The sequence below is a fragment of the Ochotona curzoniae genome, unplaced genomic scaffold (assembly GCF_017591425.1).
Source record: "Ochotona curzoniae isolate NIBS_2020 unplaced genomic scaffold, NIBS_Ocur_1.0 contig_2321, whole genome shotgun sequence".
NCBI lineage: Eukaryota > Metazoa > Chordata > Mammalia > Lagomorpha > Ochotonidae > Ochotona > Ochotona curzoniae.
The window spans coordinates 6,165,887-6,226,834 of NW_024465421.1; the positions used below are offsets into that span (position 1 = coordinate 6,165,887).

The 60,948-nt window shown below is 57.6% G+C and overlaps 4 protein-coding genes across 6 annotated transcripts; 2 read left to right on the forward strand and 2 right to left on the reverse strand.

Moving 5' to 3' along the window:
• Nucleotides 1-5,064: 5,064 nt before the first annotated feature.
• LOC121151447 (NADPH--cytochrome P450 reductase-like) lies at nucleotides 5,065-17,389 on the forward strand. Of its 2 annotated transcripts, XM_040972827.1 has the most exons (15): nucleotides 5,065-5,434; nucleotides 12,037-12,085; nucleotides 13,152-13,280; nucleotides 13,376-13,525; nucleotides 13,690-13,814; nucleotides 14,065-14,154; nucleotides 14,289-14,387; nucleotides 14,987-15,103; nucleotides 15,190-15,308; nucleotides 15,723-15,904; nucleotides 15,987-16,136; nucleotides 16,231-16,501; nucleotides 16,581-16,726; nucleotides 16,809-16,894; nucleotides 16,982-17,389. In XM_040972827.1, the coding sequence occupies exons 1-15, from the start codon at nucleotides 5,142-5,144 to the stop codon at nucleotides 17,124-17,126; spliced, it is 2,151 nt and encodes a 716-aa protein (XP_040828761.1). In that variant the 5' UTR covers nucleotides 5,065-5,141; the 3' UTR covers nucleotides 17,127-17,389. The 2 variants fall into 2 exon arrangements, with proteins under 2 accessions (XP_040828761.1, XP_040828762.1); XM_040972828.1 differs by lacking the exon at nucleotides 15,987-16,136.
• A 9-nt stretch (nucleotides 17,390-17,398) lies between these two features.
• LOC121151448 (ion channel TACAN) lies at nucleotides 17,399-21,279 on the reverse strand. The gene is made up of 12 exons (XM_040972829.1): nucleotides 21,128-21,279; nucleotides 19,911-20,029; nucleotides 19,684-19,800; nucleotides 18,866-18,925; nucleotides 18,653-18,748; nucleotides 18,480-18,569; nucleotides 18,331-18,396; nucleotides 18,175-18,236; nucleotides 17,992-18,084; nucleotides 17,847-17,911; nucleotides 17,688-17,756; nucleotides 17,399-17,607 (listed from the first exon to the last, which is right to left on the reverse strand). Exons 1-12 carry the CDS (start codon nucleotides 21,206-21,208, stop codon nucleotides 17,494-17,496), a joined length of 1,032 nt encoding a protein of 343 aa, XP_040828763.1. The 5' UTR covers nucleotides 21,209-21,279; the 3' UTR covers nucleotides 17,399-17,493.
• Nucleotides 21,280-22,226: 947 nt separating this feature from the next.
• On the reverse strand, nucleotides 22,227-50,139 carry LOC121151943 (serine/threonine/tyrosine-interacting-like protein 1). Its single transcript, XM_040973805.1, has 9 exons — nucleotides 50,046-50,139; nucleotides 43,436-43,693; nucleotides 41,320-41,381; nucleotides 38,167-38,344; nucleotides 34,449-34,594; nucleotides 30,722-30,867; nucleotides 29,553-29,650; nucleotides 28,414-28,526; nucleotides 22,227-22,431 (listed from the first exon to the last, which is right to left on the reverse strand). Exons 2-9 carry the CDS (start codon nucleotides 43,536-43,538, stop codon nucleotides 22,300-22,302), a joined length of 978 nt encoding a protein of 325 aa, XP_040829739.1. The 5' UTR covers nucleotides 43,539-43,693; nucleotides 50,046-50,139; the 3' UTR covers nucleotides 22,227-22,299.
• Nucleotides 50,140-50,297: 158 nt separating this feature from the next.
• LOC121151449 (malate dehydrogenase, mitochondrial) lies at nucleotides 50,298-59,261 on the forward strand. Of its 2 annotated transcripts, XM_040972830.1 has the most exons (9): nucleotides 50,301-50,457; nucleotides 53,652-53,820; nucleotides 54,655-54,738; nucleotides 55,091-55,200; nucleotides 56,989-57,114; nucleotides 57,336-57,413; nucleotides 58,041-58,140; nucleotides 58,368-58,519; nucleotides 58,968-59,261. In XM_040972830.1, the coding sequence occupies exons 1-9, from the start codon at nucleotides 50,392-50,394 to the stop codon at nucleotides 59,097-59,099; spliced, it is 1,017 nt and encodes a 338-aa protein (XP_040828764.1). In that variant the 5' UTR covers nucleotides 50,301-50,391; the 3' UTR covers nucleotides 59,100-59,261. The 2 variants fall into 2 exon arrangements, with proteins under 2 accessions (XP_040828765.1, XP_040828764.1); XM_040972831.1 differs by lacking the exon at nucleotides 56,989-57,114 and having other exon boundaries at nucleotides 50,298-50,457.
• Nucleotides 59,262-60,948: the final 1,687 nt, after the last annotated feature.

The window sequence follows — 60,948 nt, forward strand, 5'->3', positions numbered from 1 at the left end:
ACCACGTCCGTCCTCTGCCGTGTCTTTTCCACCGTGCGTGTGTGCACGCGTGTAGGCGTGTCCACAGTTCGTGGGAGAAGAACCAGGAATCTGTCGTTGAACATTAGCCCAGGGCAGAGAGCATCCTGGCTCTCAGCCAGTGCCCTGGCTTGCTCATGACTTTGGCCTGTGTGTGTCCAAGTGCTTGGGGAGGTGCCGGGGAGGGGGTGGGACTTGTCTTGTCATTAGGATCCAGTTACCCAACCTTTGTGGCCACACCTCTCCCACAGGAACCATACCTTCCCCCAGCAGGTTCTAATTCCAGACACCCATGGCAGGCAGCTCGTGCAGTAAAACTGTCCTCCAGGGTCCGGGTTCTGCCCAGAGAAGGCATCCCTGGCTTCCGGGAGCCACCCTGAGATTCCTTCCATTTCTGCTCTCACGTCCCACCCCACTTCCTGGAGACCTTGTCTGGTTGTATCCTGTTGGCGTTTGACACTCAGGCATGGGTAGCCCTACTGGCAGTGTCAGCATCCCCGGGGCACAGTCAGCAGAGCAAGGCTGAGCTCCCTGCTGCCTGCCACGTCATGCTGCCGTGGGTTTCACCCCATAGCTGCCTTCCCCTTTCGGGAAATTGCGTCAGACACATGGCAGTCACGGGGAGTCCTGGGACAAAGCCCTGGTATGTGGGGGAAAGGGCGTCTGCTGAGGGTGCTGGGTGGCTGCCTGCCGTGCTCAGTGTTCTCCCAGACGCCCTGGCCGGGACTGCATGGGGCTATAGGTGCAGGTGCTACCCAACAGTGTGCAGCTGCCCATCGTGCCACTCTTTGCCCAAGATAGCCCAGTCTGACACCCGCGCCCTCTGGCACATGGCCTCGCACCCCCTGCGAAGTTCATCTCTCACTTGCCACCTGCGCACACTCCCGCATCTCCAAACACATCCCCGCTCTTCCCACTGAGGCACCCGAGAGCCTGCAGATCCTGCTTGTTACTGCTGCTGCCAGCAGGACCCTCTCTCAGTCCCCCGAGCCCGCCCCTGGGGGCCCCGTGTGCCCTCTTCTTCCTCCCAGCTCTGGTCTCATGTGATGCAGCAGTAGGCAGAACATCAGGAGGCTACAGCAGAGCATCTTGCTGGATTCCCCAAAATCTGTGAGGAGCGGATCCTCGGGCGGGGCGGGGGCTATTCAAGAATCTCTTGACTCTTCCTTAAGATTTTTTTTTTTATCATTTATTTGACAATAGAGTTCCCTCTCACTGGTCCATTCCCCATATACCCACGATGGTAGGACTAGGCCCGAGCCGGAGCCGAGAGCTGGGAACACGCTCCAGGTCTCCCATGTGGGCGGCAGGCACCCGGGCGCCTGAGCTGTTGCCACTGTCCGCCAGGGTCTGCACTGGCAGGAAGCGGTGGGAGTCAGGAGCCGCAGCTGGGAACCAGGCCGGCCCTCTGCTGCAGCCGTCTCATCTGCTAGGTTGATTGTTTACTCCCTGAGCAGTTGCCAAGTTTGACCAGAGATGCCAGTTGACAGGCAGCTGCACTAGCTGCAGATAAACCCACAACAGGTGTGTGCCCACGGTAGCTGTCAGCTTCCCCTCTGCCTCCGGGCCACCCACTGGAGCTGGCCCGGCAGTCGCTGGTCTGCAGCAGCTTCCTGGGAGCACAGGGCTTCCTTCTTGCTCCCTGCCCTCCTTGCCACTTCCTGCCAGGTGCCTCCTGCCTCCTGACACCCAGGCATGGGCAGTGCCCATACACTGCCCACAGTGAACACAGTCACAGCCCTGTGACCTCCACTGGGGTCAGCAGCTGGATGGGGAACGAGCCTTCCCTTGCTGTCACCAGTGTCACACACACAGCCACACACACCTGTACCCTGAGGCTTGGCCTGCACACGCGCGCGCGCGCACACACACACACACACACATATATATACCCTGAACCCTGAGCTATGAACGAGGGAACTTGGAAAGCGTTCCTGGTAAATGCACACTGTGGAGAATTCATGCATGGATTGCAGGGAGTTTTTTGGGGGAGAAGAGCACCAAAAGAAGTTTTATATTTCAATTCCATCTACCACAAGCATTGAAAAGACCCTCGGGTGAGCCTGTATTTTTCTGCTGTGTGCTGGGCTGGAGCTGTGGCCAGCTGCCGGAACTGAGGAAAAACAGCAGTCAGAATACATGTGTACCACCCGTCCTGCGTTAACATGGGTTCTGTGGCCGTGGATGCAGTCAGCTGGAGATCAAAAAGAAGGGAGTGCAGTGGTCACTCCAGCATCCCATATCGGGGTGCTGTGTCAAGTCCCGGCTGCTGCACTTCCGACCCAGCTCCCTACTAAGGTGCCGGGAGAGGTAGTGGAGGATGGCTCCCATGCAGGAGCAGACCCAGATGGAGTTCCTGGCTCCTGGTTTCTGCCTGGTCCAAGCCTTGGCTGTTGTGTTACTACTATTTAAAAGAGCAACAATGCAGCACTAGTAATGCACAAGGACTTCAGGGTAGCAGCTGTGCCCACAGCACCTGGTCCGTGGAGGCGCTGCACCAGAAGAGGATGCTTGGACACATGTCGACAGATAAAGAGTTTGCTACAAAATAATGTTGAAGTCCATACAGTTTTCTTTTCATAATGCGTGTTTTTCACGTCCTCTCCAAATACTCCCTCTAAGCAAACACTGTCTGGAACCCTGAGGGGTGGGCTTTGTGATCGCCCCCCCCCTTTTTTTTTTTAAATCTGTGGTATTTTATTAGAAAAAAACGTATAGTGGCTGCATTCCTTCTGTTGGCCTCCTGGGTCAGACCACCAGGCGCTCCTGTCGGCCTGGGGAGAACAGAGAGAGCTTGGGGACCCCCATCCTAGAGGATGGCCAGGCAGACGCTCACAGACCATCCTTTTTTTCCCCCCAAGAGATTTATTTATTTTATTTGGAAGACAGGGTTACAGAGAGCGAGATCTTCCATCTGCTTGTTCACTCCCCAAGTGGCCGCAATGGCCAGAGCTGGGCCAGTCTGAAGCCTGGAGCCAGGGACTCTCATGTGGAGATCATGTGGCTGCGGGGTCCCAAGGATTTGGGCAATTCTCCATTGCTTTCCCCAAGCAGGGAAATGGAAGGGAAGCGGAGCAGCTGGAGCTTGAACCAGGCACCCATATGGGATGTCAACACCACAGGCAGAGGTGTGGGGTTTGAGGGGTGGTGTGTCTCTTTTGAAGTGTCATGCTGTGAGTTAGTGATGCTTGCCCACTTATGTTCCATGCTTCTAGGGTATTTGTTCATTCCTTGGGGAGTTACTGAGCAGTGGCTCATGGCCCTGCTGAGCTGGGGTCTGCAGGAGGAGAGGCAAGTGAGGGGCGGCAGAGGGGGTCAGGCCAAGGTGTCGTGTGGCTCCTGGGAAGTGATCGTGGGTCCTCAGAGGAGGCGGATGCAGATCCCACAAAGCTTCCCAGGTGGGTTTCCTGCCCGTGTCCCTCCTGCAGAGAGGGAGATGATCCCCAGTTCCTCCCTGCCATTCTCCAGCTTTTGGTGACTTTACTGGATGCTCAGGGTCGGAGCGGAGCTGTTGGAATGTTGTATGCTGTGTTGAGACCACATGGGTGCTCCTTGGGGACCTCAGGGTGCAAGGGATACCGTCACAGTGGGTGGGGCTAGCGCGCTCACAGTGGGCGGGGCCTGTCAACATCCTCCGAGTTTCCCTGACAGTGCAAGAGTTTGTGACCCTGACCCCGCACTCGGGGTGCTGTATGAGATGGAAAGGACAGGTGAGGGCAGGTGCTAGAGACGGAACAGACAAGCAGAAGGTGGCCGTGGTCAGCCTGCCAGGCTGCAGTGTGCCCGGGAGGGATGGACTGTGCCTTCAGGATGATCAGAAGAAGCTCCAGGACCTCCTTGCCCTGTGCTAACCCCCTGCAGCACAGAGGGCTGCCTGCCGCTTGCTTGTGTGCAAGTTCACAGTCGGCCAGTTCACAGCCGTTGGGTCAGGTAGTGTCACTGAGCTGGCCATGTCCCAGCAGAGGCCTGAGGGCAGGGAAGCAGGCCCTGCAGGCAGCAGGGGAGAGTCCTGGTGAGGTGGCTCAACAGCAGGAGCAAACAGGGCAGAGACAGGCAGCCCGTGAGATGGGGAGAGTGCTAAGGGGCGGGAGAGGGGGGCAAGGCCCGCTCAGGGTGGACCTGGTAATCGGAGGAAGGGCTTCGGAGTTTGCATCAAGTGTGCCTTGAAGCCATTGTGGCTTTCCATCAGGGAGGTTTGAGTTAGATTTTCTTTTTTTTTTTTTTTAATTTATTGGAAAGACAAATCAAATTTTATGGACAGGAGAGACAGAAAGCTCTTCCATTCGCTATTTTACTCCCCCCAGATGGCTACAACAACTGCAGCTGAGCTATTCTGAAGCCAGGAGCCAGGTCCCAAGGCTTTGGGCCATTCTCCACTCCCAGTAGGGAGCTGGATGGGAAGTGGTACAGCCAAGATACGAGCCGACTCCCATATGGGATCCCGGTGCATACAAGGCAAGGATTTAGGCAGTGAGCATAACGTCAGGTCATTTTTTCTTTTTCTAATGATTTATTTGTGTATTTGGAAATACAGAGCGTGAGAGAGAAAGGAACAGAGATCTTCCATCAGCCACAGTGGCTAGAGCTGGACTGGTGTGGAGCCAGGAGCCAGGAGCCAAAAGCTTCCGGCTATCTCACATAGGTGCAGTCGTCAAAGCACTTGAGCCATCTTCCGCTGCTTTCCCAGGTGCATTAGCTGCGAGCTGGATGGGAAATAGAGCAGCTGGGACACGAACCTGTGCCCGTACGGGATACCAGCACCACAGGCTGTAGCTTTACCGGCTGTGCCACCAAGAGTGTGAGCTAAAACACTGGGCTTCTAGGAGCAGAGCAGTATTGCCAAGCAGGGAAGCCTCCTGGGCCCTAGCATCCAGCATGTTGAGAGTCAGTTACCCAGCTTGGTCACCCCCTTGCCCCTGAGCTCATACCCTGGGTCTCCTGTGCCGGTGACATCACACAAAACAACCTGATTGGTCAACCCTGGACCTCTGGCACAGGGGCATCCTTACTGTGCGGGGCGCTCGGGGGACGGCTCAGAGGTGCTCAGTCCCTTAGGCCGTGGTTTCTGCACTGTGTCGCCCACTGTATTCCCTGGGCTGCCGTTGGATCCAGGGGGTGGGGGCATGGGCCGCAAGCAAGCACCTGCTGGCCACTGGTCGGTGCTTTGGGTGCCCCCTGTGCTCCCCACTGATGCCTGTCCCCCCTCTTCTGCCTCTCTTGACAGCTTCCTGATCAACATGGGGGACTCCCACGGGGACACCAGTGCCACCATGCCCGAGGCGGCGGCCGAGGAAGCAGCGGCCTTCAGCATGACGGACGCCGTCCTGTTCTCCCTCATCGTGGGGCTGCTCACCTACTGGTTCCTCTTCCGTAAGAAAAAGGAGGAGGTCCCCGAGTTCACCAAGATCCAGTCGACGTAAGTAGCGCTTGGGTGCGTTTGGGGTCTGACAACCCCAGCTTCCCCCACCACAAGTCACCTGAGGCCTGGGTCTCCTGTGGGGGTGGGAGCCTCCAGATGCTCCTTCTAGGAGGCACAGCCACACCGGGTCAGTTTCCCTTCAGTCCCTTGGGTGGCCCAGGGTTCCGTGTGAAGCTGAGAGTGAGTGACCCAGGGCTCCGTGCGTAGCTGAAGGGTTTCCATGCACAGTTGAGGGTGCGTGACCCAGGGGCTCTATGTGTGGCTGAAGGCTTCATGCATGACCGAGAGATTCTATGCAAAGCCAAAGGTGTGTGGCTGAGGGGCTCTGTGTGTGGCCGAGGGTGCGTGGCAGGAGTCTCCATCCAGGTCTCCCCGGTGGGTGGCCAGGGCCCAAGCACCGGAACCATCCCCCACTGCCTTGCAGCCTGCATGGCATTAGCAGCATGCTGGCTTAGGTTGGGCTGTGGACTTGAAGCAGCATCTGTTAGGGGATGCGGGTATCTCATGCCACGGCTTGACCACTGCGCCAAATGCTGGCCTCTGTTTCATTGGTTTTATGCCTCCTCTTAGGAATAAGTAAAAAGGTGAATTAACCTAAAGGAAAATGACCAGAAAATGACAGTACAGGTGACTTAGGCATCTGACAAAATGAAAGTGACAACTTGGACACGTGACTGCACCTGCCTCCCCAGACAGGTCCCCAACAAGTCCTGTGTGAGAACCGTGCACCAGGTTTGGGTGGAGGAGCCTGCTTGTGCCATAGGCTGTATGTTGGCCCAGGCGCAGACCCCAGGGGGGAGCGGGCTCTGCCAGGCTGTGCTGGGCTGTGCTGAGCACGTGCCCCCAGGGTCAGCATCAGGTCAGTGGGGGGGGGCAGAGTCCTCAGGCGAGAGCCTAGGGCCAGGCAGGTGAAGTCCCAGTGGAAGCTGGGGTGGCGGCCTTCTTCTCCCCCAAACCTGCTGAAGCAGTGCACTCCCCAGGCCGTGTACGTGACCTTTGCTCTGGGTTTGGATACTTGGCTTCTGCCTCCATCCCAGGACCCCAAGCACACTGCGGGACTCAGGCCTCTTGGGGCACTTAGGAGTCCACCTTGGAGCACCAGCCCCCGCCGCCTGCACCTGCTCTCTAAATTTCCCTTTTAGACGGGCCCTCTGCTGCCTTTGACCTTGTCTGTTTGAAATTGGCACCTGTGAGCCTTGTGGAGGTGGGGGGGGCGCTGCTGCTTGGGACCGTGGCTGCCCCGAGGGCATGGGAGACTTTGCCCTACAACTCTCCCCTCCCCAGCAGATTCCTCCCAGGCCCCACAGGAGTACGTGGGTGGAGGTGGGGTTGGCAAGACTGAGCTTGAAAGTCCCAGGGGCCTGTCAGGTCAGATGCTTGTATGGCTCCTGTGCCACAGACCAGCTCACAGAACAGACCCCCTCTTTGCAGTCTCATGGGGGCTCTGGTTGGGTGGGTGCCTGGGGATGGGAGGAGGCAGTGGGGATTCGTGGGGGTGCAGTGGTGGCCGGGCCTGGCTACGTGTAGGCAATAGACACAGCTGAGCTGGGAGTGGGGGTTCCCTGAGCTGGAGCTGGAAGATTCTCCTGAGATGGCCAGGAGAGAGAAGGCAGACGGGGCAAGGGAGCTGAGTGATTTTGACTCAGGTGGATTGAATGGGGAGTGGGAGCCCCCTGAATAAGGGGGGGACTGTTTGAGGGGTTCCAAGACAAACACTGCTTGCTGTAGCTCGAAGAGGGAGGGCCTGGCTCTGGTCCTCAGAGTCACCCCAAGAAAGGGGGGACCAGGGGCTCAGCAGTGTGTGCAGGACTCAGAGGGACCAACACCCAGGCCTGGACCTGGCTCTTCCTCACACCTCCGAGCCCCTGCTGTCCCCCCTCACTCTCCCCACCCACTGGCCACTGCTGCCCTCTCACAGAGGAATCCTGTATGGGTCACCATGTCTCCTCTGGGTCCCTGCGCTGTCAGGAGATGGGTCCATGTGTGCCTGTGGCTCCCTCCCCAAATGGCCACAATGGCCAGAGCTGAGCCCATCGGGGAGCCAGGAGCTTTTTCCAGGTCTCCCACATGGGTGCAGGGTCCCAAGGCTTTAGGCCATCTTCCACTGCCTTCTCAGGCCACAAGCAGGGAGCTGGTTAGGAAATGGAGCAATCAGGACATGAGCTGGTACTCGTATGGGATGCTGGCATCACAGGTGAAGGATTAGCCTACTGTGCCACAGCATTAGGGGAGGGAGCCTTCTTTAGTATTGTTTTGTTGTTGTTGTTGCTTTGTTTTTGTTTTAAAAGGTTTGTTTATTTTTATTGGAAAGACAGATTTACACAGACGAGAGACAGAACGATCTTTTTCAATCTACTGGTTTACTCCCCAGGTAGTCACAACAGCCAGAACTGAGCCAATCCAAAGCCAGGAGCCTCTTCCAGGACTCCCGCACAGGTGCAGGGTCCCAAGACTTTGGGCCATCCTCTACTGCTTTGGCCACAAGCAGGGAGCTGGGTGGGAAGTGAAGCAGCCAGGACATGAACCAGTGCCCATATGGGATCCATATGTGCAAGATGAGAATTTAGCCTCATCTTGCTGGTTCCTAATATTGTTTTCAAAGAAACTTTAATTAGAAGATTAGAAAGTCAGGCAATTAACCGTAAAAACCGCTGTGGGATCTGGCCATACCTGGCCCACTGCCTGAGGGAGCTGAGCAGCAGGCAGCCCTCCCCTCTGCCTGTGTGGGCTCAGGCTACTGCGCCCGTCGCCCTAGCCACCACCAACACCCACCCCCCCAGCTCCACAGGGTGCCCGCTGTCCCTGCTTCCCTCCTGACGTCAGAGGACACTTGAACAAGAAGCAGAAGTATTAGGGAGTGTTCCGTTGCAGACAACGGGGGTGGGAGTGGGGGAACAGGCACAGGGGCTGAGCACCTGCCAGCTGCGCTCCCCACTCAGCAGCAGCCAATAGAGGATCTAAGCAGGTTCTGCCTTGGGACGGGAGAGGGTCTGGTACCAGGAGATCTGAACACAGACCCCCGAAACTTAGGCATCAGAAGCTGGGTGGATGAGCCACATGGGGCAGGGGAGCCCTAAGGGAGCCGTGGCGGGTTGCGGTCCTGTTCTGTGGACTGCCCTTGGCCCCTGGAGCCCGATCCCATCTCAGTGCAAGGCCGGGAGGCCTGATTGGAATGCCGCGGGCTGCAGGCTCCCAGCTGGCGGTGCCCCAGCCGCCATGGGAAGGGGCAGCCTCTTCACTGTGGAGCAGGGGGCTTGAGGCTGTGTTTGGGCCCAGCAGTGTCTGAGGCCCCAGGGGAACGGATCTAATTGAATCTGAGCCCTGACCCCCTGGAGAAGCCGTCTGGCACAGCTGGGCTCAGCCTGCACCACTTCCTTCCTTCCTTCCTTTTTTTTCCCCCAGTGGCAGAAGGGGAGGGGCTGGGGAGGAGGGCTCCCATACAAACAGTTACCAAGGAGACCAAGTGGGGTGGGCGAGGTTTTCTTCTTCCCCAGTTCCACACTAAGAGGGGGAGGAGGAGTGTGTCTGGCCGCAGGGGCTCATGGGAGGCTCAGTCCCTCTTCTCGGTTGCTGCCCGCTGCAACTGCCAGATGTTGCCGAGTTCCCAGGCTCTCAGGCACGGGAAGAGCCCAAGAGGGTGTCTGTGGGGCCTGGCAGCCTGCCCCGCCACGCCAGCATGGACAGCACCGAACTGCCCACCTGGGTGACCCGCCTGCTTCTTTAAGCCCTGAGTTGGGAGCGAGAAGCCATGGGGTGCGCGTACACATCTCCGCAGGACGAGCCGGCCCGGAGGTCAGTCCAGAGCGGCTCTCCAGGAGGCAGGGGACTGCTGACACCCTTGGCAATGTTGGGTGGCAGGTCAGGGGCCGGGTGCCCACGGTGGCCTACGGGAACAGATTCCTGAGGAGGACCGCCACCCTGGGGCTGGAAGATGCGGCTGGGGGCTGTATCCCCGTGGTCTGGATTTGCAAACCCCTCCTTTCCCAAGGAATGGGTTTGGGACTCTAGGAAGGGCCAGGTTCCAGGGCCGACCTGGGTGGGAGAGAGTGCCAGCTCAGAGCAGCCAGAGGAGTGGTCCCCACAGCCCAGAGTCCCTGGTTGGGATGTGGGATTCAGGAGAACGTCCTAACAGATCCCCTAGGCAGGATAGCTGAGACAACCGGGACATGGTGGATCCAGGGAGGCTAGAGGCACAGGGACCACAGCCCCTGCCGACCTCAGCACGTCAGGGTCGGCTCCTCCTATTTTCCAGGAGCTGAAGGGTGAAGGGAGCCTGACTCTAGGCCAGGTGGGGCAGGGCCTCTCACCTGCCTGGGCCCCTCAGACCCTCGCAGTGCTGCCCAAGGATCCAGGAGCCCACGTACCTGCTCCTATTGGCATCCACGGTGTGTGTTGTGCCCAGGGTCCTGGCGTGTGCCCCTGCCAGGACACTGTGACCAACCTAGCAGCTACTTTGCCCCATGCAGCCCCACCTGCAGGGTGGGGCCTGTCAGGCTCAGGATCCACCATTGCAGCCACGCCAGTCCCTGCGCTGGGTCTCCTCCCCAGCACTGAGGTGCCCCTGGGAGCCGGGTTCTGCCCTGTGTGAACAGAGCCACCTCTGCCAGCCTCATGGCCACGGCACCAGCCACGCGGCCAGGCTATCCCACACTGCTTGGGGCTACTCGTTGTCCCTGCTGCCAGCGAGCCCCTGGTAAGACCCAGGGCACCTGTCTTCCCCCGAGAGGAGGTGGGGACATCAGGTGCTTGGGATGAGCGCAGGCAGGGAGCTAGGCCCCAGTCCCATCTCAGCTGTCCGTGCCAGCCTGGGGCTGCGGGCATGGCTCACGACTGCTTCCTGTGGAGCCCGGGGTCCGTGGGAAGGAACCAGGGTGCGGTGAGTGGGCAGAGAGGAGGGGCAGGTGTGGATAAGTGTGTCAGGTGCAGAGGCGGGAGCCGGGGAGGCCAGGGCAGGTGTGGCATGGCTTTGGCCCAGCCCAGCCTGGCCTGTGGTCACTGACCCAAGACTTCCACAGCCTGTGGAGCCAGTCCCTTCCACCCACCACACCCCCACGGCCCAAAACTCATCCCTTCTTACCACAAAACCACCACATGCTCCTCTTAGAGAAAAAGCACCGAGCGACTGGAAACACAAGTTAGCTTCCCGCGCCTCCAACCCAGAGAAGACCGCCAGGGACAGGGCTTGGGCTGCCAGCAGTCAGGTCCTAGCTGCAGCTTCATGCTGACGCACCCCCTGGAGGCAGCAACATGGCTCCTACTGCCCACCTGGGGGACCTGGATGGAGCCCCTGGCTCCCAGCATGGCCCTGGCTGTGGTCGGCATTTGGGGAGCAAACCAGTGCATGGGAGACGTGTGCATGCTTGTCTATCCCTCAGGGACTCTCAGGACTTACAGAGCGGCTGCTGCCGCCCACTGCTTTGTTCATATAGTGGACAGGGGGCTCACCTCCCCGGGGGCCGGTGCACCTGCCTGGCCTCCCCCCACCTTAATACTGAGAAATAGGAACATAACGTAGAAGCAGTCCATCCGACAGCAAAGGGAGCTGAAGTCAGCGCCAGTGTCTTGGTGTCCTCTGTGGGTGCCTGCTGCTCCAGCTCGACTGGGGTCACCCGGAGTGGGCAGGGATTTTCAGGGATCCTTGGCTCATCCTGCCCGTGGCACCCAAAGGCCTCACAAGCTTTGAGTATGAGGGAAGATGTGTTTGCTACTCACACGGAGCGCAGGAAGCCCAGCTTTGTGCTGGCCCAGGGTGGGCCTTGTCCCCGGGGGCACCCAGTAGTTTGGTGTGTTGGTACCACCTGGGGCATGTTCCGGTTCATGGTGAGCACAGGCAGTGGCGCGGTGAAACTCCTGGGCAGAGACGTCCAGAGCAAGGTGGGTGTCAGGGAAGGGCCTGAAACTTCGCTGTGTGGGGTCATCCCGGCCCCTCTGGAATGCCAGGGGCTTGGGGAACACTCAGCATCTGCCCACGGCCACCCAGGAACCCTTAGACTCACGTTGTGGCTATAGCCTGGCACGTGGAGCTGCTGCGTCAGCTCATGCCCTTTCCTGGAATCAGCCAGAGCCCGCCTTGGGCCGGGCCCTCGCAGGTGGCAGGTGTGTGGGAGTAAGCACATGCTTGCGGGGAGGCAATGACATCCTGGAGTTGGCTGCCTGTCAGCGGGGGCGGGGACTGTGCCCGTAAGTGCCCCTCCAGAGCTACTTTCCTGGGAGGGTGGCTCAGGAGGGCCCGCCCCTGAACCCTCCACGTGGGAGCCCCTGTGAGCCCCTCCTGTGCACCAGGGCCACTATCACCAGGCCCCAGTTCGGTTTGGGGTGGTCCCGTTCCCTTCCAGCCGAGGAGCAGCAGCAAGGATTGGGCAGGGGCCTGATGGGGGCAGGGCCGGAGGTGTCCACAACATGATGGCATGAGACTAGAGGAGGAGGGGCCCTGACGGGCATGAGCACGGCAGAGTGTGGGGTTCACAGGTCTTCAGCATCACTGGGGAGGTACTGGGCACCCTGGACCCAAGTCCTGTGGCTGGTGCAGTCACTGGGCACAGCCAAGGCCTCAGTTGTGAACGCCACCCGAACCCGGGCTCATGGGCCTCATTTTCCAGGACGGCCTCTGTGAAGGAAAGCAGCTTCGTGGAGAAGATGAAGAAAACGGTGAGTTAGCCCCGGGCCTCTGTCCAGCCAGAGAGGGAGAAAGCCAGTGCTTAGTGGCATGCAGGGCCCAGCCATCGTGCCGTGCTGCAGTTCCTGGCTTCTTGCACTTCTGTCTTTTGCAAGTAACAGCTTTATTGAGATCACTTACTGTGCAATTTGCCCATTTTAAAATAAACATACCGATTTAGTATTCTCAGTTGTTGCAATAGTACAACCAGTTTTTCAGATTTGAAAGGCTAAATTAAGGGCCTGGCCCAGTAGCCCAACAGCTAAAGTCCTCACCTTGAACATGCCGGGATTCTAGATACCGGTTCTAATCCCAGCAGTCCCACTTCCCATCTGGCTCCCTGCTTGAGGCCTGGGAAAGCATTCAATGACTTCCCCAAGGCCTTGGGACCCTGCACCTGCATGGGAGACCCAGAAGAGGCTCCGGGATTCTGGCTGCCGATCAGCACAGTTCCAGTCACTGTAGCACCCTTGGGAGTGCAATCAGTGGACAGCAGATCTTCCCAACTTTCCAGTGAAAATAAATCTTAAAAAGGTCAAATTAGAAGCGTCACCCACTGGTTCACTTCCCAAATGACAGGAGCTGCTTCTGGGTCTCCCCCATGAGTGCAGGGGCCCCAAGGCCTGGGGTTTATCTTGGAAAAAGAAATCCTCTAAGACGACATTGTCCCCTCCCAGCCCCACGTGACCACTCACCCTGCCCAGGTAGATTTGCAGTTCTAGGAATGTCACACCAACCGAAGCACATGGCGTGCGGCCTCTGGGCCTGGCCACCTCCCCGGGCACCAGGCTCCTGCCTGCCAGTTACCCGCCCGAGGCAGGCTCATTTCCCCCACTGATTCTGGGACCAGCCTGCTGGGGGAGCGCCTGCCCCATGTCCCAGCTCCTCATCTCCCACTCGAGTACCTCGCGTGGCTCCCAGCAGGTTTTCTTCTGTGTGCTGCATGCTCTGAGCTGGACTCGTGTCTGACCTGGCTGAGTCTTTTATCGTGAGGGTTACACGGGACACCTGGGGCAGCACCGCGTGGGCACCCCTGACCCCGTGTCTGGCCTCCTGCAGGGTAGGAACATCATTGTCTTCTACGGCTCCCAGACGGGCACCGCAGAGGAGTTTGCCAACCGCCTATCCAAGGATGCACACCGCTATGGGATGCGGGGCATGGCTGCTGACCCGGAGGAGTACGACCTGGTGAGTGCCCACCATGCAGGGCCAGGGAGGTTGGCAGGAAGGGCTAGGGGAGCTACGGGAAACAGCTCACCTGGGGGCTGCCTCCATCCCTGCAGGCCGACCTGAGCAGCCTGTCTGAGATAGACAACGCCCTGGTGGTCTTCTGCATGGCCACCTACGGTGAGGGGGACCCCACCGACAATGCACAGGACTTCTATGACTGGCTGCAGGAGGCAGATGTGGACCTGTCGGGCGTCAAGTATGCGGTGAGTCACTTGAGAGACCTGGGGGGCTGCTAGGCCCTGAAGCCAGAGGTGGCCTGGGGTGCATGGCTGGTGCAGGGGCTGCCCAGGGCCTGGGCCAGCTCTACAGAAACACCCCTACGTCGGGTCCCACTGGGTAGGACTCTGAGCCGCCCCTGCCCACACAGGTATTTGGCCTTGGCAACAAGACCTATGAGCACTTCAACGCCATGGGCAAGTACGTGGACCAACGGCTGGAGCAGCTCGGCGCCCAGCGCATCTTTGAACTGGGCATGGGTGATGACGATGGCAAGTAAGTGCCACCCCAGCCCGGGCTCAGCCACTCCCTGCCCCTATGGTGCTGGGCAGCGTAACACTATCAGCTGGCCTCAGGGACCCATGGCGTCCACTGGGACAGGACCTGCCCTTCCCTGGGCTCCTTCCCGACACTGCCTTCGCAGCTCTGGGCACCTATGGGGACAGGAGTGCTGGAGCTCCAGGGGTGACCATGGGACAACACGCGGGCCGGGGCCTCAGGGCGGCTCATGAGCACTTCTCCCCAGCCTGGAGGAGGACTTCATCACGTGGCGGGAACAGTTCTGGCCGGCCGTGTGCGAACACTTCGGCGTGGAGGCCACAGGAGAGGAGTCCAGGTAAGCGTGAGAACCACCATCTGGACAGATGCCCTGCTGTGGATCATTCATTCTGTGCCCCCTCACTTCTGACTGTCCCCCTTCTTGGGATTAACCTCCACGTCCCTGGCCTCACACTCCATGTGCCCTGCCAGCATCCGGCAGTACGAGCTCGTGGTGCACACAGACATGGACCCGGCCAAGGTGTACCAGGGTGAGATGGGACGGCTGAAGAGCTACGAGAACCAGAAACCGTGAGTGCAGGAAGCGGGACTGAGGGTGGGCGGCCAGCGGCTCCATCCCCATCTACCCTGGGGCCTCATCCTCAAGCTGGGACCATGGAGGTCCCGGTCTTCCTTAGCCAGGGCACAGGACGGGCACCGCCCCCACCTGGCCCAGGCCACATCCTGGCTGCTGCACTCCAACAATTTGCTGCAGAGGTGCCCTAGGGCACAATTTCCACAAGGGTAGCTTGGTGGGTGAACTTGGTCAGAATGCCCATTTCCTACCAGCTGGCCTCAGTATGTGTTCATGTCCGGAGACACACACCTCTTGTGGGCCCCTAACCTAGACAGGTGCTGGTCCTCCAGGACCCCCCAGCAGCCCAGGTCCTAGCCCTACCTGCTGTGGCTCAGTGTCCTCGGCATGGCCCAGCCCACCACGGGGTGCAGCATGTGCCAGACCTAAGATTGGGGTGGGGTCTCAGCTTCCACACCTCCGAGTAAGCACTGGCAGCCCCACCCCACCCCTGGACTCCACAGAACTACCCTGTCCCACACCCACCAACCCCTGACCCAGATAAAGATGGAACCCCCCCAGTCACAGGGCTTCTCTCATCTCCCCCACCTCCTAGTCCTTTTGATGCCAAGAACCCGTTCCTGGCTACCGTCACCACCAACCGGAAGCTGAACCAGGGCACTGAGCGGCACCTCATGCACCTGGAGTTGGACATCTCGGATTCCAAGATCAGGTAGGCGCTGCCGCCGCCGCCGCCATCCTACCTCCCACCCCCACCCGCCAGCACTGAGCCACTGCCCTCTTCCCGGCCCCCCGCAGGTACGAGTCTGGGGACCATGTGGCTGTTTACCCAGCCAACGATTCTGCCCTCGTCAACCAGATCGGAGCTCTCCTGGGAGCCGACCTGGACGTCGTCATGTCCCTCAACAACCTTGATGGTGAGCATTGCTGCCCTGGCCGTGCGCACTCGGGAGCAGAGTGGCTGAAGCAGCTCCCCTTCCGCGGGGCCTCCCTCACCTCTGTCCTGGTCCCTGGAGGAAGGTGGGGTGCCTTGGGCCTGGTGCCCACAGAGTGCCCAGCTCACACCTGAGTTGCTCCAAGCCATCCCTACAAGAGGCCATAGATACCGTCAGTCCCCAGGGGCAGCCCAGTCGTTACTGGGTAGCACTTCCTGCCTGGGCCCAGCCCAAAGCCCGAGGCCTCGTCTGGTGGCCAAGGAGACACCTGAGGGCAGGCCTCACAGCCAGTGCCACTGGGCACCTACTTTGCATTGGGCAGGCCCCAGGCCTCCCCACGCCATACAGGGCAGTGCTCCCGGCCAGGCGTGCCCACCCACCAGCTTGTCCCCACAGAGGAATCCAACAAGAAGCACCCGTTCCCGTGCCCCACCACCTACCGCACGGCTCTCACCTACTACCTGGACATCACCAACCCGCCACGCACCAATGTGCTCTACGAGCTGGCACAGTATGCCTCGGAGCCCGCAGAGCAGGAGCAGCTGCGCAAGATGGCTTCCTCCTCAGGCGAAGGCAAGGTGCGCCTCAACCACACCCCACCCCAGGCCCCAGCCCCCTGGTCCTCCACCGAGTCTCATGTATGTGCCCACCCCCCCACAGGAGCTGTACCTGAGCTGGGTGGTGGAGGCCCGGAGACACATCCTGGCCATCCTGCAGGACTACCCGTCACTGCGGCCCCCCATCGACCACCTCTGCGAGCTGCTGCCCCGGCTGCAGGCCCGCTACTACTCCATCGCCTCCTCCTCCAAGGTGCAGGCGGGCCCGGGGCAGAGCTGTGGGGCCCGGGAGGGGCTGGGGCCTCAGCTCAACGGCCATCCTCACTGCACCCCCATCCTCACCCCAGGTGCACCCCAACTCTGTGCACATCTGTGCAGTGGCCGTAGAGTACGAGACCAAGACCGGCCGAGTCAATAAGGGCGTGGCTACCAGCTGGCTGCGGGCCAAGGAGCCCGCAGGGGAGAACGGTGGCCGGGCCCTGGTGCCCATGTTTGTGCGCAAGTCCCAGTTCCGCCTGCCCTTCAAGGCCACCACGCCTGTCATCATGGTGGGTCCTGGCACCGGCATTGCGCCCTTCATCGGCTTCATTCAGGAGCGGGCCTGGCTACAGCAGCAGGGTGAGCGCAGGGCTGGGGCTGGTGGATGGGCAAGGGTGGGGCTGGGGCCCATGCTCAGCCCAGCCGCCCGCCCCCCCAGGCAAGGAGGTCGGGGAGACGCTGCTGTATTATGGCTGCCGCCGCTCGGAGGAAGACTACCTGTACCGCGAGGAGCTGGCCCAGTTCCACAAGGACGGCGCCCTCACGCAGCTCAGCGTGGCTTTCTCCAGGGAGCAGGCCCACAAGGTGAGCCGGCTTGTGGGGGAGCAGGCAGGCAGGGCTCGGACGGGCCTGGCCCTTACACCCTGTTGCCCCGTCCCACCCGCAGGTCTATGTGCAGCACCTGCTGCGCAAAGACAAGGAACACCTATGGAAGCTCATCCACGAGGGCGGTGCCCACATCTACGTGTGCGGGTGAGAGGGTGCAGCCTGCAATGGGGAGAGGGGGGATACAGGAGCTGGCTCTGCCCAACCGCCCTGGCCCCCTTCCTCCCACCGCAGGGATGCCCGGAACATGGCCAAGGACGTGCAGAACACCTTCTACGAGATTGTGGCTGAGCTGGGGGCCATGGAGCACGCACAGGCTGTGGACTACGTCAAGAAGCTCATGACCAAGGGCCGCTACTCACAGGACGTGTGGAGCTAGGAGCCATCCGTGCCCCGTAACCTTCCTCACTCCCTCCTGCCAGGACCCCAGGCCAGGGGCTGCCATACGGCCCCGGGACGCAGGCCATGGCCAGGCCCCTCCTGGACAGCCCAGGGCCAGGGCTGGCTGTAGCAGACCAGGGGCGCAGGAAAGGGGAGCCAGGCTGCAGGCTCCATGAGGCCCACAGAGGGGCCCCTCTCGGCTGGGCTAGGGCCCACCAGCCTCTCCGATGATTTTCAATGAATGTAAATAATTTTAAATAACCTGTGCTCTTGGCTTAAGTCCTGTTCATTTCCTGGGCGGCCCGGGGAACACAAGGAGCTCTCTCGCTGCCTTTATTGGGACATAGCCCAGGGCAGACCCCGCGTCAGTCCCGCTTGCTTCCCCGACGCTGGCTGTGGAACTTCTGGTGTACAACCCGCAGGGTGGTGAAGAAGTTGCCGAGGAAGAGGAGGAGGAAGGGGAAGCCACACATGAGCACCTGGGGGAGGAGGGGGGTTAGGGGGTTGGGGCAAGAGCAGGGCCTGCCAGCTGTGCCCCCCACCCCAGGGCCAGGCTCACCTGCCACTCCTTGCACTGAGGGTCCTGGGCCAGCTGGAACAAGGTCAGCGCGTTGAAGAGCTGCCAGAACTGTGGGGAACAGAGGCTGCGCTCAGGGAACAGGGCCCAGTGCCGGGGCAGAGGAAGGAGGGCGGGCGGGCACAGATGGGCAGGACTCACGTGTCCGAAGAAAAGGAAAGGCAGCAGGAAGGTGAGGCCACGCCACATCCAGGACTGGAAGCCCTCTGTGGGGACAAGGGCACAGTGACCGCCAGCCAGCCACAGCAGTGGGCAAGGGAGCAACCGTGTTCGCTGGCTCGCTCACCCACGGTCAGGTCCATCGTGTGCCTCTCGCCCAGCGCCCGCAGGCGGTACAGGCAGCCGCTTTGGTAGTAGTACTGCAGGAACTGCACGAAACCTGCAGGGGACGCTGGTGAGCTGCAGCACCAGGCATCACCCCCCCACACACACACACACACCCCCGCCAGGGGACCTCCAAGACACTCACTCTGGTACATAGAGAAGGACAGAAATTGATTCCTAAACTTCTGGTACATGAGGCCGTCAGGCCTGAGGAGAAAGCAGGAGGGAGGGTTTGGGGGTGCTGCCCTCCCCCCCCACACACCGCTACCACCTACCTCCCACAGAGGACCCCAGCACTCACCACGTGAGCATGACTCCCGACAGGAAGGTGGACACATAGTGATGGAAGACCCACCAGCCCTTGATCCTGCAGCAGGGAGCCACGGTCAGGGTCAGGCGGTCGCGCCCTCAGCAGGCGGCCCGGGGAGGGGGGGCTCCCGCCCTGCGCACCGCGAGCCGTTGCTGATGAGGATGTTCTCGCGGATGGTGAGCGTGCAGTAGTACCAGACCAGCAGGAAGTTGAAGGCCGCGTCGGTCACCCTGGGTGGGCGGGAGGACGGGGTGGGCGCCCGGAGCAGGGGCAGGACCCGCCACCAGGCCACCGCAGCCAGACACCCACCCACCTGGAGTTGAACAGGAAACGGCAGGTGAAGGAGATGAGGATGAGGATGATGGTGAGGTAGAGTTTGAACTTCTCATACTCATCTTTGTAGGCAAATCTGGGGGGGGGGGGGGGTGGTGGCAAGTGCTGCTGGGAGGGGCTGGGAGGACCCACCGCACCATGCCCTCTCCCCTGACACTGAGGGGGCAGGAGCCCGGCCCGGGCAGCGAGTTACTTAGCCTGCTTGCTCAGGAGGGTCACGTTCACGTTGCCCAGGACCAGGCTCAGATACAACCTGGGGGACAGGGCAGGTGGAGAGGAGTCACGCGCAGGCCAAGCGGCACAGCCCCCACTCCCCAGTGTGCTGGGCTCCCATCTCTGCCCCTCCACCTGCTGGCCACACGCCCATAGCTTTGGTGGCTGTTGCAGCCTTTCTCCCCTGCCTGTTCTGGGATGCTGACCAGGAACCGGGTGGCACCTTCCACTTTTCTCCTCCTGCGACCACCTCAGGGCCTCGCTGCCCCTGCCCCCCAGGGAGATTAATGGCCCTGTGCCCCAACTCCAAGAACCCCAGGCTTCCATCACTGCAGCCTGCACACCCTCAGCCACCCTCTCGACCTCCCAGCCCGGAGACCTGGGCAGTGGGACTGCAGCCCCAGCCCTGGACGGCACCTTGAGGCTCTTCCATCATAGAGCAACCCCCGCCCCAGGCCTGCACCGTGTCTCCCACAGCCACGTTCTCATGGACAGGTCACCATCACCACTGCCCACTCGGTTACCCTAACCTACCCAAGGACTCACTGCAAAGAGTCATTTGGTCCAGCAGTGGCCGCTCACGTGAGGGCTCGCTCTCACACTACCGTGTGTGCCATGGGCCCCCCACATGTCTCCCAGCCAGGGGTCGCATGTGGTGCCAGCAGCTGGGCTCTGAGGGCAGCCTGGTGCCGCCTCCCACCTCCGAGGGCACCTACTCCTGCCCCCCCATCCTGCAAGGCTCACTCTGCACCCTGGGTGGGCCGAGGTGGGGGCTCTGGGTGGGGATGGGAGCCTCACCCGTTCTTCTTGGGCAGGTAGGCCTCCATGTCAAAGAAGAGGCCCTGGCGCTCTTTCAGCTGGCTCTCGAGCTCATGCGCGGCCTGTGCGGCCTCTGATGGGAGGGAGGCTTTGCATCTGCAGGGGGGCCAGAGTCAGAGCAGGGTTCCCAGTGCCCCCCAACACCCTGCCCAGGGTCACACACTCCCCCTAGCCTAGCCCAGCCTGCAGCCAGCGGGAGCCCTTACTTCTTCAGGACGAGGCCCAGCTCCTGCAGCCGCTTCTTCTGCCGGGAGATGGAGCTGGCGCAGGTAGCCTGTAGCTTGCTGAGCTCCTCCAGCTTCAGGCGGTACAGCCGGTGCGTCTCCTGGGGGCCGGGCCGCAATCAGGCTGGTGCAGGGCGTGAGCTGGCCCAGGCTCCGTAGGTAGCGCTCAGAGAGCTACTCAGGGCTGTCCCTCAGGGGTCAGGCTCCCAGGTGACCCCGCACAGTTACTGGCACCAGTTCCCTGGCATGTTATTTTGTCCAGCCACCCCCATCAGACCCCTCGGGGGCCACCTTCTGGACGCCCTTGACAACCCTCACCCCTTTAGCCTGCAAAAATGGGGAGAGGAGGGAGCCAAGCCCGACGCCTTCTTCCCAGGTTAAAGGTCATCAGTTTCTTAGAACACCCCCACGTGTGGGCACCTTTGACCCGCGACTTCCGCAGCACTTTGCCCAGGTGGGTGAGTGTAGACGGCGCAGCCCAGGGCCTAGGCAGGGTTGTCACGGGCAGCCGGGCCAAGAGCCTGGGTCAGGATTCCCCAGTGATGCACGAAGCCGGGCCCAGGGCCAGGTTTCCAGAAAAGTGCTGGGCGTTCTCTCCCTAGCTGCTTCTCCCACCCAGGAGGGGCTAGCCAGCCACCACCTCTGGGGCTCTGCAGGGAAGCCCACGCCAGCCAGCCAGCCGCCTGCTGGCTTCCCGCAGGACCCGGGATACCACAACCCCAGCAAGTCCCTGCTGGGTCCCATCCCGCCCTCTTCTCAGCTTTTTCTCCTCCCAGGGACAACCTGGGCTGCTGAACCTCCCATTCCCTCGCCGCGGTGGAGGCGGTGCTGCCCCCTCTGCCCACTTGAGGACCTTCCTCCGAGCCTGGGGCGTAGGTCTCCCCAGCATCTCACATCCTAGCGGGGCCGCCGCCTTCCGGTCCGGTGACTTTCGGACTGGGGGTGCGGGAGGGCGGAGATGGCGGGGGTACCCCAAGGTCGCGGCATCAGACCCTCGCGGGAGGCCAGGGTCGCCCGGCGCGGTGGAGTGCTGCTGAGGCGGCAGCGGCCACTGGACCCGGAGAGGAGTCCGTCCAGGGACGCTGGGACCAGGGGGCCTCACCGCCCCGGCCCACAGGGTCGCGCCCCCTGACCCTTGACCCCGAGCCGGACGAGAGCGCCGGGGCTCGGGGCCAGGGGGCATCTGCGGCCGCGCTCACCTGGATGCCCTGGAAGTCCTGCTGCAGCTCCTCCCAGTCCCGCAGGCAGTCGCCCAGCGGGCCCGGGGGCGGCGGGTGCATGGCTGCCGCAGCACCTGCCCTGGGGCCCGAGCGAGGACGGAGGACGCCGCTAGCCCGGCCGGCCCGAGGCGCCTCCGCCGCCCGCTTCCGGGCCCGCGCCTCCGCCGCCAACTGGAACAGGCCCGGCGCAGGCCGCGCGCTGGCCCCGCCCCCCGGCGCGGCCAATGGGAGCCCGGGGCGGGGCGGACCCCCGGCTTCACCCCGGGGTCCCTGCAGCCCCCGACCCGGGCCACCCCGGCCGCACCTCCTCGGGGCAAGCGGGTCCCCGGCTGTGGTCCGGCTGGCAGCCAGCGGCCTCCGGGCTCACCTCCTCCGCCCTTCCTAGAACACAAGGTCCCGGGCCTTTCCAGGGGAGCTGCCCAGCGTGGCGGGAGGGCCCTCGCTGGCCCGTAGCCCTGCACTGCAGCCACCTGGGCGGGGCCCAGCCAGACCCGGTTAGCACGGCCCTTTAGGGCACAACCCACTCCCCTTGAGGCTTGCTGTCCTCTGGGGGGCTTGGGGGATTCTGGGGACCCTCCTTCCCTCCCCCTCCGCTACCCGCGGGAAAGTGTCTGTCCCACATCTGGTGAGCAGCCTAACTTCCCCACCAGTCTCCTGCCTGAATCCTTCCCAGGAACATGCATGCCTTTGGGGACCACTGCCCTCTGAGGCAGGAGTTTTCTAGAACCCTGGGTATTTGGGATGGGGTGGGGTGGGGTAGGGAGGGGTGGGGTGAACACAGGCTGGAAGAAGGGAAGGAAAATTGCCCCACATAATCAGGAGATGGGCTGGGGGAGCAACCAGGAACGCTGGGGTCAGCGCGCCTCCACACCCACGGGTGGGCACTGTGACATTCCTCTCTAGACAGTGCACCCAAGAGTGCCCGGCTGGTGTGCGGCTGGGGGGTGGGGAGCCTTGAGGTGCAGTGGGGGTAACCGGGGTCTCATCACGGGGAGCCCGAGCAGAATGTACCTGCTTTGTGGTGTCAACAAGGGGCCCCGAAGAACCAGAGCAGGAGTCTAATTTTAGGGATTCTGGTGGCAAAGGCCTTCTTCCAGACCTATCGGGTACACACTCCAGCTTGCCACCCACAAGCAGTCCCTGGGCGCCCGTCAGAAGAGCGGGTCCGAGGTGTCCGTGACGCTGTCGCCCAAGACAATCCTCTCCCAGTCCAGCAGCTGAGCCACCATGGCCCGGTTGGGGTGCATGTTGTTCTGACACTTCCGCACGTGGTCCCAGGACCTCTGTGGGTACAAGGAGAAAGCAGGCCTCAAGGTTGGGCCCCGGGTCCTGTACCCCCTAGAGCGAAGCCAGCTCCGAAGGGACAGGAGAGGGTAGCAGCTTGGCACACTGGGACACCTGCATGCCACATCCTGGCTCAGCCTCCTGCCAGGGTGTGCTGTGGGACAAGCAGGGGGCAGCTAAGGGAGCTGGGTTCCTCCCTCTCCCCTGCTTCAGACTAGCCCAGGCTCGACTGGGACCAGCAGGTAGAAGATAGAAGATGGCTCTCAGGGCCTGATTCTGATTTTCAGACAGAAGGAACTTGGGGTCCGTAATATGGCCTAAAGCCTGGGGCTGAAGGAGTCCTTGGGGCTGGCCCTCTGTCTTCAGGGACAGGAAGAATTCCTAGTTGACCCTGGGCCCAAGCCTGGCATGGGGGGGTGGAGCAGGGGGGACAACCTCCACAAAGGTCTCCACTGTAACTGGCAAATTCATGGAACAGGAAACAGAGCCGTGGGCGACTTCCCCGAGCAGGAAACAATGCCTGGGGGGGCGGGCAGGCATTTGCCCTCCCGGGCATTACCTAGGGTGGACAGCGGATGGTCTCCTGGGTTGAAGACAAGGACAAATGCCACAGGGGTGCCTTACCGAGCCTGGCCCGGTACAGGAGGAGGCTGCCTCAGCCTAAGTCAAGGCCCCCCATTCCACAGGGAGGGGCTGCGAGTTCTCCCCTGAGGCCAAGAGCCAGGCAAGGGACTCCCCGACCTCCTGCCACTGAAGTTCAGCAGGATCCTGGGAGGCCCAGGCAGGACAAGCAGGCGAGAATAAGTTAATGATCCCAGTCACAAAGGGAAAAGGAAAATTCTCTCCAACACAAGGCCTCCTATAGAAACGCTGTCATGCTTGCTGTGTGACTATTACACACTGACACGCTCACATGCATGCTCTCAGACGCCGGCACACACCGATACTGTTCCATTCACTCACACAGGCTGTCACACTGATACACACCTGCTCCCTCATACACTGACATACATGCTCAGTCTCGCACGCATGCTGTCACTCCGTCACACTCACACCGCATTTGCTTTCATGCACACTTGCTCACACACACACACGCTGTCAGTCCCACATATACCCTTGTAACAGTCACACACTTGCATGTACACACATGTACACACACACACCTGTTAAAGGTCACAAACGAGGTCAACAGAGTCCCAGACTTCCCGCTGCAGACACAGGCGTTCAGCACACTGGCTAAGCTGCCTCGTGGACGGCCCACATCCCTGGTCAGAGTGCCTAGGCCCTCCATTCCAGCTTCCTGCTCACGTGCCCCCAGGGAAAGCAGCAGGGGATGGCCCAAGTGCTGGGGTTCCCCCACGCCTGTGGGAGCTGTGGGCTCTTGGTGCCAGTCTAGTCCAGTCTGGCATGTGGCCATGTGGGAGTGAACCAGGGATGAGAGACCTACCTCTCTGCCTTTCAGACAAACAGAATTGCACTTTTATGTATTCAGTGAATGACCCAAAATAAAACAATTCCATTTGTAATATTAAACTAATGACACTTAACCAAGAAGGCAAAAAGATTTGTATGTGGAAAATGACAACATTGCTGCGAGAAATGAAAGACCACTAGACACAAAGATATCCCATATTCATGGGTTGGATCATGGATTGGAAGACTTAACACTAGGTGATCTGAATGAAATCCCGCTGCCATTTTCACAAAACTAGAAAAAGCAAAAAAAAATCCATGTGAAATCTATAGGATTCCAAATAGCCAAAATGATTTTTGTAAGAAAAGCCAAGTTGAAGGCCTTGCATTTCCCAATTCTGAACTTTACAACCAAGCTATAGTAGTCAAAAACCACGGTACTGGCAGAAAGATGAAACCAAGGAGAACAGAGAGCTCACAGATAAATTCTCCATGCTTTTCCATAGGATGACAAGCCCCTTTGGGAGGAAAAACGTCTTTTCAATAGAGGATGGTGAAGAAAAACTAGATGTCCGTGTGCACAAGTGTGAAACAAAATTGGGAAATTGATGGAAAAAACCATAGTGCCAAAAGCAATTTCTTTGAAAAGACCAATAAAAGCAGCATGCCTTCAGCCAGGCTAAGGAGGTGGGGGAAAGACAGTTACTATCAGACAGGAAGAACATCACTATCGACTCCATGGACGTGAAAACAGCACAAACTACTCTGCACCCAGAGATCTGCCCAATTTCTTGAAAGGAAACAGAAGAAAAAAACAATATAAGTAGCAGGCGATGTGAATAAGCCTGTATCTATTAGAGAAATCAAATGTATAATTATAATTAACAATCCTCCAAAACAAAGCCTCTGGCCTGGATGGTCTCAAGGGCAAAACCTACACACAATGGAATCCTGTTCAGCTTGCCGTCATGAGACGGGATGGACTGGAGTAGGGAGCAGGCCAAGCTTTCACCTGTGGCACTGGCATCCCGTATGGGTGGACAGTTTGAATCCTGGCTGCTCCACTTCAATCCAGCTTCCTGTTAACACACCTGGAAAAGCAGCAGAGGCTGGCCCAAGTGTTTAGGTCCCTGTACCCATGTGGGAGAAGCTCCTGGCTCCTAGCTTAGGCTCAGCCCAGCTATGGCTTTTTGGGGAATGAACTAGTGGATGGAAGATCCGTCTTTCCTTCTAACTGTGCCTTTCAAATAAATTCTTTAAGAAGCCGGGAGAAGGGCCCAGGCACAATGGCTCAGTGACTATAATCCTTGCCTTGCACATGCTAGGATTCCACATGGGCACTGGTTCATTTCCTGAGCTGTTCTACTTCCCATCCAGCTCCCTGCTTGTGGCCTGGGAAAGCAGTGGGGGACGGCCCAAAGCCTTGGGACCCTGCACTCATAGGAAGTCAGGAGGAAGCTCCTTGGCTTCGGCTTTAGGTCGGCTCAGCTCCAGCTATTGCGGACACTTGAGGAGTGAACCAGAGGATGGAAGATCTTTGTCTCTCCTCCTCTCTGCACATCTACCTTTCCAATAAAAATAAGTGGAGGAGGAGGAGGGGAAGGAGGAAGAGGAAGCAGCAGCCAAGAGATTATAGGCAGTACCTAGAGCGGTCACGTTCAGGACAGAAGGCGGCCGGCTGTCAGGGCCCGGGCTTCGGGGAGGAGTGGGGGTTTGTGGCACTGCTGCAGAGTTTTAGTTTTGCAAGATGAGACTGGTTGCACAACCACATGGATACACTTTATACCACTGAACTATACACTAAAAATGTGGAGATGATACATTTAACATGTCAGCATTTTCCAGTTAAAAAGTAATGCTGTGGCAGAGCTGTGCTGCTGGAAGGTTAGCCAAGTCCCGGCAGACCCACTGGGCTCCCTGAGGAAGAACTATAAATCATGTCCCCGACAGCCACCCCTACTAGGTCACACAGCAGGGGCGGCAGGCAGTCAGGGTGGACGGAGCTGTTGGCCCCAGTGTCCCTCCTGCAGAGAAGGGAGGTGCCCAGGCCACACAGGGTGAGGGGCAGTGCCCAGCTCAGCCTACAGGGCCAGAGCCCAGACTCCCCCAGCCAGGCCACTAGGCTCCAGCACAAGGACAGTCCCGCTGCTGTGGGGTCACCATGCAAGTTCCTCCCACACAGAACACACTAAAGCAACCTGGCACAGTGGCCGCGCTGGCCAACGTCAGCTCTGAGTGTGAGAGGAGTTCCAGGTTTTGTTCGTCTCAATCCCTGGAACGGACCATGCTACTCCAGGCGGTTTAGAGCCCTGGGACTCAGGTTCTTAAGGGCTCGTGGCTCTGGGTTCCCACGCGACCTCGCCTGGACACTTAAAAAGCCTAGGTCAGAACTGCCATCACTCACTCCTGCACCCACTAGTGTGGAGCCCAGGGTGGTGCCTGGCAGCAAGAAAAGCTAGCCACCTCACAGGGAGCAGGGGCAGTGGGCAGCCCTCCCTGACCACAGGCAGCCTGCATGCTGCCCTGGCCAAGGTCACCCACCCCCTTCTCTGGGCAGCAGGCACGGAGTGCCAGGGTTCCTCCAGGGAGCAGCAGGACCTGGATCTCAGGGGGCCTAGCACCCCCCGGTGGCTGTCCACTTGCTGACCACTGGCCAGGGCCGCCAAGCCGACAGGATGGACCCTGCAGAGGACAGTGGAAGCCTGGCTGCCAGAGGTCACAGGGCAGCTGGATGGCAAGGAGCCTCACTTTGTTCTTGCTCCCTGCCCTGTGACCCCTGGCTTTGGGAACGGCTAGGGAGGTGACCATGACCTGCCAGGGGCTGGAGGACAGGCTGGAGGGCGGGCTGACAGGCAGATGGAGACCCAGCAGGGCAGAGGCTGAGGGAAGGTCATCCAGTCATGTCCCCTGGCCAGCTCCAGGGCACGCTCCAAGGACCCTGTGGGCAGGGAGTGGGTGAGCCTTCCGACCAGCTGGGGAAGCACCCAGCATTAGAGGCAGCCAGAGGACACCCCTGTCCAGGACAGATTCCTGGGGAGGGGCGAGAGGCTCCCCCACCCTCAGCAGCCACAATGACGTCACCACTCCCCTCCACAACAAAGGCGTCGAGCTGGTAGTGATCCCCCGGAAATCTCAGCTGGACATGGAGACGGGGAGGGAGTTTGGCCCCCACATGCCCTGGCCCCAGGACCTGGGACTCTGTCCAGATTTTTTGTTCTTTAAATTGATTTTTAAAAACTCTGGTTACACCAAGTTTACCAATGTAACCACGTCTAAATGAACACATACATTCATCAGACGCCACTTCTAGAACGTTCTCATCTTCCCATACCGAGGATCCATTTGCGGCTCACTTTTTGTGGCTGCCGTTTCACTCCGCCTGGCTCCCTGGTCCACAGGGTGTCCTGCATGTGACTGGCTTCGTTGCCTTCACATGGCAACAGCAGGGTTCAACCCAAACATCAGAACCTCCTCCTTCAGGGCCAGTGAGGCACAGTGGGTAAACCCTGGCATCCCACAGCAGAGCGCTGACTCAAGCCCCTGGCCCCGCTGCTCCGCTTCTGAGCCAGTTCCCCACTAATGCGCCTGGGAAGGCAGCAGGTGGCAGCCCGAGTGCTGGATCCCCTGCCACTCACATGAGGGAGCCCTGGGGCCCTGACTTCAGCCTGGCCCAGCCCCAGCTGCTGCAGCCATTTGAAAAATGAATCAGTGAATAGGAGACCTCTCTCCTCTGTCTCTCTACTATTCAAATAAACAAATGTTCAAAAAAATATTTCCTCTTTCAAACATCCTATTATACGCAATCACATCTGTATGTCCACCTGCAGGATTTCCACTAGGGTTTCCAACCTGCTGGCAGTGGGGAATGCTGCAGCCATGAACTTGGATGTGTGAACACCTGTGAACCCATAAACCTACAAGTGGGGCCTCCGGAACACGAACAGCCTCTGTGTAGCACGCGACTTCATCCCCCGGGAGAGCTGAGCTGATGTGCAGAGCCACGAGCCAGGACCACAGCTGGCCACTGGCCCAACCCTGGCCCAACAAACACCGCTGGGGGAAGCTGGAAGGCCGAACCTCAGCACTGCGAGTCTAGGAACGGGGTGTGACCGGCAAGACGGTGACCCCTCTCCCATGTCCCCAAGCAGGAACCGCCTGGGCATCAGCATTCCCGTCCCCCACCCCGCCCAGTTCTGACATTTGCTTCTCTTGCCTCTCCAAGCAGGTGAGGGCCGGTGGGGAAGGAGCTGGTGCAGGGAGTCCAGCGGACTGGCAGGGTGACCCCAGCTGCGTGCTGGCGACAGACTGCCGGCAGATGCTGCCCGGCTGAGTCCCTATGCTGGCCCTGTGTGCCCAGCCTCGGGCCTGTGAGGTCACACAGCCCAGGACCTCATCCTCAGGTCCCACCTACCGGCCATGCCAACATGTTCACCTCCCCAATTCTTCCTCTTCTCCTTCCCCAACCCCTTGTCAGGGCCCCAGGACAATGCTGGAACACTGGTCCAGCTCCACCCTGCCCACTCCCCAGGCCTCCTGTGGGTGGCCAGGCTCAGGACCGCGTGGTGTACCTTCAAGGTTTCCTGGTTCTCGTGCATGAGGAAGGCTATGACGGCTGCGCAGCTGCGACTGATCCCTTGGGTGGAAAAGACCAGAATGACAGAACCCATCTGGAGGTGAACGGCTGCAAAAGGGTGGGCAAGGGGAGGGCGAGATGGTTACACAGGGTCCTTGGTCCTGGAGACATGAAGGAGTGGGCAAACAATTGTGCTTTCTTGTCCTGTCTGCAGGGGGCGCTCACACCCTGACTCCAGCCTGTTTATCCACCAGGATCTGAGACACGGGGACCACAGGGCAACAGGCCAGCATCTGCCCCGTGGGGTTTTGCCTTGCCCTGTGGCACAGATGTGTCAACTGCAACCCCCATGGCCCTGGGAAGCTGTAAGTTACACCATGCTGGCCGCTGGACTCCAGGGCTGCTCTCATGAACCCCAAGAACAGAGGAAGAATACGCTAACCGCAAGATCAGACCCTCAGAGCCAGTCATTTTATCATATGAAGAAGGCAACAGGCACAGCGCAGGGCACCCAGGGAAGTGGGGCTGGAGAGGGGCCTCTGTATCCAAGGGCTCTGCCATCTTGGAATATGGGGCACTTGCCAGGATGGTGTCACGCCTGCCCTGCTAGCCCCTGGGCAGGGCTCTGGACCTGTGGTACCAGGCCAGCCTCCTGCCCGGCTCAGCTCTGTCTGCTCTCTGGGGACATTGTGCTGCTGTGACACACTCGGCCCTCAGTGAGGTATAGCTAGCAGCAGTAGTTCCAACACCTGTGGCCACAGCAGTTCCCTGCACGAGGCTGTCTCACAGCTGCTTCCCTCCATGTACAGCAGATAGGGGGCCGGAGGAACACATGCCAGTCATGGCAGGGAGGGCGGAGGGGCGGTTCTTCCTTCCCTCCCACCCACTGACCAAGCTGAAGGCAGGGGAGCAGCAAGACTCAGCTCTGCCTCCCAGCACCCAGCAGCCTGCCAGGAGCTGAGTGTGCCAGGGATGTGCGCACCACGGCTGGCCAACGCCTTCCCAGGGGCCCGGAGGGACACAGCAGTCAAGCCAGAGTCTGGATGCAGATGGTGCCACCACCCTCCAGGGTCGATACGAAACTGTCCAGGGCTTGCCCAGCCCTGACCAGGCACCAATAAGGGAGCCCCTTACTGATGAAATGGCAGAGGTGGCGGAAAGAGGGGAACATCTTGGCTTCCAGGGAATCCTCGATCGGGATGTGCAGGAGTCTCTCGGGGTCATCTCTAAAACTAAAGAGAAAAAGCACAGTGTAGCCAGGGGGCCGCGGTCACGGCCCCCACTCATGACACCTCCCTGCACAAGGGGCTGGTGCCATCAGCCAGCTTTGGATCTTAGAAAGCCAGCACTGTGGGCCGGCGCTGCGGTGGAGTGGGTAAAAACTGCCGCCTGCGAGGCCAGCTTCCCGTCTGGGTGGCAGTTCCAGTCCCAGCTGCTCCACTTCTGATCCAGTTGCCTGCTAACACGCCTGGGAAAGTCATCTGGGTTTCTGCCATCCACGTGGGATGGACTTTCTGGCTCCTGTCTTCAGGGTGAACCAGCAGGCAGAAGACCTTTAATTCTTCCTTTCAAATAGACAAGTTTATTTTTTTTTTAAAGATTTATTTTTATTATTTCATTGGAAAGGCGGATATACAGAGAGGAGAGACAGAAAGATCTTCCGTCCGATGATTCACTCCCCAAGTGAGCGCAACGGGCCGATACTATGCCGATCCAAAGCCAGGAGCCTCTTCTGGGTCTCCCACGCGGGTGCAGGTTGACAAGTTTATTTTTATGTGAAAGGCAGAGTTACAGAGGAGGAGAGAAAGAGAGATCTTCCATCTGCTGGTTCACTTTCCAAATGGCTGCAGCAGCCAGAACCGAGCCAATCTGAAGCCAAAAGCCAGGAGCTTCCAGGTCTCCCACACCCGTGGGTGCAGGGTCCCAAGGACTCGGGCAATTCTCCACTGCTTTCTCAGGCCATAAGCAGGGAGCTGGATTGCAAGTGGAGCAGTCAGCACCCACGTGGGAGGCTGGCGTTGGCAGGCAGAGGATTAGCCTGCTACATCATGGCACTGGCCCCAACAAGTAATCTTTTGCAAGAAGCAAGAAAGCATCTGGCACTGACCTACGCCGTGGAAGCTGGGTGATCTGTATCAGGCATGAAACATGAGATTCCCAGCCACACCCACAGGATGCCAAGTGCAGCCAGCGCTGAGCCAGCCGGCCTCAGGTATGCCCTCTCACCCCGGTGACCGCGGCCCCCAGGGAGCCCGCAGCAGCTAGTGCCGCCCACCCAGCCCGGCGGCCCTTCCTCCACTCACAAGGGCCCCGTCTCCATGCAGACGTTGACGTGTGCCTTGATTTTCAGATCCTTCTGAATCTTGGGGTCACAGGCCTGTGAGAAACTGCCCAGGAAGATCCTACCTGGCAGGATTTCAATGGGGTACGGCTGGAAGGCGGCCAGCTCCTGAGGGTCGGGGTGGAGGGGAGAAAGCTGCTGTGAGCACGCAGCCCAGGCAACAGCGCTTCTCCGCCCCTGGTAACGTGGCTCAGCAAACCCCCCCGTGTTAACACGGCCCCTACCAGGTCAGGGCACAAGATTGTAGTCCGGGCTCCCCATGAGACTTGCAGGGAGCCAGGTGCAGACCAGGGGCTCTGGGCTGGCAGCATCAAGGCACAAAGTACCAGGCCGCTGTTGAGCCCGTGACAACAGCATCATCCCTCCACAGCACCTGCTGGCCCCCAAACATGTGCATGGATGTTGGAGTCCTGGATCTGGGGACCAGAACTGTGTCCAGTTAGGAGGGGTGGGTTTGTGTTGGGTTTGCATTTCCCAAAGTGGCCTCTAAGAAATACTGCTCTCCCTGCCACGCACTGTGGATGCAGGGCCCACAGAACCAAGGCCATCCGGACAGCAGGCATTGGCACTGCGTCATCTCGTTGCTCCCTGGGAAAAGTTGGAACGACCACAGGCTCTGGGAAGCTGGGCCACAAAGACGGGCACTCCCACTGTCCAGCCTGATGCTACGCCCATGAGCCTGCCTTCTGCCAGTGCCCCCAGTGTCCCCCCCTCCCCCCAACGCATCCAGATCAGGCATGGATATTCCACCCAGCATTTAAAGTATGCGCTGGCCCAGCCTGTAGTGGAGTGCCTGGTTCTGCTCCCAGCCCCAGCTGTGGTGGGCAGGTGAGCCAACAGACAGCTCTGCATCTGTGCCTTTCTGAGGAACCAATGGAAAACTCAGAGACATCTAAAGCAGTTCCAAGGCCCTCGGAGCCAGGTCTGAAAGAGCGTCTTCACAAGCCTCCAGCTCCCCATGTCCACGTTGGACCCCCTGGCTGGACTCAATCCTAATCTCCCCTCCCCCATGGTCAACTCCCCACAAACCCAGAGCAGGAAGAGCCTGTCCAAGATGGGTCAGCATCCCATGACTCGGCTCAAAAAGGTATCAAACCTCTGAAAAACCACACAACTCATCAAACAACTCTTCCTGCTGCTTTCCAACCCGCTTCCTGTTCTGTCTGTGCTTGAGTGGGTCTGCCCGGGAAAGGGGTGGGGGAGTGACAGACGGAAGCCTGGGACTTCAAGGACCAAGTGCATGTGAATGTCATGAATGACGGGCGACTCCGGGGAGGGAACCCAGGCTCACGGCAGGTCCCGCCCCGGGAGTGACCCACAGCCTACGTGGGAGGTGGCAGCTAATGGCCCACCCAAGTACTTGGGTCCCTGCCACCCTCAGGGGAGACCCCCCAGAGTTCTTGGCTCCTGCGTTCAGCCTGACCAGGCCCCGGGTACTGTGGGCACTTGCGACAGAGAGCCAATACGTGAGAGGTTTCTCTCCTTCATTCAGGTGATTTTTAAAACGTGAGAGGGCAGGCAGTAATCAACAGCAGGGAAATGTTTGCAGATCGGAGAGGAGTGGCCCACATGCTAGACAGCCAGGGTGGGCCGGGCCGACTCAGAGCTGGGCCATGTTCCTGTGGAGAGTGTAGCCGGGCAGCCAGCTAACCTACACTTGCAAGAGGGGCCAAAGAAACCGAGAAGTGTTAAAGGGTCTGTGCCATGGAGCAAGGAAACCCATTCTGAGGCAGCTCCCAGCCTGGCGTCCGTCCCTCGTCACCAGGAATTCACTGAACTGACAGCCACCCAGCTGGTCCCACATGGCCAGGGTCACCGAGCTGAAGGAGCCACTTGCTGCTCCCACAGATAAGAAGCTGGATAGGGGCCTGGTGCGATAGCGTAGTGGTTAAAGTCCTCGCTTTGAACGCACCAGGATCCCATACAGGCAACAGTTCTAATCCTAGCAACCCTGCTTCCCATCCAGCTCCTTGCCTGTGGCCTGGGAAAGCAGTCGAGGACGGCCCAAAGCCTTGGGACCCTGCACCCGCGTGGGAGACCCGGAAGAGGCTCCTGGTTTCGGATTGCCTCCGTTCAAGCCGTTGCACTCACTTGGGGAGTGAATCATCGGACAAAAGATCTTCCTCTCTGTCTCTCCTCCTCTCTGCATATCTGCCTTGCCAATAAAAATAAGTAAATCTTATAAAAACAACAAAAAAAGAACCTGGATGGCCAGTATTGTCCAGAGGGATTTATTGAGGGGAATTTTATATCCAAAACTCCCCTCCCCTCTTCTGGGAAAGTCTGAGTGTGGAAGGAAAAGGGGGGAGACCCACAGTCATGTTCATTAAAACCCCTTCTGGATGCAGACTGCACTCGGCACCTTCCGGAGACGCCCACCTGCTCCGTCGGGGGCTAGGATCCGTCTCCTCACCTCACTCAATCAACTGCTACGGTCTCCTTGCCTGTCACTCATCCCCTCGTTGGCATCGTTGTCATCGGTAGAGCAAGTTCCAGAGACGTGAATCAACAGGGACAAGGGCAAGAGAGCCCCACAAAGCATGGCCTGGCTTGGGAGATGGCTATGACCCTGCCTGATCCCATGGGTGAGGTGCAGCGTGGCAGGCTGGGTGTGGGGGAGTACCGGGCTATCCGGGGAAGGGGTGAAGTGGAGCAGCGGGGGGAGTCACAGCAGTCTTAGGTGAAATCTGCAGTGAACCCTACGGCTACACCAGAAGTCACCAGGGCCCCAGGGAGAACGACACGTCCCCTCCACGCACAAGCCACAGGCATACAAGGCGGAGGCCCCCCACATGCCCACGCCCGCCCAGGCAGAGGGACGAGGCCCAGGGGAGGAGACAGCACTGAGACAGACCAAATCCAATTCCAGCTTGAGCTCAGAATGTAGACTGCCCTGGCTTGTCCACTGTTTTCTTCCCTTTACAATTATTTCTAAATACGTAACGATCATAAGCCTTGTGGTACAGACTCTCCATCCAGCACTCAGCTTGTCCCATCAGCAACTCACAGCCTCACCTCCACCGGACTCCTCGACCCAGCCCCGGCTGCAGGGAAGGGGCTTGCTCAAGTCGTGCCTTTTCCCCCAGGGGACTGGATTCAGTGCTTCTGCCCAGCAGGGGCATGGGGTCTTACACAGTAACCGTTGTCACACCCTAACACCGCCACAGAAGCACAGCTCCGCCCAGTCCTCACGCCCCCGGCACCCCGTTACCACCTCCACGAGAACATGAACATTCTTCAGAAAGGATGGGATCCACTGCCAACGTGGATGAGAACAGGCCTCGGGAGGCGGCCAAGGCCACCGCTGCAGGAGGAAAACTGGCCCTTCACGCTCCCATCGCCTCGGGTGCAGGATCATCATAAAGCAAGTTCGTCACCGCGTCACCCTCCAGGGACTAGCCCTGGCCCACGGCTGCCATGCACTTCGCCGTGCTTCTTCCTTGCAAACCCCTGGCCCTGAGCCTGGGCTCCAGCAAGCTGTGCACCCCACCTCTCCTGCTGGGCTCCATCCTGGAGTCGCCCCTCACCCATCTGACTTTGAACTTCCTATGCCCTGCCCCTGCCCTGGCCACGGGTCTGCCCTTCGCCATACCTGACAGTGAGGCATCCAGCACAGAGCGCTGGGCTTCTTGGCTGTCCCCACTGTGTTTCCCCAGCCCAGTGTCCCCGCCCCAGCTCGTCCACGTCACCTGAGGCATCCAGATGATCTTTTGTGTCCGGAAGAAGTGGTAGTAGGCGGAGAAGCGCTCGTACCCGCCGTTCAGGACGAGGATGGGGTGGCGGGCGAGATGCGCCAGGGTCTGGGCATAGAGCACAGCAGCTCCTGTTGACAGCCCTGAGAACAGAGACCATGGGGCGGGGGGGGGGGAAGGGGTGGGGTGAACAGCCCTACTGTGAGCCCACCGTGCTTCGAGAGTGGTCACTCCCTTCCAAAAAGCCACAACTTAAGGAGCCGAGACCAAGCCGAGGATCCTGGGTCCAGCGGCTGGTGGAAAATGGGCCTTGAATTGCGTGTTGGGGGCTGGTGACACAGCGGAGTGGGTTATGCTGCTGTCAGGGATGGGAGGGTACAGCATCCCACATATGGGCACAGGTTTGAGTCCCAGCTATTCCCTTTGTAATCTGGTTTCCTGCTAATGTGCCTGGGAAAGCAGTCGAAGATAGCACAAGTGCTTGGGCCCGGTCCTCCATGTGGGAGACCTGGAGAAAACTCCTGGCTTCAGCTTAGCTCAGACATGGCTGTTCTAGCCACTTACCGAGTGAACAGATCTTTCTCTTTGTAACTCTGCCTCTCAAACACTTAAAAGTGTGAGCTAATTTGGGTGCCAAAACATGTTGAAATCCATGCACAGATTTTTTTCAGAGTACATATTTTCCATGTAATATAGAGGAAAAAACAAAACTAAATTTTTCACACCAAGGGCCTGCTGCAGCATCCTAGTGGCTAAATTCCTCACCCTGCATGTACCCATACAGGCACTGGTTCACGCCCTGGCTGCCCCACTTCCCATCCAGCTCCCTGCTTGTGGCCTAAGGCGGCAGTGGAGGACGGCCCAAAGCCTTGGGAGCCTGCACCCACGTGGGAGACCCAGAAGAAGCTCCTGACTTTGCATCAGCTCAGTTCCAGCCTTTGTGGCCATTTAGGGAGTGATCCAATGGATCGAAGAGCTTTTTCTCCTCTCCATTAATCTGATTTGCAGTCCCAATCAAAATAAATCTTTAAAAATAGGGCCTGGCGGCATGGCCTAGCAGCTGAAGTCCTCACCTTGAATGTGCTGGGATCCCATATGGATTCTGGTTCTAATCCCGGCAGCTCCACTTCCCATCCAGCTCCCTGCTTGTGGCCTGGGAAAGCAGTGGAGGACGGCCCAAAGCCTTGGGACCCTGCACCCGTGTGCAAGACCTGGAGGAGGTTCCTAGCTTCGGATTGGCATAGCATCGGCCATTGCGCTCACTTGGGGAGTGAATCATTAATGGAAGATCTTTCTCTATATCTCCTCCTCTCTGTATATCTGATTTTGCAATAAAAATAATTCTTTAAAAAAATCCTTAAAAATAAAAGTAAAACCTCATACTTGTAATTTTTTTAAAAAGCTACCACATGCAGGAATAATTTTTTGATACAAGACAAACTTCACTTTCTACTCCATTCCCCACTACTCTTCTGCAAGACCCTCACACGTGTGTGAGTGTGAATTCCCAAGCGAAGCCGAGAGCCCCGCAGTAACCTGGAGGTCAGTCAGCTAACTAGTGGCCTAGGTTTTCAGAATACAGACCGAAATCCTACATAAGCGCCCAGTGGACTGGTTTTGCCAAGAATGGTCAATTCACAGGCGGGGGCTTAGCGCCACCCAGTGGCAGGCAGTGAGAGCGCCTGACCTCTGGAATTGCACCCACACTCCACAGCTACAGCAAATCAGATTAATGGAGAGAAGGAAAGATTTTCCATCCATTGGATCACTCCCTAAATGGTCACATTTGTTTGTGGTCACCGGCAGTCACCCAAAGCTAGGACCTATGTGGACAGCAGGCGGAGGAGCCTCCGCCTTACAGGGGCCCAACATGCACTGTGGTGATGGGGCGACTACTCGGACCTAGAGCATCACTCAACTCTTGGGGACTCAGGATGGACTCCAACATCCTCTGCTTGATTCCTGCTCACTGGGCGAGGCGGTTTAAAAACGCCCCTTACAAATGCTGCCTTTTAAGCTCAAGCCCACACATATTTCTAGAGTTTAGCAATCCCAAGCTTACCTGTCTTGGAGCAGAACCCAACAGCCAGTTGGCTGGAAGGTCAGGCAGGGGTTCCACCAAAGGGGCATGGGGGCTGGCCCTGGTGAGGAGGTGGCAGAAGGGACAAGGCCAGTGACAAGGCCCATATTCTCCCTTCCAGATCCCTTGCTCTAGGGGAAGCCAGCTGGTCCACTGGGAGGCCATTTGCATTGTCCCAGGGAGAGGTGCCCGTGGCAGGGAGCCAAGGCCCCTGGCTAAACCACCTTGGATGCCAGGCATCCCGGCCCAGTTCTGCAGACAGTTCTGGCCCCAGTTGACATTCTGAGGACCAAAAACTCCTAGCCAAGTAACTCCTGACTTCCTGGCCCACAGGAAGCTTAACTTGTTGCGTTTTGGGGTAGACCAGAACCAGGTTGCTAGGTGTGGAACTATGGGTAAGTTATGTCACTTTCCTGGGCTTGGGCAACACCAGGCAGGGAATGTGGGGTAGTTACATGTTAGGGAGCCAATCCTTCAACATCTGTCCGTCCCGTTTCTGTGTCCCATGACAAAGGCACAGGCCATCTTCCATCCAGGCCGTCTCCACAGTGTGAGCCTCGGACTTGAGCCAGGAATGATGGCTCAGTGGCTAAATCCTCTCCTTGCATCTGCCAGGATACCATATGGGTACCAGTTCATACCCTGACTACTTTACTCCCCTTCCAGCTCGCTGCTTGTGGCCTGGGAAAGCTGTAGAGGATGGCCTAAAGTCTTGGGACCCTGCAACCACAGGGGAGACCCAGAAGAAGCTCCAAGCTCCTGGATCAGATTGGCTCAGCTCTGGCTGTTGCAGCCACTTGGGAAGTGAATCAGTGAATGAAAGATCTGTTTCTCCTCTCTGGAAAACTGCCTGTTCAATAAAAAAAATTGTGGCCCCAACGTGATAGCCTAGTGGCCAGCGTCCTTGCCTTGCACGTCCCAGGATCGCATATGGGTGCAGGTTCTAAACCTGGCAGCCGCATTTCCCATCCAGCTCCCTGCTTGTGGCCTGAGAAAGCAGTCGAGGATGGCCCAAGGCTTTGGGACCCTGCACCCGAGTAAGAGACCCAGAAGAAGCTCCTGGCTCCTAATCGGCTCAGCTCTGGCCATTGTAGCCGCTTGGGGAGTGAACCACAGATGGAAGATCTTTGTCTCTCCTCCTCTGTGTATATCTGACTTTCCAATTAAAAAATTAGTTTTTACTGGAAAGTCAGTCTCCATTGCAGGGCTAAGCTGTCACCTTGTAAGGAGGGTGACGCCTCAGACCCAAGAGCTCTCCAGGGCGGCCCTGCAGATTGCTCATGCCAAAATAGGGGGAGCCCCTGGCACATGGCACCCCAGACTGAGGTAGAAGTAGGCAGTAACTTGTGAAGCCATTTCTCTTGGTGCAGCTTGGGTCAAAACCCACCTGGTAGTTTAGCAGATTAAGCCACTGCCTGCCATCTGGCAGCCCCCATGAGCACCAGTTCAAGTCCTAGCTGCTCCACTTCCGATGCAGCTCCTTGTTAATGTACCCAGGGAAAGCAGCCTAGGATGGCTCAAGTGCTTGGAGCCCCTGCCACCCAGGTGGGAGACCCAGGTGGAGTTCCCGGCTCTTGGCTTCAGCCTGGCCCAGCCCCAGCCCCTGTGGCCATTGAAGGATGGAAGGACTCTTACTCTGCTTTAGGAGTAAATCCTCAGAGACAGCATCTTCTTCCCCGTCATCTTCATCTTCATCTTCGTTGTCACCGTCTTTTAAGGGACTCTCCAGGGAGCTGGTGTTACTGTCATACACCACGCAGTACCTCACGCACTCCAGCTCCACCGACTCCGGTGCCAGAAACTTGCCATCCTTCTGTGGAAAGCACAGAAAGGCCTGTGGGTGGGCAGGAGGGCCCCACGTCCTCCAGGGAACAGCCTGAAGCCCTCTGACCACAGGCACACCGGAGAGGGGCCAGCAGGTATGGTAAATGCCAAGGATTTTCCATACCCACGTCCCTTCCCAGGAAAAGTGGACCACAGCCCACTGGGCCAGGGATGAGGGCACGGGTCTAGCCAATTGGCCTCCAGCCACCTGTCCTGGCATTAGGGTATCCATGGCCAGCTCTGGCAGCGACAATCCTTTGGGGAAAAGAGGCTGGCACAGGGGCAGGGCCCTAGGATCCCCTGTACTCCCTGGAAAGGGACAGTGAGCAGGTGGTTTGCGTCAACAGAAGCCACAAACAGATGTGAATAGCATCCACCATATGGCAGGTTAAGTGAATGAAATGGACAAAGCAGCAGCCACTGTGGGGTAGAGAGGGAATGACTGAGTGGTGGGGAGGGGCCGAGTCATCGTCAAGGTGGATCTCAGGGTGGGAACAGGCAAGGAAGGATGCCTGTGGTACCAGGGGCAGAGCACACAGGACCCAAAGGGGTGGCCAGAGCTTGGGGAGAACTTGCGACCACAGCTCCACTTGCTCACAATGTTCCTGCTGCATCACCTCATGGATGAGAGAGCCCTAACAAGGACTTTAAACGATTATTTTGAAAGTCAGTGACAGGCAGACTGACCTTCCATCTGCTGGTTTAACTCCCTGGATGGCCCACAACAGCTGGGGGTGGGGCAGACCAAAGCCAGGTGCTTCACCAAGGTCTTCTACGTGCGTGCAGGGACCAAATACTTGGTCCATCCCCTGCTGCTTCTCCAGGCACATTAGCAGGGAGCTGGATGGAAAGTAGAGCATCCGGGACTCGAACTGGCACCCACATGGATGGTAGGCAGTGGTTTTCCCCACTACACCACTACACCACAGCTCTGGCTGGTCCCTGTACCAGCAGGATTTGACAGAGGTCAGACCCAGGGGAGAGATCCTATCTGCCAAAAGGAACTAGGCAAGCAGGCAGCAAGATGCCTGGTGAGACAAAGCCTGGAGGCAGAGCAGGATTAAGGCAGGTAGCATGGTGGCACAGTGGGTGAAGCCGCTGCTTGGAACGCAAGCATCCCCTAATTGGGCACCTGCTCATGTCCCAGTCGCTCCGTTTCTGACCCAGCTTTTGGTTAACGTGCCTGGGATAGCAGTGCTGGAGTCCCTGTCAGTCTTGTGGCAGACAAAGAAGCTCCTGGCTTAGGCCTGGCTGCCATGGCCACCTGCAGAATGAACCAGTGGATCAAAGATCTCTGCCCCCCCCCCCCAACAAATCAAAATTTAGAGTGAGCGAGAGAGTGAGAAAGACATTCAACTTGGTCTAGAAGATGCACAAAGGCCCATCTGGGATTGTGAGAACCACAAAGCAAGTTAGTGGGGAGCACGCCAGGCCCCCAAGGAGCAGCTTTCGCCACTAATTTGAGTCAACATGTCACCGAGCACCCATGTGATGTCAGATGTGACAGCATCCGCGACATGGCTGCCTCCTGGCTCTCAGCACACAGGCTTGTGAGGGCCCCACATTTGCAGGCAGCAACAGGGAGGGAGGGAGGGAGTCATAGGGCCTGTGGCCCAAATACCCCAGGCAGGGCAAGGCAGCAGCTGGCCTCCAGCAAAACCCGAACCAGCACCCCAGGGCCCATCCCCAGCCCGGCTGTCCTCCTTCCCTGCCTCTCCCTGGGGGCCCGCGCTCTGGATGCTTCCTTAGGCAGTACCAGCAGGTGCAGTGGGAAGAGGAGAAGCCCCCCTAAAATGGTGGAGAAAGAGTGACACCCATTGTCTCCCACTTCTGTTTTCTGGGGGAGAAACAGACCTACAGTTTTGAGAGGTAAGTTTGTGTCTTGGAACCCAAGTGAACCTGATGGAGCAAGGTTACTGGCATGGCAGGTGACAGTATGCAGGTCAGAGGTGGCAGGGGGTTGCCCACATCCAGGAAGACAGGGTGGGCCAAGCTGGGAGATTTCCTATGCTTCTGAGCTGGGGTGTCCCTGAAGGCCTCCACCTGTTATCTCGGGTACAGGGAGGGGAAGCAAGAGCCCCGAGACCTGAACATGAGGCTGGAGGTGCTGAGGACAGATCACACCTGAGCCAGAGTCCAGCGGGCGCCGAGGCCTGAGATGGGGGACTTGCAGTGGGGTACAAAAACCAGGATTTGGAGCCAGAGGACACAGCTAGGGAACTGAAAACCCAGGGAATGGAAGGGAACAAGTTACGCTGGAAACACATGTAGTCAGGGAGCTGCCCTCAAGGACCTAAGTCAGGTAAAAGGCACAGAGGGAGGACGGGGAAGGTGGGAGAGAGGCAGGGAGGAGGGAGGACGGGGAAGGTGGGAGAGGCAGGGAGGAGGGAGGGGAGAGAGAGAGGCAGGTAGGGAGGACGGGGAAGAGAGGCAGGGAGGACGGGGAAGGGAGGAAGGCAGGGAGGACAGGCAGGACAGGCAGCCCAGTGGCCGAGGGGGATGGGCCCGGGCTGGGAAGATTTGCCAAGGCAAAATCTCAGAGGTGAGCTTGGCGGGACTGCTGGCTCACCTGTGGACGGACCAAGCTGTGAGGCTGGATGAAGTCTGGGGAGCAGTAATGGGAACAGGTGTAGGGGAGACGAGGGCAGCCCCGCGGTCACCTGCAGCTGACAGGAGACAGTGAAGCGGGACTGGAGAGAGAAGAACCAGGGACGGGGGTGGGGGCTAAGGCAGCACCTTAAAGTCAAGGTGGTGACTGCAGAGGTCAGGAAGGAGGTGGGCCAGGCCTGGCGATGGTTCTAGAGAGCCGACACTGTGGAGGTCGGGGGAGATGGGCCTTGTGGCAGGAGGGGGGCTGGGATGTCCAGCCCCTTATAGGAAAGAAGGCTGGAGGACTCGACAGGAGAGGCAATCCCATGGGACCCCTGGGATGGAGGGCCACAGCTACCCCTGCTCCCCACCTACCTTCTTCACACGGACGGCTGTGATCACGTGGCTCTCGTCGTACTCCCGTTTGGAGCGGACATCTGTGGAGGGAGACGTGGTTTCACCGAGAATCAGCCTTGCAGAGGAACTGGTAGCCTAAATCCCACCCACTCTCACCAAGGGCGTGTCAAGAGTCTGTGGAAGATGGGATGACAAGAGCCCGGCGGCGTGGCCTAGCAGCTAAAGTCCTCGCCTTGAACGCGCCAGGATCCCATATGGGCGCCGGTTCTAATCCCGGCAGCTCCACTTCCCATCCAGCTCCCTGCTTGTGGCCTGGGAAAGCAGTCAAGGACAGCCCAATGCTTTGGATCCTGCATCCCCGTGGGAGACCTGGAGGAAGTTCCTGGCTCCTGGCTTCGGATTGGCATAGCACTAGCCATTGTGCTCACTTGGAGAGTGAGTCATCGGACGGAAGATCTGTCTCTCCTTTCTGTATATCTGACTTTCCAATAAAAATAAAAATCTAAAAAAAAAAAAGATGGGATGGTAAGTTTAGGGGACCAGTGCTGTGACAAAGCAGGTTATGCTACTTCCTGCAGTACCAGCACCCCATAATGGATGCTGGTTCAAGTTGCTCCATTTGTGAACCAGCTCTTTATTTAATGTGGCTAGACAAGCAGTAGAGGAGGGCGCAAGTGCTTGGATCCCTGTACCTGCGTGGGAGGCCTGCAAGATGCCTGTACTCCTGGCAGCTGCCTGGCCCCGCGCTGGCCACTGCAGCCATTTGAGGAGCAAATGGACAAAGGACCTCTTTATTTAATGTTACATGCATTAATCCCTTAGGGAGAAAACCAAACACTGGCTTGTAAAGGGCCTTCGTGCTCATCTTCACTGCGATCTTGAGGACTTCCCGGAGATGCCCCTAATGGGAGAGGCCCCTTAGACCCCATCCACGGCTCCCTCTGGCACTTCCTACATACCTCATCAACTCCCTTGGTTTTTGTTACCTGCAAACAGCTTGTTCTCTCCCTTGCTTTTTATTTTTCAAGACTTTACTTATTTGTAAGGGCTGTAGAGAGAGAATCTTCCATTGCCTGGTTCATTGCCCAGCTGGGCCGGTCTGAAGCCAAGAGCTTCTTTTGGGTCTCCCATGTGGGAGCTGGGGTCCATGCAGTTGGACCACCCTCTGCTGCTTTCCGAAGCAAGTGCTTGGGCCCCCATGCCCACGTGGGAGACCTGAGGAAGCTCTTGACTACTGGTTTTTGCCTTGCGTACACCTGGCTGTTGCAACCATTTAGGGAGTGAACCAGTAGATGGAAGGTCTTTGTCACTATCTTTCAGATGAATAAAACATGTTGGTTTTTTTTTCTTATTTAAGAGAGCATGCTGACTCACTTCCCTCATGCTCTCCATAGCTGGGGCTTGGGCCAGCTAAAAGCCATGACCCAAGTTTAAATTTTGTGTTAAACCGATTTTTTTAGGGCCTGGCGCAATAGCGTAGCTGTTAAAGTCCTCGCCTTGAACGCACTGAGATCCCATATGGGTGCCAGTTCTAATCCCGGCAGCTCCACTTCCCATCCAGCTCCCTGCTTGTGGCCTGGGAAAGCAGTCGAGGATGGCCCAAAGCCTTGTGACCCTGCACCCTAGTTGAACACCTGGAAGAAGTTCCTGGCTCCTGGCTTCGGATCGGCATAGCACCAGCCGTTGCAGCCACTTGAGGAGTGAATCAGACGGAAGATCTTCCTCTCTGTCTCTTCTGATTTCCAATAAAAATCTTTAAAAAAAAAAAACTGATGGCCACAATGTTCACAGCTAAGCCAATCTGTCAGGAGCCTCTTCCAGGTCTCCAACGTGAGTGCAGGGTCCCAAGGCTTTGGGCCATCCTCAACTGCCATCCTCCCTGCCTTCTCAGACTACAGGCAGGGAGCTGGATGGGAAGCGGAGCTGCCAGGATTAGAACCAACGCCCATATGGTATCCCGGTGTATTCAAGGCGAGGACTTTAGCTGCTGGGCCCGATTCCTACATCATTTTACAGCGGCCCTTCATGCTGAGGAGCCTACCAGTCTCCTCATGGTATCTTGCACCTCCCATGCAGTGTTAACCCCGGCTGCAGGGCGCTGTCCCTCAGCACAGCCGCGTTTTGCAGTACTTACCCAACAGACAGAGATAGTTGGGCTCCGTTAGCCTGGAGAACTGCGTGACCTGATTCAAGATGTTGTAAAGCTCCGTCGGTTCACACAAAACCAGATCAGCCATCCTGCATGGAGGATCCACGCCGGACAGGCCGAGCCTGCCTGTGCTGAATTCAATCAACTCTTCCTAAATAGCCCACACACGCATCTGGGGAGTGAAGCAGCGGTAGAAGCTCTCTCCACCTCTTCTAACTCTGCCTTTCCAGGCAAACTAAATCTCTAAAAATAACGATAAAAACACAGGTGGTGAAATTTAGAGTTGAAAAGAATGACGCAAGATGCTGAGCCAGTGGATACTGTGCTTAGAGGTAGCGTATACAAGAGTCCGATTTGTTCGCACATTTAGCGGATGATGAACATGTACTAGATGTTGGAACATCTATACACGTTTGAAGTAACTGGAAATAAGACCTGCCCTCAGGGAGGTTATAGTCTATCAAGGAATCTATGTCAGGGAAGAAAAAAAGAACTGGTTCTAATCCCAGCAGCTCCACTTCCCATCCAGCTCCCTGCTGTGGCCTAGAATAGTTGGAGGATGGCCCAAAGCCTCGGGACCCTGCATCTGTGTCAGTCTCTGCAAGAGCCTCCGAGCTTCTGGCTTTGGATTGGTGCATTGTGGTCAGTTGGGGAGTTAATCAAAGACAAAAGATCTTCCTCTCTGTCTCTACATATGACTTTGCAATAAAAATAAATCTTTAAAAAATTTGCCTTCCTGGGGCTGGTGCCTTGGCGTGGTAGGTAAAGCTGCCATCTGTGGTACTGGCATCCCACGTAGGGCACTTGAGTCCTGTATGCTCCACTTCTAATCCAGCTCTCTGCTAAGGAGTCTGGCAAAGCAATAGAGGACGACCCAAAGTCTTGGGACCCTGCATCTGTCTGGGAGACTTGGAAGATGCTCCTAGCTCCTGGTTTCAGATCAGCTCAGCTCTGGCCATTGTGGCCACTTGGGGAGTGAACCAGTGGATAAATAACTCAGCTTTCAAATAGACTAACCTTTTAAAAAAAATGGAATTACGCATCAAAAGATGGAGTTGCATGTCAGATGGAGCAACCAGCACTTTCGGCTAAGGAGTCCCCACCTAAGGCATGGTTTCAGGGTTGAGTGCGGGTTGGCATACAGTATCTGTACATTACACTGACGATTTTGGGAGCCCACGATGTGTGAGTGTCAAAGTGACTGGCACACATCAGCATGTGGAGCTAGTGTGAGCAGACGTTGCTGGACTCACGTGGTTGTACATGAGGAAGGCTGGACAGCACAAATGTGTGGTCCAAGAGACAGTGAAGACAACATACTGCAATCTTTGGGAAGGAAGATAACATTTCACCGTTCAGGTGGTGGTACCAAGGACACACAGTGCCCAAACCGATTAGAACCGTTAAGACCTCTATACTTGACTACAAGTAAACTAAATATCTGAAAAAAAAAAAATTAGCAAATACAGGGCTGGTGTTAAGCTGTGGCCTATAGCACCAGCATCCCATATGGGTGCTGGTTTGAGTCCTGAGTACTTCACTTCCAACCCAGCTCCCTGCTAATGAGCCTGGGAAAAGCAGCAGAGGATGGGCTAACTCCTTGGGCCTCTGCCACCCATGCATGGGGAACCTGAAAGAAGCTCCCGGCTTCCACCTGACCCAACCGCAGCCATGGTGGCCATCTGGAGAGTGTACCAGCAGATGGAAGCTTTCTCCTCTTTGCAGTTCTGCCTTTCAAATAAATGGTTTAAAAATTAATCCCTTCCACAAATCCACATATACCCATGTTGCTTCAGGATGTAAATCCAAAGTGTGTGTGTGTGTGTGTGTGTTTGTGTGTCTATGACCTCGGCACAGGGCCTGGCCCATAGGAAGCCACATGAATGTGCCATGTTCTGCCCCATAGCAGGACTTCCTGTGGGCCCTGACCTTGAGCCAGGCAACCCTCTTCTCATCTCGGCTCTTCCCAGACCTGTTCGGCCCTCCCCCACTTTCCATGGAAACCTCTGGGTGTGGACCCCCCTCCCAACAGCTGCCCACTGGAGGTGCACTGCACTTCTCCCAGGGGTCACAGGGCGGTAACTGCCCTCCCAGGTCTCCTCCCAGACCTCATCCTGTTCTTACCCCTTGCCTAGCACATCGAAGCTTCTCCCTGCCAGCATCTTTCTCTAGGATTTCCAACATCGACGCAGGCCTTGGTTTTCTTGAGTGAATTTGCGAAGTCAGTAGCAACCCCTCTGAACAAACTCAGATCATATACACAAAATTTGGAAGGCAGAGCAATGGATGAGAGTGGGAGAGAAAAAGACCTTCCACCCAGTGGTTCACTCTTTAAATGGCTGCAATAGCCAGGTCTGGGTTAGCCCAGGGCCAAGAGCAGAACTCCACCCTGGCCTCCCCACGGGTAACAAGATCCTGTATCAGGGAACTGAGTTGGAAGCAGAGCAGTGGGGACTTGAACTGGGACTCCAATACGGGATGCTGGAGTTGGAAGCAGAATTTCAACTACTGTGCCACAACATGGGCCCCTGAATCAAACTCAACTTTAACAGGAGGATGTTTAAGCAATTGTGATGTCTGCTTCGTAACCACATCTGCTGCTTGTGGGTATCCCTGCTCGTTCAATGTCACCACTAGATTGGCATAGTGGCTGCCACCAGGTCAGTGCACAACAGCAGCAGCTGTTAAGACTTGTTATTAGAGGGCCCGATATGGTAGACTAGTGGCTAAAGTCTTTGCCTTGCACACACCAAGATCCCATATGGGCACTGGTTCATATCCTGGCTACCCACTTCCCATCCAGCTCCCTGCTTGTGGCCTGGGAAAGCAGCAGAGGAACGGACCAAAGCCTTGGGACCCTGCACCAGTGTGGGAGACCCTGGAGAAGCTCCAGGCTCCTGGCTTTTGTTCAGCTCAGCTCCAGCTGTTGCAGTCACTTGTAGAGTGAACCAGCTAATGGAAGATCTTTGTCTCTCCTCTCTGTAAGTCCAACTTTCCAATTAAAAGAATAAGTGAATCTTAGTAAAATTAAGTGGTTCCAAAAGATTCTTTTTTTTTTTAAAGATTTTTTATTATTTTTTCATTGGAAAGGCGGATATACAGAGAGGAGAGACAGAGAGGAAGATCTTCCGTCCGATGATTCACTCCCCAAGTGAGCGCAACGGGCCGATACTATGCCGATCCGAAGCCAGGAGCCTCTTCCGGGTCTCCCACGCGGGTGCAGGTTCCCAAAGCTTTGGGCCGTCCTCGACTGCTTTCCCAGGCCACAGGCAGGGAGCTGGAAGGGAAGCGGGGCTGCCGGGATTAGAACCGGCGCCCATATGGGATCCCAGGCGTGCAAAGCGAGGACCTTTAACCACTTGCGCCACCGCGCCGGGCCCCCAAAAGATTCTTAAAAAGACTTAGGGGGGCTGCTGCATTAACAGGATAATCCTCCACCTCCAAGCACCAGCATCCCGTATGGGCACCGGTTCACATCTCAGCTGCTCCACTTCCATTCCAGCTCTCTGCTTGTGGCTTGAGAAAGCGTCAGAATGGCTTAAGCCCTTGAGATCCTACACCTAAAACAAGCTTCTGGCTTTGTGTCAGCTCAACTCTGGCCATTGTAGCCATTTGGGGAATAAATCCGCAGATGGAAGATCTGTCTCCCCTTCTCTATGAATCTGCCTTTCCAGTAAAATTAAATATTTCACAAAAAAACTGCCTATCACATCTTTTAAAAAAATAATGTAGGGTCTGGCACGGTAGCCTAGTGGCTAAAGACCTCACCTTGCACATGTCAAGATCCCAAATGGGCACCGATTCTAATCCCAACAACCCCACTTCCCATCCAGCTCCCTGCTTGTAGCCTGGGAAAGCAGTCGAGGACGGCCCAAAGCCTTGGGACCCTGCACCCGTGTTGGAGACCCGGAAGAAGCTCCTGGCTTTGGATCAGCTCAGCTCCAGCCATTGTGGCCGCTTGGGGTGTGAATCAGATGCAAGATCTTCCTCTCTCCTGAATCTGAGGATTTGCTCAGATTGTTTGGATGGCCCAGAGAGGACTAGAGGGGTAGTCTTTTTTTTTAATTTTCACTGGAAAGGTAGATCCACAGAGACAGATCTTCCATCCGCTGCTTCACTCCTCAAGTGGCTGAAATGGCCAGAGCTGAGCCAATCTGAAGCCAGGACCCTCCTCCCATGTGGATGCAGGGACCCAAGGCTTTGGGGCATCCTCTGCCGACTTCCCAGGCCATAAGCAGGGAGCTGGATGGGAAGCTGGGACACAAACCAGCTCCCTTACAGGATCACAGCCTTGATGGTGGTGTATTAGCCAGCTGAGCCATTGTGCCAAACCTATGGTACCTCTGAGAGGCCGACATACCAAAAGAACTGAGCCCTAGATGTGAGGGGGACCTGGGGCTCTACATTCTGGTCCCTCTGTAGGGATGATTTCAGCTCTGGCACCCCTTTCCTCTTGGAGTCACGTCCCTCCTGCCCACTGACCATTCACACCATCACTCCCACACCACTTTCTCCCCCGGTGAGCTCGCTCTCTCCGTGTTTTCTGTACCGCTTTCATTCATCCCTCCATCCCCGAAGGGCTCCAGCTCTCCCCACCCACAGGCACTGGTCTTACCCTTTCCACTCCCACGCCCACCATCACATCCCAGATCTCATTCCCCCCATTCCTTGGCCTCCCGGCCTACCTCCCTCATCCCTCCCAGGTGTTCCCCCTCAATCCTTCGCGCATAGGGTTCGTGTACCCCTCAAACACATGGCCAGCAAGTGCCGTGGAAACTTAGGGTAAACACCAGCTGCCCCAAATCAGAAGTGTTTTGCAGCCAATACTCATATGCAAAGATCTGTTTCGCTTGTATTTTTCCCCAACTATTTCTGAACGATTTATTTTTATTGGAAAGGTGGATTTACAGATAGGACTGACAGGAGCATTTTCTATCCGCTAATTCACTCCCCAAAAGCCACAATGGGTAGAGCTGAGCTGATCCAAAGCCAGGAATCAGGAGCCTTTTCCAGGTCTCCCATGTGGGTGCAGGGGTCCGTCCAAGGACTTGGGCCATCCTCTGCCACTTTTCCAGGCTACAAGCAGGGAGCTGGATGGGAACTGGAGCAACCAGGACTAGAACTGATGCCCACGTCATGTCATTGCCTGCATGTGGAGGATTAACCTGTTCAACCATCACTCCAGCCCTTTCCAACCTATTCCAAAGCATTCACCTCTTTCCCCAGAGGCACCGACCAGCCGTGAGCGGGACAACACGGATGGAAGGTGTAGCAGCTGGTCTGTTTCTTACAGATTTTGATAGGCAGATTTACAGAGAAGGACAAAGATCTTTCACCTGCTGGTTTACTCCAAGTAGCCGTAACAGCACGAGCTTAGCTGATTGGAAGCCAAGAGCCAGGAGCTCCCACTGATCAGCCACACAGGTGCAGGGTAGAGGGGACTATAACCGACACCCATATCAGACACCAAGGTCTACAGGTGAGCCAACTAAACCATGCTGCTGGCCCCCCAAAGTGCTCTTCAAGTTTTTCTCTAGAGCCTGGTGCAGTAGCCTAGTGGCTCTAGTCCTCAGCTTACATGCCTGGAATCCCATATGGGTGCCGATTCATATCCCAGCCGCTCCCCTTCCTTTCCAGCTCCCTGCCTGTGCCCTAAGAAAGCAGTCGAAGACGGCCCAAGGCCTTGGGACCCTGCACACGTGTGAGAGACCTGGAAGAAACTCCTGGCTCCGGATAGGCTCAGCTCCAGCCATTGTAGCTACTTGGGAAGTGAACCATCAGACAGAAGATCTTGGTCTCTTTTTCACTCTGTAAATCTAACTTTCCACTAAAAATAAATCTTAAAAATTTTGCTCTAAAGTCTCTAAAAATGCTTCTCCTTAGGGCCAGTGTGATGGTACGGTAGGTAATCCTCCACCTTGTGGCAATGGCATCCCGTATGGGTGCCAGACCCTGCTTATAGCCTGGGAAAGCAGCGGCGGATGGCTCAAGCCCTTGGGAAACTACACCCACATGGGAGACCCAGGAGAAGCTCCTGACTCTGGATTGGCTCAGCTGCAGCCATTGCAGCCACCTGGGGAGTAAACCAGTGGGTACAAAGACGCACAGAGAAAGATCTTCCAATAAGCTATTAGACACATTGACACCTTACTCCCACAGCACCTGCTAAGCCGACAGGTTCCCGGGGTTGTGCCCTCCTGTCCCTCCCACTAACCTCTCAAACTCCCCTCCCCAAGGGGCTGCTGGTCACACCCCAGGGGACTGGCACGAACAAAAAGGGACAGAGGCAAGGAGGAGGTAGTGCCCACACATATGTTCTGTGTGGATGCTTCCCCCCTCCCCCCCCCCGCCTCACGGGCCCCTGGATCCAGAACAAGCTGGAGCGAGGGCTCTCTGCTAGGAGCAACGGGGTTCCCTAGCCGGATCTGTGCGACCTGAGGCGGCAGCCTTGGCTTCGGGAACGTTCCTCCCAGCCGGCCAGAGGCCTGGACCACCATCTCACTCCTCTTTGCAGAGACCCTACGACTCCCCCATTTGCAGGGACACAAGGGGCGGGGCGGGGCCGAGGTTTTGGGGAGAATTCACTTCTCCTGACCTGCGGCGCGACCTCGGCGGGGCGCACCAGCCACAGCAGGGTCTCCGTGTGGAGCCCCACTTGGAAATATGGCTCCTCTCCAAGCGATCGCGGGAGAACGCCTCTCCCTGTCCTCCTCCTCCTCTTTCTCACGGCTCCACCGCCGCTCTGCCCCCGGATGTGGCCGTGGTATCGCGAGATCTAGGGCGGTTGCGGGTGGGTAGGGACGGAAGCGGGTCCGGTCTCGCGAGGCCAGGGCCGCGGCGCCGGGAGCTGCTCCGCCGTGTGGAGGTCGTTGGAGTCACTTGCTGCAGCCCGCCAGCTCCTGCGCCCGTCGGCCCCGCGGCCCCTGCCCGTGCCCGCAGCCATGCTCTCCGCGCTCGCCCGGCCCGTCGGCACCGCTCTCCGCCGCAGCTTCAGTACCTCGGCCCAGGTAGGCCCTGCGCGCGCTGGCTTGCGTGACCCCACGAGCTGGCCCCACGTGCAATCCCCCAAACCACCACCCACCCCGGCAGGTCTGGCCGCCGCCACACCGCCCTGGGCCAGCCTGGCTGGAGGCTGCAGCGCGCTGGGCCGGGAGGGCCGAAGGGAGAAGGCGTGGGAGAGAGCCAAGGATGGATACACAACCCCAGTACCCCCACGCTCTCCCGAGGCTTAAGAAACTGCGACTCTGGAACTTACTCTTTTTGTGTGCAACTTTCCTTTGATTCTGGCAGCGTCCTTGAGAGATGTGCGTGGATGCGTGGTGGGGAGCTTCACTCCCCACGAGGGTAGAGAGAGCCGGTCCCGAGGTTGCAGGGTCATCGGGCCAGTGGCCTGCTGATGGCCCCTTTTTAAGGAACCTGGCCAGAGGCCGCCTTCCTGCCACGGGGGAAGCCTGGGCCAGCGCCCAGGTGTGCTGACTTGGCCCAACCCGGGACCACTGAAGGCCACGCTATTTATAACCATGTCTAACAGGGAATCACCTGAAGAGTATTTAAGGGAGGAAGAACAGGCCCTGTTGGCCCTGTTTTGAACAGGTGCTACGCTTTCTGCCCCAGTGAGTCAAATTGCATGGCAGTTTGAGGCATTGCCTTTCAGTATCACAGCTGTGGTGTGGAAGAAGTGATTCTCCTTAAAGGGACTTCAGTTGCTGGTCATGGAGCTTTGAGACCTTCCACACCCCGTGTGCTCACTTCATTTGAAAGTAAATTAAAAAAAATAATAATAATAATATACAGATACGCCAAATATCTGCTCGTCGGCAGCTGCACTGAGTAGGAGAGATACCAGGGGGAGCAGTGGCACCTGACACCAGCCAGCAAGGCCTAGACAGGTGCAGGCGATGAGCGATGCTGAGGGGCCCAGGAGTGGAAGTCAGTCCCAGGGGAGGTGTTAAGGGGTGAGGGCCTGGTGCAACCTGGGTGGTGCCTGTGCAGTGACCAGAACCCTAACAAAGCTCCCAGCTCTTCTGGAACTTTCCATCTTGCCTCCTACAGTGAAGTAGATCTTGGGGGACAAGCACAGAGGAAGAAAGCAGTAAGGATTGGCAGGGAAAGTAGTTTCCATCTTAGATTCTGTCGGGGTAGGGCGCCTCTCCATAGGACGCATCCCCCCCCCAAAAGGTGGTATTGGGTTAAGTTCCGCAACTAGCCTTCCCATACAAAAAGGGTGTCTTCCGAAGAGTTGGGGCTGTGCCTTGAGTGGGTGCTAGGAGAGCAGGGGCAGTGGGGGGTTAACAGTAGGATTTGTGCGATCCTGTGGGCCACAGCAAGGCCTTGGTCTGAACTCACAGAATGGTCCCCCTTGTGTCAGGTGACTGCTGCAGAGGCGGCAGGATTTGCCCAGGAGCAGGGTTGGATGAGAAGGGGAGAGGATTGTGGGTGATCCTGAGGTTAGGGGCAAGAAATGTTGCAAGAGACTAGAGGAGGAGGAGGAGGCGTGGGTAGGGGAGAAGTTATCAGGGCCCTGGTTTTAGATTTATGGAGTCTGCAATGTCTGCTAAAGCAGGAAAAATTACTGTGTATCCAGGCTCTGTTAGACCCTGTTGGTAGTAACTGCTTCTCATTTTGAAAATACTAGGGAAGTGACAGCATTTTGCAGTGTGTACAGGACAGCCTGCCCCAGTGGGGAGGGATGGAGGCTGACCCCGACTCCATGTGACACTCCCCACGTGGCCTGCGAGCTGATCCACGTTGGAACCCCAGTGAGGGCACCGCTGGAGGCATCCACTTCCTGGTCAAATATAATTTTTGTTTTGCTAGCTAAAAAAAAAATTATTTTAAGATTTATTTTTATTGGAAAGGCAGATAGAGAGGAAGATCTTCTGTCCAATGGTTCACTCCCCCAAGCAGCCGCAACAGCTGGAGTTAAGCCAATCTGAAGCCAGGAGCCAGGAAATTCTTCTGGGTCTCCAAATGTGGGTGCAGGGTCCCAAAGCTTTGGGCTGTCCTTGACTGCTTTCCCAGGCCACAAGCATCCAGGGAGCTGGATGGGAAGCAGGGGCGCCGGGATTAGAACCGGTGCTTATATGGGATCCTGGTGTGTGCAAGGCAAAGACGTTCATCACTACGCTATCACGCCAGGCCCTAAAAATTTTTCTAATGCAAACTTCTATCACCTCCTCTTGCAGCCCCGCTGGCTGTGGACCCCTAAGGTGCTGCTGGCAAAGCCCACTTCCCACGCCCCAGCCTCCGCCCCCTGGCCGTCCCATCTAGGTTCCTGCTAGGCGGCCAGTGCTGGGGTTCCTGGTGTCTCGCTCCTGCCTAGCCCAGCCTGTTGGGAGTTCAAGGCCTGGCTGCAGCGGGTCCCTTTAAAGAGCCATTTCCTAAGCAGAAATGTTGCAGGCACTTTGTCTGGGTTTGGTGCTGGCTGACCTGACTCATCGTGGGATCCAGGCTACTCGGTGCTTTAGGTCTCCGCATCTGCCGGGGGACTGCTTGGGACTGGCCAACCAGGCTGGCCAGTGAGCAGACAGCCAATTTGGGGAGCAGTCTGGTATTTGCTTGAACTTGGGAGTAGTGACCACAGGACTTGTCAGTTCCACTGCTGGGTGCAGGTCCAGGAGAACTAAAGTCACGTCCCTGTATCAGTTTATATGTAAATAACCGTCATAGCAGTATTATGTGTTTCAGCCAAACAGTGGAAACTACCCAGGGGTCCCTCCGTGAGTGGTGGGTGACCCGTGTGATCTCTTCGATGCCTAGACCCACTCGGGAACAGGACAGGTGTAATAGGGCCAGGTGGTGATGACCGTTAGATATGCGGAGCTCCGGGACAGCCAGGCACAGTCAGGCCCAACCTCATATGCTAATAAACTCATAAGGAGAAGCTGACTCATCCCGGCCCCGGCCTTTTACATGTGAGGCAGGCCAGTCTATCCTCAGCATCGAGGGACTTCTCTAAGCCTGTATGTGTCTTTAAACTACCGGAAGCCGTAACACCCCAGACCAGCTGCCACTACCTCTTGGCGGCAGCTCTCAAGTCGAGCAGATCCTCGTCCTGCCCCGGGCTGCAGCAGAGACCTGGGCATCTGACCTTGGTCCCACGCAGGTCAGAGGTCCAGCACAGTGTCCAGCAGGTGCCGGGTACATGCATTTGACACCAACTCCACCCCAAGAGTCCTTTCCATGTTGTGCTTTGTCTCAGAACAATGCTAAAGTAGCCGTGCTCGGGGCATCCGGGGGAATCGGCCAGCCCCTCTCGCTTCTCCTGAAGAACAGCCCCCTTGTCAGCCGCCTGACCCTCTACGACATCGCACACACCCCCGGCGTGGCCGCTGACCTGAGCCACATCGAGACCAGAGCGACTGTGAAAGGTACTGGGAGGCGATGGAACAAGGCAGTTTGGCTTTCCCAAAGTCCGCGGCATTTCCCAATTTGAAAAGGTGGTGGAGGCAGCGAAGGGGGAGCCTCTTACGGGGAGTCACAGGCAGCAGGGGGCGCTGTCTCCGAGAAGCTCTTGGTAATTGCCCATCCTGCTAATTTGGCCGTCGCACTACATCTCCTGGTTCCCAGTGAACCTATTTTAGGAACTGTCCTGTAGTTTTATCAATTATTGTTTACACCCACACTGTTCATTATTGGGCTGCTACCCATTTAACTTTGCTCTCCATAAAAACAAACCGGGTTGTGATAAGTAACTGTCCATACGTCATCTTTCTCAGTCTCCTAAAGCAAAATGAAGAGCCAGGCCTGCTTCAGCGCCTGCACTGTGCAGCACCAAGTTGCTGCCCAGATGTTGGGCCCTGCCTTGCCCCACCGACCATGGGAGAGAGCACACACTTGATGTTAAACCCATCCGGGAGGTTGGCTGGCAGAGCACATGTGTGGTGCCCTCCTAGTTGCTCTGAGCCCTCAAGCTGCCTCCCCCTCATGAGCTGTTCAAGATCAAAGCCAGTTTCCTGAGGTCTTGGAAAGCCAAGGAGGGGATGTGGGTGCTGCCATCTGGGTCCAGCCTTTTCCCCTGCAGCCTTTGGGCCCACTCGGAGCTGACTGCTCAGACCCGGGCTGGGGCTGGAGCGATTGGGAGGAGACCCCATCACAAGTGGGCCCTCTGGCTGGCCCCAGGAATCCCCAGGCTGTGTCCCCAACAAGTGTCAACCCTCAAGGTTAGGACGAGCAAGATGATGATTCTTAACCGTGTTTTCCAGGCTACCTCGGACCCGAGCAGCTGCCCGACTGCCTGAAGGGCTGTGATGTGGTGGTTATTCCTGCTGGGGTCCCCAGGAAACCAGGTATGGGGGTGGGGGCAGCTGGAAAGGTGGCTGTCTGTCAAAGGTGGGTCCCACCATCTCTCTACGACAGACCAATCCCAGAGGTTCCCATTGCCTAGGAGACATGGGGTCCCCTGCCTTTTTCAGCCACATGGCAAAGCCCTGTCCCTCCCCTGACCCAGCTCCACTCCCATAGACTCTTGCAGCACCCCTGTGTCACTGTGGACTGTTCTCCCCACCACGTAGATGGACCCAAAGCAGGAGCTGTGAGGCCCCAAGGCCGGATATCTGGCCACAGCCTAACACGTGGCACTTGACAGCCTAGCCGGGAGTGCCTGGCATTCCAGTGAACATCTGCCTTGGATCATTGCAGGCATGACACGAGATGACCTGTTCAACACCAACGCCACGATTGTGGCCACCCTGGCTGCCGCCTGTGCCCAGCACTGCCCGGAAGCCATGATCTGCATCATCGCCAACCCGGTGAGTGACGGTGTGCTTACAGATAGGAGAGCCCACAGCTCAGTGTGCTGGTGTGTGCCATGCCTCCTCCCTGAACATTCCTTCCGGAGCAGAGGGGTCAATTATGTTAGCGTCTTATCTCCCTCATTCCGTGTGAAAGATGACAGACACGGAAACATAGGTCTTTCACCCAGTGGGTTGCTCCTCAAATGCCTGCGACAGCTGGGGCTGGGCCAGGCCAAAGGGTGAGACTCCATCCACACATCCTGTATGGGTGACACAGAGCACCTTGACCACTGTCCCAGGCACCTGCCCCTCAGGAAGTTCTTCCCACAGCTAGCTAGGTGCCTGTGAGCAAGCCATGTCTCTTCCCCAGCCCTGTACCGGCCCAGCGAATAAGCCCATCTAGAGGCAGCGGGGCTGCCTTCTCCCTTGCATTCAGCTTGGGTCGGCACTTCCTACCCCTCACCACCCCATCTGCTCATCTCAGCACCCCCAGCCCTGCTGGGCTGCTACGTGCAGGAGGCTCATTCTACTCCGACCCTCCAGGAACTGACCCATCCTGGGGACGGCTGTGGTCCCCAGGGCTCAGCAGCAGACCCCCAACAACAAGCTGAACCCACGTCCTGGTGTCTGGGAGGTGGCGGGTCGTGGCTGCTCCGGGCACCTGCCTTTCCCTACCTGCCCACCCTGAGCAGGGATGGCACTCAGTCAGGAGCTGTTTCTTTTGCTAGAGAACTAGTGCTTAGTGTACACCTAACAGTTTTGTTTTTGCTGGAAGGTTCCCAGAGGGTGGCATGAGACACCTGTTAAGGTGCCTGTGTCTAGGATCCGAGTGCCTGGATTCACTCCCCAGCTCCCCCTCCTGGTATTAGCTTCTCACTGACTAGTCTCGTGGGGGCGGCAGGCAGCAGCTCAAGTTCTTGGTGCCTGCTACCCATGTCGGAGACCTGGATTGAGTTCCTGCCTTCTGACTCTTCAGATCTGGCCCAGCTCCCACTAATGAGGGCATACAGTGAATGATCAAATGAACGGCTTCTATCTCAAAAGAAGTTCAGGAGAAAATAGAATGAAAAGTTTGGGCTTGGCACGATAACGTAGTGGTTAGAGTCCTCGCCTTGAACGTGCCAGGATCCCATATGGGCACTGGTTCTAATCCACTTCTCAGCCAGCTCCCTGCCTGTGGCCCGGGAAAGCAGTCGAGGACGGTCCAAAGCTTTGGGATCCTGCACCCACGTGGGAGACCTGGAAAAAGCTCCTGGCTTCAGACTGGTTCAACTCTGGCCGTTGCGGCCGCCTGGGGAGTGAATCATCGGACAAAAGATCTTCCTCTCTGTCTCTCCTCCTCTCTGTATATCTGCCTTTCCAATAAAAATAAGTAAATCTTAAAAAAAAAAAAAGAAAAGAAAAAGAAAAGTTTAACTGTTCTGATGCCAAAACACTTTAAAACCCGTGGCTGTTTTCATGAAATGCCTTTCCCATGTACCGAGTACCTCGTTAAGCACTTACCCAATACTAAACCATTTTTTAATTATCACAACCATTTCACAAGGCAGCAGAGATAAAGAAACCAAGTCTTAGGGAATGCAGGTGACCTGGCCACGGTCAAGGTCTCGGCTCTTCCTTGCTCTGCCCCAGCACCAGCCCAAGGAGTGGGTGAGCGCCCCCTGCAGGAAAGGAGGTGCCAGGTTTACCTGGAATGAATGGGCAGCTGAGGCAAGGTATCTTCCTATGCTGTCCTCTTGGTCCTTGACAGCGCAGTGTCCTGCAGGGCTGTGCACCCCACTCACGCCCATCTGGCCTTCCCAGGTTAACTCCACCATCCCCATCACGGCGGAGGTCTTCAAGAAACACGGAGTCTACAACCCCAACAAGATCTTTGGCGTGACCACCCTGGACATCGTCAGAGCGAATACTTTTGTGGCAGAACTGAAGGTAAGGGCTGCAGCAGGCATTGCCCAGAGCACCCAGCCAAGCCCCCTGACCCCTTCCCAGCCCTTGCCAGTTACAGGCAGGAAAAAAGGGCCCATGTGCGCCGTGAAGGCTGGCGTGTCTGGCCTTCTCCTCAGAGTCCCTGCATCGTGTGGGTGTGGCCCCACATGCTGTGGGTGGCCCCGACCTGCTGAGAGCTAATCAGGCCTTCCTCTGATGACCAGGGCTTGGATCCGGCTCGAGTCAACGTTCCTGTCATCGGTGGCCATGCTGGGAAGACCATCATCCCCCTGATCTCACAGGTGTGTCAGGAAACGGTGTGAGAAGCACCAAGGTCAGGTGCACCCAGTAGGTACCTTCCTAGAGCCCCCCGACAGGTGGCAAAGGCTGGTGCCGGTGCTGTCTGCTGTATTCTAAAAGGGGAAAGGGCTCAGAGGGGGCATGGGGCGACACACAGGGCAGCCTGAGGAACGTAGAGCTTAGTGTAAAAATGAAGGGCGACAGGGCCGGCAGCAGGAGAGTCCTGTCCCTGAGCCACAGGAACACTCTGGGTGTGCATTCTGGCCAGAACATGGGGTGGGCGTTCCCCACAGGGAGGGCTGGGGAACTCTCCCCTCCCCCCGAGCGTGGGCTAACTGTGCTGTGCAGACACTGCGGGGGAAACCGCAGCGGGATCCGCGGTTGGGCTCCTGGCACACCAGGACCCATCTCTTCATTGCCTTTTCGGTGGTCACGGGGAATGTGAAGGTCATGGTCAGGGCCAGTGGACTGTTCCCTCCTTTGGATGCCACTGAAGGGAGTCCACAGTGTAAACCTCCCTTTACACGGCAGAGGGGGGTGCTGATGAGGGAGTGTCGGGGCAGGTCTGGGGGCTGTGCACACTGCGCGGGGGCACCAGCTCCTCACACGCCCTTAACCTTGGCTCACAGTGCACGCCCAAGGTGGACTTCCCCCAGGACCAGCTGGCGGCGCTCACGGGGCGGATCCAGGAGGCCGGCACGGAGGTGGTCAAGGCCAAAGCCGGAGCAGGTAACGTCGGAGCATCTGTGTGCAGGGCCCTGGGCCAGGCCAGGGCTGCACGCGCATTTGCCTGGTGAAAAGCATGCCTCCTGGGGTGGGGTGATTTTTGAGGTTGGCAACTGCATGCCATTCATGAGTGAACAGACTTAAGGAGCACCCCATCCTGGATTCTTGGCGGGCAGACTTGACTCCCCTGGCACTGAGCTACCCAGCTAACACCCCCGGGCCACCCCTAGGCTCTGCCACCCTGTCCATGGCCTACGCTGGCGCCCGCTTCGTCTTCTCCTTGGTGGATGCCATGAATGGCAAGGAGGGCGTTGTGGAGTGCTCCTTCGTGCAGTCACAGGAAGCCGACTGCTCCTACTTCTCCACGCCGCTCCTGCTGGGGGTAAGTGTGCCGGGGTGGGGGGGCACCACACAGCCCCGGGAGGGTCCAGTTTAGGGAAGTGAGAATGGGACCCCCAGATACCTGCTGTTTGTTTCTGGCTTCATACAGCGACTCACTGAATTGCACTGGATTTGGGTACATTTTTTAAAGTGCCTCTTTGGTGCTTTAGCACCTTGGGGAACAGACTAGAACCCTGAGGTGTGTGCTGTCAGGTCGAGTGATGCCCATGGCTGACCGACTGAGCAGGCTTCCCAAGCCTGGTCACCCTCCCTGGGCACTGGCCCAGCTCCATAGGCGGGCGGGCAAGAAGGACGGAGCGTGACGTGACGTGACGGTCGAGGGCACATGCATAGGGAGCACCAAGGCCGGGATCCTCACCTCGGCTAAGGGCTCGGGAACGCCTCGCCTGTCCTAACTTCTTGCCTCTTCCCCCTGCCCTATCCTGCAGAAAAAGGGCCTGGAGAAAAACCTGGGCATCGGCAAGGTGTCTGCCTTCGAGGAGAAGATGATCGCCGAGGCCATCCCCGAGCTGAAGGCCTCCATCAAGAAGGGCGAGGACTTCGTGAAGAACATGAAGTGAGCAGGGCACCGCCGCTGCCTCTGCGTCTCCTAACTTATGATAGCATCATGTCCCCCACCCCCACATCGCCTGCTTCAATGATGGTCGTGGCGTGCCCGGGCCGCCCCTTCCGGGTGGTGGGCTGATTCCTGGTGCATCAATAAACGCAATCTGATCATCTTTTCCAGGACCCCCTCAGGCAGCCTACTTTCTTTCCTTTGTTCCCCAGACGCTCAACTGCCTCTCCCCATAGCTCACCTTTGTGGCCAGGTGCCATCCTAGACGGAGCGAGGGGCTTTAAGCTCGCCTTCATGGTTAGATAGAAGCAGGGGGCTAGCCTGGGCTCTTGAGAGTTTGTTCCTGCAATGGGGTCAACAGGTGAAGTTTATCAACACCTGCTCCTCCCCACCCTGCTCTTTGCACCCTGTGTCACACGGCTGTGGGACTGGCAGGACCATGTCCCCTTAAGAATGTCCTCTTGCCCCGATCGATCAATCAGGAGTTAAGCCATTTCCTGGCTCCAGTTGGGTCATATTTTCTGGCTCAGCAAACATCACCGACTTGGACTCTGAGCTGCTTCTTCCCTCCCCCACCCTGCCCTATGCCCCCTCTTCTTACTGCACCCCCAAAGTCTGTGCCAGTGGAAATACACGGAGCTGACACTGAGGCCATGGGAGCGGGTTGGGGTGGAGTGTTGAGCATGATGCCTGGGAGGCCATTGAGGATGGCCACACCCCGGTCACATGGCCCCAGGTCACATGACCCCATTTCTGAGTCCAGCTCCTGGCTGCCCACCCCAGGGGAGTGCAGTGATGGCTCAGCTCAAGTAGTTGGGTCCCAGTGTCTCCCTCTGTCTCACTCACTAGTAAAGTGACATGGAGGAGCAGGCCTTGCACTTAGCAGCTCAGTATCCGGAGGTGTAAGTCCAGCTCCAGCTTCCCCGGAGAGGCCTTGGTAAGGGTGAGGGTGCAGGTGATGGTGCGCCTGCCACCCCCATGGGAGATCCATGCTGAGTGCTCCCCCAACTCCTAGCTCAGCCTCACCTGTCACGGCCTTCTGAAGATGGAAATGTACAAGGCTGCTTAGGGTCTACAGCCACTGTGTCCCTTCTCGCAATGTACCTGAAGTTCACCTCAGGATTCGCTTTAGCTCACACAACGAGGGCCCAGGGGATACTGTGCCAGTTTAAGGCTAAACCATCACGGAATCTGTCCCCCTTTCTGTACAGCCCACACAGTGAGGCCCAGGTTTTCCAGCTGAGCTAGGGCGGCCAGAGGGACTTGCCCAGCCCAGCCCTGGCTGTCTGCACAAACCCGGAGAAGAAAATGGCCTGGAAGCAAGTCAAGTGGGAAAGTGGGGAGTACTGTCAGCAGTGGCTGACCAGGAGAGCTTTGAAAGTCAAGATTTGCAGAGAAGGAAAGACAGACTTTCCACCCATTGGTTCACTTCCCAAGTGGCTGCAACAGCCAGAGCTGAGCTGACTTCCCACATGGGTGCAGGGTCCATGGCTTTGGGTTGTCCTCTTTTTTCCCAGGTCACAAGCAGGGAGCTGCATGGAAAGTGGAGCAGCTGGGATACAAACCAGTGCCCATATAGGATCCAAGCGCATGCAAGGCGAGGACTTTAGCTAATAGGCTACCATGCCAGGCCCACCCATTTTTTTGTTAGTATTATTTCAAAAATACTTTTCAGGGACCCAGCTATTTGAGAGCCACCAGAGCTTCCCTCACAGGGTGTACAGAGAAGATGGATTTGTGGCTTACTGGGGGAGGGGGAAGAGGAGAAGGTATTACAGCTGGGCGCGAGGCTGATGGGTGGCAGTAAGCAGGAGGGAAAGGGCCCAGGGCCTTTGCCCAGAAGCTCCACGGCC

Coding starts and splice junctions, on each gene's coding strand:
- LOC121151447 (XM_040972827.1), top strand. CDS start 5,142: ATGGGCCGCAAGCAAGCACCTGCTGGCCACTGGTCGGTGCTTTGGGTG. Junction 13,815..14,064: donor ATGGGTGATGACGATGGCAA/GTAAGTGCCACC, acceptor ACTTCTCCCCAG/CCTGGAGGAGGACTTCATCA. Junction 15,905..15,986: donor CCTCCTCAGGCGAAGGCAAG/GTGCGCCTCAAC, acceptor ACCCCCCCACAG/GAGCTGTACCTGAGCTGGGT.
- LOC121151448 (XM_040972829.1), bottom strand. CDS start 21,208: ATGCACCCGCCGCCCCCGGGCCCGCTGGGCGACTGCCTGCGGGACTGG. Junction 18,397..18,479: donor CTCATCAGCAACGGCTCGCG/GTGCGCAGGGCG, acceptor TCCCTGCTGCAG/GATCAAGGGCTGGTGGGTCT. Junction 17,608..17,687: donor CTCAGTGCAAGGAGTGGCAG/GTGAGCCTGGCC, acceptor CTCCTCCCCCAG/GTGCTCATGTGTGGCTTCCC.
- LOC121151943 (XM_040973805.1), bottom strand. CDS start 43,538: ATGGCTGATCTGGTTTTGTGTGAACCGACGGAGCTTTACAACATCTTG. Junction 38,345..41,319: donor CAGCCGTCCGTGTGAAGAAG/GTAGGTGGGGAG, acceptor TGCTTTCCACAG/AAGGATGGCAAGTTTCTGGC. Junction 28,527..29,552: donor CCACCTCTGCCATTTCATCA/GTAAGGGGCTCC, acceptor ACCCTTTTGCAG/CCGTTCACCTCCAGATGGGT.
- LOC121151449 (XM_040972830.1), top strand. CDS start 50,392: ATGCTCTCCGCGCTCGCCCGGCCCGTCGGCACCGCTCTCCGCCGCAGC. Junction 57,115..57,335: donor CTTTTGTGGCAGAACTGAAG/GTAAGGGCTGCA, acceptor TCTGATGACCAG/GGCTTGGATCCGGCTCGAGT. Junction 58,141..58,367: donor CAAGGCCAAAGCCGGAGCAG/GTAACGTCGGAG, acceptor GGCCACCCCTAG/GCTCTGCCACCCTGTCCATG.